This window comes from Furipterus horrens, unplaced genomic scaffold, assembly GCF_987537825.1.
Source record: "Furipterus horrens unplaced genomic scaffold, mFurHor1.1.pri manual_scaffold_2, whole genome shotgun sequence".
Taxonomy (NCBI): Eukaryota; Metazoa; Chordata; class Mammalia; order Chiroptera; family Furipteridae; genus Furipterus; species Furipterus horrens.
In genome coordinates this window covers 83795850-83867938 of record NW_028327172.1, presented here as the reverse complement: position 1 = coordinate 83867938, position 72089 = coordinate 83795850, and the positions used below count along the sequence as shown (strand labels likewise).

General features: G+C 36.8%; 2 protein-coding genes and 2 pseudogenes across 2 annotated transcripts; 3 read left to right on the top strand and 1 right to left on the bottom strand.

Moving 5' to 3' along the window:
* The first annotated feature begins 13800 nt into the window (after positions 1–13800).
* On the top strand, positions 13801–14820 carry LOC150018951 (RE1-silencing transcription factor pseudogene; annotated as a pseudogene).
* A 187-nt stretch (positions 14821–15007) lies between these two features.
* Positions 15008–15941, top strand: LOC150018950 (RE1-silencing transcription factor pseudogene; annotated as a pseudogene).
* A 7829-nt stretch (positions 15942–23770) lies between these two features.
* On the bottom strand, positions 23771–26112 carry CLDN25 (claudin 25). The gene is given in 4 exon segments (XM_090267343.1): positions 23771–23850; positions 23853–24089; positions 24092–24460; positions 26103–26112. Coding segments are annotated over 4 exon segments (696 nt in total).
* Positions 26113–28257: 2145 nt separating this feature from the next.
* Positions 28258–63395, top strand: ZW10 (zw10 kinetochore protein). Its single transcript, XM_090265956.1, has 16 exons — positions 28258–28449; positions 30183–30317; positions 35135–35236; positions 35428–35505; positions 35655–35814; positions 37102–37254; positions 37869–38060; positions 46833–46996; positions 47533–47715; positions 50921–51159; positions 55606–55677; positions 57740–57909; positions 58759–58889; positions 59355–59486; positions 60237–60439; positions 62819–63395. The coding sequence occupies exons 1-16, from the start codon at positions 28345–28347 to the stop codon at positions 62937–62939; spliced, it is 2340 nt and encodes a 779-aa protein (XP_090122082.1). The 5' UTR covers positions 28258–28344; the 3' UTR covers positions 62940–63395.
* The last annotated feature ends 8694 nt before the right edge of the window (positions 63396–72089 follow it).

Sequence of the window (72089 nt, the reverse complement as noted above, 5' to 3'; positions counted from 1 at the left end):
GTAAAAAGCACGGGACATGGGAATTCCATGCACTTCTGCACTAGAGAGATTTTCCATCTTCCATCCCTCCAGACAAAATACAGTGTCATGGATAAATTTGTTCTCTCAGCCGTGATCCTGAAACCTCTGCTGGACAGGGAGTTTCCCACCAAGTGGGGGCATTGGAGGCAGGACAGCCTTAATAGCTGAGTCAAAAGGCAGATCCATTTTAAATTTTTTGAGATATCTCCATACTGCTTTCCACAGTGGCTGCACCAGTCTGCATTCCCACTAAGAGTGCAAAAAGGATCCCCTTTCTACACATCCTCACCAGCACTTGTTGTTTGTTGATCTATTGATGATAGCCATTCTAAGAGGTGTGAGATGATATCTCACTGTGGCTTAAATTTGTATTTATCTCATTAGTGATTTGAGCATTTTCTCATATGTCTATTGGGCATTTGTATGTCCTCTTTGGAGAAGTATCTATCCAGGTCCTCTGCACAATTTTTAACTGGATTGGGGTATTTTTTGGTGTTGAGCTTTGTAAGTTCTTTATAAATTTTGGATATTATCAGCAAATATGTTCTCTCATTCTGTGGTGTCTTCTTATCTTGTTGATGTTTTCTTTTGCTGTGCAAAAACATTTTAGTTTGACGCAGCCCCATTTGTTTATTTTTCTTTTATTTCCCTTGCCTGGGGAGATATATGCGATAAAATATTGCTATGTGCAATATCCAAGATTTTGCTGCCTATGTTTTCTTCTATGATTTTTATGCTTTCGAGCCTATCATTAAATCTTTAATCCATTCTGAATTTATTTTTGTGTGTGGTGTAAGAAGGTGGTGTAGTTTCATTTTTCTGCATGTATCTGTCCAATTTTCCCAAAAATAGTTAAACTATTTTTAGCCCATTGTATGTGCTTGCTTCCTCTGTCAAATATTAATTAACTATAAAGGTGTAGGTTTATTTCTGGGCTCTCTATTCAGTTCCATTGATCTATGTGTCTGTTTTTATGCCAGTACCATGCTGTTGTGATTATTATGGCCTTGTAGTATAGTTTGATATCAGGTATTGTGATTCCTCCAACTCTATTCTTTCTCTGGATCACTGTAGCTATGTGAGGTCTTTGTGGTTCCATATGTATACATTTTTGAAATGTTTGATCTAGTTCTGGGAAATACGACATCGGAATCTTGATAGGAATTGCATGGAACCTGTAGATTGCTTTGGGTAGTGTGGACATTTTAATAATGTTAATTTTTCCTATCCATGAACATGGTGTGTGCTTCTATTTATTTGTATCTTCTTCAATTTCTTTCTTCAATGTCTCATAATTTTCTGAGTACAGGTCTTTTATATCCTTGATTAGGTTTATTCCTAGGTATTTTATTCCTTTTGAAGCAATTGTGAATGGGATTGTTTTCTTAATTTCCCTTTCTGTTAGTTTGTTATTGACATATAAAAATGCAACTGATTTCTGGGTATTAATTTTGTATCCCACTACTTTGCTGAATTCGTGTATCAGTTCTAGTAGTTTCTTGGTGGAATCTTTGGGGTTCTTTATGCACTGTATCATGTCATCTGCAAGTAAAGATAGTTTTACTTCTTCCTTTGTAATCTGGATGCCTTTTATTACTCCTTCTTGTCTGATTGCTGTGGCTAAGAGTTTCAGTACTATGTTGAATAAGAGAGGTGGAAGTGGACATACCTGTCATGTTCCTGATTTTAATGGGAATGCTTATAGTTTTTGCCCATTACATATGATGCTGGCAGTGGGTTTGTCATATATGGCCTTTATTATGTTTAGGTATGTTTCCTCTATTCCCACTTTATTGAGAGTTTTTATCATAAATGGGTGCTGGATTTTATCAAATGCTTTTTATGCATCTACTGATATTATCACTTGGTTTTTAGCCTTCATTTTTCTTTATGTGGTGAATCATACTTATCGACTTGCAAATATTGTACCAACCTTGCATTCCCAGAATAAATCCTTCTTGATTGTGCTATATGATCTTTTTGGTGCATTGCTGTATTCGGTTTGCTAATATTTTGTTGAGAATTTTATTGTCTATATTCATCAGAGATATTGGCCTATAATTTTCATTTTCTTGTAATGTTTTTATCTGGTTTTGAAATTAGGATAATGCTGACTTTGTAAAATGAGTTTGGGAGACTTTCCTCCTCTTGAAATTTATGAAATACTTTGAAGAGAGATGTTAATCTTTCTTGGAATGTTTGGTAAAATTCCCCTATAAAGCTATCTGGTCCAGGGCTTTTGTTTGTTGGGAATTTTTTGATTACTGCTTCAATTTCACTAGGTATAATCTGTCTATTCAGATTCTCTGAGTCTTTCTGATTTAGTTTTGGAAGACTGTATGTTTCTAGGAATTTATCTGTTTTGTCCAGGTTGTCCAGTTTGTTGATGGATAATTGTTCATAATATTTTCTTACAATTCTTTGTATTACTTTGCTATCAGTTGTTATCTCTCTTCTTTGATTTCTGAGATTATGTATATGGGTCCTCTTTTTTTTCTTGATGAGTCTCATTAAGGGTTTGTCAATCTTGTTTATCTTTTCAAAGAATGAGCTCTTGGATTTATTGACCTTTTGTATCATTTTTTCCTTCCTTCTACTCACTTTGGGCTTTGTTGTTTTGTTTCAAGTTCCTTGAAGTGTAAAGTTAGATTGTTTATTTGAGCTTTGTTTTTGTTTTTTTGAGATAGGCCTGTAATACTATGAATTTCCCTTTTAGGATTGCTTTCCCAGTGGATTGGATTGTTGTGCTCTTATTTTCATTTGTTTCAAGGTATCCTTTGATTTCTTCCTTGATCTCTTTGTTGACCCACTCATTGTTTAATAACATGTTATTTAGCTTCCATGCCTTTGCGTATTTTTCAGTGTTTTTCTTGTAATTGATTTCTAGTTTCATAACACTGTGGTCAGAGAAGATGCTTGATATAATTTCAATCTTCTTAAATTTATTAAGACTTGTTTTGTTTCCTAACATGTAGTCTATCCTTCAAAATGTTCCAGGTGCATTTGAAATGTATATTCTGCTGCTTTGGGGTGAAATACTCTGAAGATATCAATTAAATCCATTTGCTCTGTTGTGCTGTTTAAGGCTGCTGTCCTTTTGTTGATTTTTTGTCTGGAAGATGTTATCCATTGAAGTCAATGGTGTGTTAAAATCCCCAACTATGACTGTATTTCTGTCACTCTCTCCCTTTACATTCATCAAGATTCGCTTTACATACTTAGGTGTTTCTATGTTGGATGTGTAAATGTTTACTAAGGTTATATCCTCTTGTTGGACTGTTTTCTTTATTATTATGTAGTGTCTGTCTTTCTCTCTTACTATACCCTTGGTTTTAAAGTCTATATTGTCAGACATAAATATTGCTACCCCAGCTATGTTTTCCTTCCATTGGCATGAAATATCTTTTTCCATCCCTTTACCTGTAGTCTGTGTGTATCTTTTGATCTGAGGTGGGTCTTTTGGAGGCAGCATTTATGATTATATACTTTGAAAAGCAGTTTTTCTTGATAAGAAACTAGACGATTTTATACTAAGTGAAATAAGTCAGACAGAGAAAGTCAAATATCATATGATTTCATTTATATGTTAAATATAAAGTGCAAGATAAACAAACAAAACAGAAACAGACTCAGAGATACAGAGATTAGAGTGATGTTTGCCAGGGTAGAGGAGGTTTGTGGGGCTGGGTACAACAGGTGAAGGGATTAAGAAGTACATATCAGTAGTTAAAAAATTATCATGGGGATGTAAAGTACAGCATAGGGAATATAGTCAATAATATTGTAATAACTCTGCATGGTGTCACATGGGTGTTGGAAATATCAAGGGGAACAATTGTTAAAGTATACGATTGTCTAACCACTAGGATGTATACCTGAAACTAATACAAAATCATATTAAAAGTAAACTGTAATTAAAAAGAATAAGATAGGTTAATAAAATGTCTCTGTTTCTATGCCTATCAAATGAGGAGATAACAGATGAAGCCATCCACACACTCCACAGATGAGTTCATTCGATGGACTCATTCAAGATTAGACCATGTTAAAAGGGACAGACTTAGGGAGGAGGCTGCTTGGAGAATTATGTCAACACAGGGGACCCTGAGAAATCTGGAGCCTTTGAAAACAGTGGAGGCTGAGCTTGGGGAAAGTAAGGAACCGAAAGAATGGATAACATATTCCCCTTTTTCCCATTCATAATTTTCCAGTAAACCCAATTTTCTAAGCATTGTTTGAACCCTTAAAAAACTAAAGTATAACACACATATAGAAGACACCTAAAACAAGTGTTAAGCTCAGATTTATCATTAAATGATCACTTATGTAAATACCAGTAAGATATAAAATGGACATTACCAGCACCTGGGACTCCTCTTGGCTCCCTCCTTTCTAAAACCAAGCAGTGTAACTTCTCACCTTTAGCCTTTTCCAGTTTTGAATGATTATATATACAGTAACCTGGTATATATTCCTTGATGTCTACGTTATTGCTCTCATGATACATTTCTGACATTCAACCATGTTGCTGTGTTTATTTTCGTCTATTCTTTTTTTTTTTTTTTTTTGCTTTTAGTACTGGTAGTAATAGATGATGATTTATTCACTCTACTGATGATGGACATTTGCTTTGATCATTTTAACGTGTTTGTCATGGTGCACATGGATAGACATTTCTTTTATTCTTATTGCTAGAAATGTATATATCTCTCACTGTTATTTAAAATTTAATGTTTTAGGTTAGAAAGGAATGTTGGAAGAGACATTATAAGAGAAGTAATTTGATTTTGACTCTTGCAAAATTGATAACATTGATGAAGTATACTATGTCCCAATGTGTAAAAATGATAAGATTTTGAATGTGCCATTTCTTTTTTTGTACCCTTTTTTTTTTTTTTGTAATAATAACCTTATGCATTTTCTATATGGAGACATTGTTATTCATAGAATAACATTCAATGTTTCTTTCACTGCCTTCCCAGGTGGCAGACTAAAACCAGGAGTCCTGCTATTCTCTTAACCTGAATCTCCCCATTCGCCCAGGCTCTCTCATTGAGTGGGTGGGGTCATCTGGGCACCCAGGCGGGGCGCTGTCAGTAACCCCTGAAGTGCAGTGTTTGTGAAGATGAGTGCTTTCTTTAGTTTAAATGATTCGTCAAGAAGAACTGACCATCTGTTTATAAGATCCTGATTTGCTGGTGACAATGTTGATTGTCTTAGTAAATTAAACACTTGTGGCTGGGGGATTCCAAGGTCTCACCTTGCCCAGAGCTTGACTGTGGACAAAGTTTTAAGAGGGAGAACTGTGTTTCTGTGCTAGAGAAAGTGCTGGACTGAAATTCAGGATCATGGAGCCGAACCATTTTTAAGTTTCAGTGATAACTTAATGAGCCTTTCTATTCTCTCCCTCTCTTTTTGAATATCTTCTATTTTCCAGCTTCAACTTATTTATATCTTTGTGAGTAAGTGACAGGAAACAAGGTCAGAAAGGTAGTGGAAGGGAAGGTCATACAGGCCCATTCCAGCCACAACAGAACTTTGGATTTTACTGTACATGTGACAAAAAACACCTGCAGCTAAGTGAACTGAGAGTCACAGGAATTGATTTCTGATGCTATAATATTAAGAAAAGTGAATACTGTATATTGAATTCTTACTGGGCTCTACACACTGCGCTCAGAATTTCCATGGTTTGTTGAATTTATTTATTGAGAGGTTGCAGACGTTTTGTAAAGCTTAATGGCACCATTGAGCCTCCATCTCATGCCCAAATGTTTGTTTTGCTCGTCTCCCAACCCCCCTCTCTGCTCTAGGGGAGCACAGACAAGTGATGACCTCTTTTGGACAGTCTAATAAATTATTCATGAAAAGCAAAGGATAATTTTGGGTTTGGAAAGATGAATAAGTCATTTTCCCCAGACCTCAGGAGCCTCTGTTAGGATGTTACTGCTAACCATCTTTGAAGGAATTCTCCCTGTGGGAGTACAATATAGTAAAATGCACAATATTTTATTTTTTCCCAATTCGCTTTTGAATTGGCTGTTTTTTATAATCTACGTGAATTGCTTAGTTTTCTTCAAGTTTTGAAGAAAAGACAAAAATCACGGTTATGTTTTATGGTACAAATAGTTACCAATAAAAACTGTGTTTTTTAAATTTTTAATTGATGTATCATTATGTACTTTTTTGTTAGAGAGTGACTTGTTCATTGCTTACATTTGAATCATTTTCAGGATTGAATGTTTAGTCACATAGATAAAGATTGTTGGTCATGGCATTTTGCTAACTGATAATCATCAAGCATAACATGTGTTCATATGAGGTCAAGAAACATGATGCTATTTGGAAAACTAATAAATGGACAAAGAATGAATGCAAGAAATGGAACACTCTAAGTAACAACACACTCCCAACACCCATGTGTTTGCAGGCCCCTTGCCTCAGTAATCTTGTGCTCATGATTAACCACTTCATGATTCTGAGGTCAAGAAAGCAGACAGGGTGATAATTAAGACTTTTCATTTTTATAAAGTCCCTGATTTTGTTCTTTCTTTAGCAGAATCCTGGACTTAGGTCCTATAATTGCAGAGTTTGCCTTGAGCAACATTGAAAACAGGGCACAGCCTGAGGCCCAAGCACTGGGAACTAAGTGAAATCTGGGGCTGGGAACTCAGAGTCCCCTGAGACCCAGGTGAGGACTAGGGCCCAGCTGAGTTCCCTATAGCCCCAGAGGTGGGGTAGTTGGGTGCTGCCAGGCCTGCAGGCTAGTGAAAACATTCACCTCACCATGCTATCGGTACCCTCACAGATGTATGAAATGGTGGTGTAGCACAGCCCAGAGAGAAAACCAAGCCCTTGGATCATCTCTGGCCCATCACCACCATGCTGCCTTGCTGCTCTGGGCTTGATATTATGCGCTGCCAGGGGTCCTATATGCCACCTCCATCACCTTTGACCTGGAAGGGCCACAGAGAGTGCCGCTCAGGTAAGCTGGCAAGCCCAAAGCTGTTCTGACAGTCTGTCTGCCACATGGAGGGATTTCATTTCTTAACGAATCAATTTGGGAATATTATAGTTTTCCTAAAATTCTGAGCAGTTCTCTATATATTTTAATGTAGTGATATAAATTTGTTCACTATGTGTTATTGTCTTTAAAAAAAACTCTACTTCTTGTAGTTATGTATTCCTTTATTTATAATAAAAGTTTTAGCTATTTCTCTTTTTTCTTCATATAACCTGCTAAATATATATATTTTATAAAGAATCAATTTTGGCTTTGTTACCTCTTCCTATTATTATCCTATTTTCTATTTCATTAATTTATCATTTGTGTACCCTTCTATATACATTATTTGGAGTAATTTTGTCCCTATATTAAATAGTATATTTACTTCATTAACTTTCAGTTTTTCTGCTTTTAAACATAAATATCTGCTGCTATATATTTCTCTCAATGCAATTTTTTTGCTACATCCCACAATTTTTATTTATACAATTATTAATATAATTTATTACTCTTGCCTAACATTAATTATGATATGTTCTAATTTTTTTTGTATTGTAATAAGTGGTCTTGGGCATGAGCCTTTTAATATTTTTACCATTCTTTTAATAAGATAAATTTGAAGATATTTGACTGTTGAGTAAAGGGTTAATTCTTATATATTGTTACTAAATATTGTCAAATCTATCTTCTTATGTGTTGACTGATGCTGTCCTAAACAAAACTGTGTGCACAGCTACACTAACAGAGCAGATATGACACTTTTGATGTTTCTCCCCTGACAAATGTGAAGGGGTTACTCAGTGCACTTTTTGGTGAAGTTTTTTTTTTTTTTTTTTTGATGTTAAAAGCTATTTGTGTCTTTTATTTGAACTGTTTATTCATATCTCTGTCATGTTTACATGGATTACTGGTGGCACTTCCTTGCCTTGTTCAGAGATTGTTATATAACTAGTGTATTAAAACCTTGGTGGTATAATAGACACATGATTTTTCTAGTTTGTTAATTATGTTTTTACTTTCTTATTGAAATTAATGCCATAGTTTTCCATTTTCTGTAATAAAAGATATTTATATGTCTCAGGGGGAAGGGGCTCAGAAACTTAGAAGTGGTTGTGACCCTTCATTTCAGTGTTCAACTACATTGACCAGAAATAGCCAGAGTCAGTGGAAATAAGAGTTTATTTCCCATGTTTCATAATAGTTTACTTATATGTATCTTTTTTTTTCTCACATGATCCTTAGGACCTCATGGATGTCTCAAGATGGCTTATAACTTACTGTACAGTTTGCAAAATAAAGATCCTGAAGTTCATGCAGAAGGCACTGCAGCCCTGAAGAGGCTCTGAGGCATAATCTGTGAAGCCCTTGAAGACAAAGTAACCACCAACCCCTCATCCTCCTCCTGGGGGTCTTCTCCCAGAGCTCTGCTACCTGAACTCTTATCTGACCACTGAGCCCATTTATTAAGTGATGAATAATTCTGCTGAGTTTATCTTGTACATTTTTTGCATACAAAAAATAGATGACTAGTTAATAATTTTATCTAATGAGATGACTATATACAAAAATTTTGCCTTTTTTTATTACTCTGTGTTAATAAACAGTAAGAGTTAATAATTTTATAAGGCAATGGAATGACCATTTTTTTTATAGGTGAACTAGTAATATTAGGTTTAAATTCCTTGATAGGTCTTCAAGAAGATTGTCTTACCTGACACTTGCTTTCTGCACTTTCCAGAGATTTCCTTTTGAAAGGATTTGCTCTCCTAACTCTAGTTTACCTAACAAGTTCCTCACCTAATAAAACTGCTTTTAAAATAAATCTCAACCTCATTGCATTAAAAAATTTAAAATGCCTAGGAATAAATTTAGCCAAGGAGGTAAAAGACCTGTATTCAGAAAATTATAAGACACTAAAGAAAAAAATTGAAGAAGAAAATACAAATAAATAAAAACATATACTGTGTTTATGGATAGGAAGAATTAACATTGTTTAAATGTTTTTATTACCCAAATCAACCTGCAGACCCAATGCAATTTATATCAAAATACTAATGGCATGTTACACAGAACTTGAACAAATAATCCAATTATTTACATGGAAATGCAAAAGATGCTGAATAACCACAGCAATCTTGAGAAACAAGAACAAAGTTGGAGGAATCATACTACCTGATACCAAACTATACTACAAGGCCATAGTAATCTAAATAGCATGGCCTTGGCATAAGAACAGACACAAAGATCAACGGAACAGAATAGAGAGCCCAGAAAAAAAAACCTATACCTATTGTTCAATTAATATTTAGCAAAGAAGGCAAGAGCATACAGTTGGGTAGACTGTCTATATAATAAATGGTGCTGGGAAAATTGGACAGATATGTGCAAAAAATGAAACTCGACCACCTTCTTACACCATATACAGGAACATTTTTAAATGGACTAAATACTTAAATGTAAAAATCAATACCATAAATATCCTAGAAGAAAATAAAGGCAGTAAAATATAGAATGTTTCTCTCAGTAATATTTTTTCTGATATATCTCCTCAGGCAAGGGAAAAAATAAACAAATGACACTACATCAAACTAAAAAGTTTTTACACAGCAAAGGAAACCATCAGCAAACAAAAAGACAATCCACTGAATGGGAGAACATATTCACCAATGGTACATCTGATAAGAGATTACTATCCAAAATTTATAACAAACTTATACAACTCAAAACCAAAAAGCCCAAACAATCCAATTTAAAAATGTGCAAAGGACCTAAACAGACTCTTCTCCTAAGAGGACATACAGATGGCCAATAGACACAAAAAGATGCTTAACATCACTAATTATTGCAGAGATGCAAAATAAAATCATAATGAGATACCACCTTACACCTGTCAGAATGGTGAGGATGCGGAGAAAAAGGAACTCTCATGCATTGTTGGTGGGAATACAGACTGGTGCAGCCTTTGTGGAAAACAGTATGGAGGTTCCTCAAAAAATTAAAAATGAAACTGCCTTATGACCCAGTGATTTCACTTCAATGTATATATCTGAAGGAACCCAAAACACTAACTCAAAAGAATATATGCACCTTTATGTTCATTGCAGCGTTATTTACAATAAGCAAACTATGAATGTAACTCACATGCTCATCAAAAATGAGTGGAGAAAAAAGCTGTGGTACATATATGTAATGGAATATTTGTAATGGAATATTAGCCATTAAAAAGAATGAAATCTTCTGTGCCAGCATGGATTGATCTAGAGGGTATTATGCTAAGTGAAATAAATCAGTCAGAGAAAGACGAATACCATAGATTTCAATTAAATGTGGAGTTTAAAGGACAATATAAACAAACAAAACAGAAACAAAGTCATAGATACAGAAAACAGGTTGCCAGAGTGGAGGGGGGTTGGGAGACTGGGTGAAAAATGTGACAAGATTGAGAAGTACAAATTGGTAGTTACTAAATAGTCATGGGGATATAAAGTACACATAGGGAATATAGCCAACAATTTTGTAATAACTATGTATGGTGCCCATTGTTTACTGGAAATATCACAGGGAACACTTTGTAAGTATATGACTATTTAACCACTATGCTGTACACCTGAAACTAATACAAAATAATATTGCATTTAGCCCTGGCTAGTGTGGCTCAGTTGGTTGGAGCATCGTCCTGTAAACCAAAAGGTTGCGGGCTGATTCCAGGTCAGGGCACATGCTTAGGTTGCAGGTCGGGTCCCCGGTTGGTGTGTGTATGAGAGACAACCAATTGATGTTTCTCTCTCACATCAAAATTCTTTCCCCCTCTCTCTCCATTCTTTCTAAAATTCAATAAATATATCCTCAGATGACAGTAAAAAATAATAATATTGAATATAAACTGTAATTAAAAAATTATAAAAACAAAAGAATCTTAACCTTATGTCATTGATTTTAAGGTTTTGGAATATACTTGTAGAAGACTTTCCTAATATGTGGGGGTAGGTGTGGTCTAGAAATCCCTGTTACTATTTTTAATGTATCTAATAAAACTTTTCAGCTTATGTTTTTAATAAAGCCATCTTTTAAAAACTAGAATATCAGATCATTTATGTTTTAACACTGGTTTCATAAGTAATATTCACTCATAAACAGCATTTTTTAAATTTCTTTTTTATTGTTGTCCTATCACAGTTGTCCCAATTTTTCCCCTTTTTCTCTCCACTGTCACCCCCATAGTCAATCCCTGCCCTGTTGTCCATGTCCATGGGTCATTTATACTAGTTCCTTGACTAGATCCTTCCCCATTCTATCCTCTCATTATCCCTCTCCCCTATCCTCTGGTCACTGTCAGTTGTTCCCTGTTTTCATGCCTCTGTTTCTATGTTGCTTGTTTCTTTTGTTCATTAGGTTCCTGTATTAGGTGAAATCATATGGTATTTGTCTTTCATGACCTTGTTTATTTCACTTAGCATAATACTTTCCAGTTCCATCCATGCTGTTTCCAAATATAGGAGTTCCTTCTTTCTTTCTGTTGTGTAGTATTCCATTGTGTAAGTGTACCAGAGATTTTTGATCCACTCATTTACTGATGGGCACTTAGGCTGTTGCCAGCACTTGGCTATTGTAGATAGTGCTGCTATGAACATAGGGGTGCACAGATTCTTTTGAATTGGTGTTTCATGATTCTTGAGGTATAATCCCAGCAGTGGAATCACTGGATCAACAGGCAGTTCCATTTTTAGATTTTTTGGGGAAATTCCATACTGTTTTCCACAGTGGCTGCACCAGTCTGCATTCCCACAAACAGTGCATTAGGGTTCCCATTTCTCCACATCCTCGCAAGCACTTGTTGTTTGTTGATTTGTTAATGATGGCCATTTGGGTGGATGTTTGGTGGTATCTCATTGTGGTTTTAATTTGCATCTCTCTGATGGCTAGTGATGTTGAGCATCCTTTCATATGCCTGTGGGCCATCTATATGTCCTCCTTGGAGAAGTGTCTATTCAGATCCTTTGCCCATTTTTTAGTTTGATTGCCTGTCTTCTTAGTGTTGAGTTGTATGAGTTCTTTATATATTTTGAAGATCATATCCTTGTGTGAGGTATGGTATGTTTTCCCATATGGTTGGTTCCCTTTTCATTTTGCTGATGTTTTCTTTAGATGAGCAGAAAGTTTTTAGTTTGTTGTAGTCCCATTTGTTTATTCTTTCCATTATTTTTCTTGTCCTAGGAGATATATTGGCAAAAATATTGCTGACTGGAATATATGAAATTTTACTGCCTATGTTTTCCTCTAGGACTTCTATGATATCATGGCTTACATTTAAATCTTTTATCCATTTGAATTGACTCTGATGTATGGAGTAAGTTGGTGGTCTAGTTTCTTTCTTTTTTTTTTTTTTTTTTTGCATGTACCTGTCCAGTTCTCAGAACACCATTTATTGAAGAGGCTATTTTTACTCAATTTTATGCTCCTGCCCCCTTTGTCAAATATTAATTGACCATAGAGACCTGGGTCTATTTCTAGGCTCTCTATTCTGTTCCATTGATCTACATGTTGGTTCTTATGCCAGTACCAGACTGTTTTGATTACAGTGGCCTTGTAATATAGTTTGATACCAGATATTGTGAACCCTCCGACTTTGTTCTTCTTTCTCAAGGTTGCTGAGGCTATTTAGGGTCATTTTTGGTTCCATATAAATTTTTGAAATATTTGTTCTAGATCTGTGAAATGTATCATTGGTATTTTAATAGGAATTGTGTTGAATCTATAAATTGCTTTGGGTCGTATGGACACTTTAATGATGTTGATTCTTCCCATCCATGAACATTGTATATGCTTCCATTTATTTGTATCTTTCTTAATTTCTTTCTTCTGTGTTCTGTAGTTTTCTGAGTACAGGTCTTCCTTTTAACTCCTTGGTTAAGTTTACTCCCAGGTATTTTATTTCTTGTTGCTATAGTAAATGGGATTTTTCTTCTAGTTTCTATTTCTGATATTTCATTGTTGGTGTACAAAAGTGCTTCTGATTTCTGAATATTTACTTTGTATTCCACTATTTTGCCAAGTTTTTGGTGGAGCCTATAGGGTTTTCTATGTACAGTATCATGTCATCTACAAATGATGACAGTTTTATTTCCCCCCCTTTCCAATTTGTATGCCTTTTATTTCTTTTTCTTGTTTGATTTCTGTGGCTAGAACTTCCAAAACTATGTTGAATAAAAATGGTGAAAACAGGTACACTTGTCTTGTTCCTAATCTTAGGAGTAAAGCTTTAAGTTTTTGCCCATTGAGTATGATGTTGGTTGTAGATTTCATATATATGGCCTTTATTATGTTGAGGTATGTTCCCTCTATTCCCTAAACAGCATATTTTACTGTGTTTTCTAAATATTCATAGATTTGTACTATTATCAAAATTTAATTTTAGATGTTAACATTTATTGCTATCCTCCTATAAATAACATCAATAAATGATGAGGGTAACATATCACTTTTATTGCTATCATGTTTAAATTGGTGGCCTTCTGTACCTGACCCCACCTTGTTGCTGGAGTTTGATGGAGCTGGGGTACATGCCCTGTGGTGCATTATCCAGGGGTGAGATAACAACTTAGCCCAGCACATACAAGGGGGTTGGGAGGGTTGGGGAAGAGGTCTGTATGCTTGAGGACTCTTTCTGGTGTCAAGGGTCTGATGTCTCCAGAAGGCACCTGCAGAGCCTCCTTGGCCCTCTGCAGAGGGCAAGCCCAGGGAAGAGCCCAGACTCTGGCAAATCAAGTACAGTTATGGCCACCCAAGTAATAGGAAAGTATTCTGGAGTAGGAGAGCTGTTCAATAGAAGTTAACATTGCCATGGCCTTGCCAAATGACATGTATGACTTGCATGACTTCTCTAAAGTGGAACTGGCTGCTCCTCAGCTTATTATGTTGGTAAATATAACTGGGGACATAAATGGCAGCTGCTGTGATTACCTCATTGGTGAAGAAAAGGAGATGGCAGATTTGATGCTTGTTGGGAATAACAACTTTTCAGATAGAGATAGAGGAGGACTTCAGGAGTCTCCTGAAGTAAAATGTAAACCCAATGGACTGGAAAACATGGAGTTGCAAAGTTGGGAACTCAGTGTTGCAGAAACACAGCTCGTGTTTGAAGTATCAGTGTCCCCAGAAAAGTACAGCACAAATAAAGATCTACCTTTCCAAACATCTGGAGCAGAGGATAGATGCAAGAACTTGGAGACTTAAACCCTTTCACTGTAAACAATGCCAATATGAAGAAGAGTTTGAAGACAAGTTTGTGCATCACATCAGAGTTCATAGTGCCAAGAAGTGTTTTGTAGAAGAAAATGCAGAAGAGCAAGTAAAAAACAAGGGATCTGGCTCTTCAGCTGTGGAAGAGGAAGATTTATCCAAAGGTCCCATTCACTGTGATTGCTGTACTTACCATACTAATCAATATGGTTATTGTACTGCTCACCAGAATCACTATACCAGAGTTGAGATAGTGGGTGAGTTTACACTTGTATCATTTGCATGTACACCACAGTAAGTGAATATCACTGGAGAAAACACTTGAGAAACCATTTTCCAAGGAAAGTATATATATATATATATATGGAAAATACAACTATTTTTCAGACAGAAAAGAGAGATGTACGTGCCTACAGGAAATAATTCACATAAAAAACTGTAAAGCCAATAAAAGCAAAAGGAAGATGGGACTTGTAGCCTTTTTCCTGCAAGATAAGATTCTGTTAAGGATGAGGACCCTGCGAGAAAAAAAGAAAAAGCAAATCCAAAAATAGTCAGGAGGTGCCAAAGGAAGTGAACAAAGTAAAGGAGAATTAAAAATGAAATACTTGCATAAGAGAAATACAGAGATGAAAACCTTGAAAAATAAATCAACTAACAAAAGCAGCAAGCCTGCTCAGAGGAGACTACTCAGAGGGGCATGCTCAGTCAGAGACTCCTCCTCCCATGAAGCTTGCAAAGATGGAGTTTGCTCAAAAGAGAACTGTTCAGATGAAGGCACTTCCTTCCATGGAAATTCCTCCTCCTGTGGAACCTCCAATTCCCAAAACGTCTCCTTGAAAAGAGAGCGAAAAGGAAAAGTCAAACACGCAGAGTGAAATGGCACGGGAGGAGCAAGTCTGTATTGAGGTTGGCTTGGTGCCTGTTAAAGACAGCCAACTTCTAAAGGAAAGTGCAGATGCAGGGGGTCTGTTACCACCACCACACTGCTGCTGCCAAAGGAAAACTTAAAATAAGTCAAAATATCATTTAGTCCCTGAATGAGAAGGAAATGATGAAGCTCCTCTTCAAAAAGTAGAAGCAGAAGCAGCAGATAAAAGTCTAGCTGGTCTTGCTGCTATTGTCAAAGAATCGGCCAATATTTCATCTTCTGAACAAAAGCTGAATATGCCAGAGGGTGAAACTTAGATGGTAAGCATCAGGCTGACACTGGGCTTTGAAAGATGTATTTGGATACAGATGAGAGCAAAACAGAGACCTGCCCTGGGAGGGACTCAGCATTTGAAGGACCAGTTTCACCACCGCTTCTTCTACTGCCAACAGAAAAAGCATGAAGCAGTGTCCAAACTCTTGTGGCTTCCCATCCTGTTCCCATGGCAGTGAAAGAGTCACAGGACATGGAGGAAGATGAAGACATCCACAGTCATGACGGAATTGACCTAAGTGTCAACATGTCAGGGCGGTGATGATTCTGTATTGAGTGAAGCCTTGCCAGTCTCATAAGAAACTAGGAGGAAAAACGCAAAAAAAAGCTTTAATAGTAAAGTGGCAGAGGGAGATTTTGTTTGTAGCATCTGTGATCATTCTCAAAGAAAAAAAAAATTACAACAAACACCTCAATCACCATTTGGTTAATTTATACTTCCTGAAAAAAGCAACTAAAGGGCAAATGTAGTTAACCTTTGAAAAAAGGCTTCAGTTCTTAGTTTGTAAGATTTATTACATTTTAAATTTGCTTATAGTAATAAACAAATTTTTGTTTTTAAAATTGCCCTAATTAGTGTCTGGTGTTGGTTTTAAGTAACATTCTTTTCCTTTGGACTATTTATACCTATTGTGTAAATTTTAGCAAATCCAAGAGAGCTTGTGTACTAAACTAATGGACACCTAAATTTGTTAGCTTATGCATTCAATTGAAACTAAAATCCAAGGTGGTATATAGCATTGCATTGCTTTGTCTAGCTATAACTTTTCAGCTTTCCTCCCATGACTTTTTCTTCCTGTTTCAGTTTAGTTTATTTTTGGTTTGTTTAGCTTTATAAAATTAGGCATACTCACATAACAAATTACTTGAACATTTTTCCTGCTTTAAGTAAATATAACATTTTAAAATTATTTTAGAAATAAGAAGAGATATTTAAATTGAATAAAAATTTTCCTAACAATGGACATTGTTTCAATCCAGAGTTTTGATCAATATTTCTTTATTTATGTATGTTAATCATCATAAAAACAATAATTTTGGTATATTTTTTATTTTATTTTTTTAATGGCTTAAGATGTTGCACAATATTTTTATTTTAACCTATGCAGTTAAACTTTCCTAGAAATAACATTTGTATTGAACAGTAACACTTTATACACATCTGTGCATGTTTATTTTGTCTTCTTTGGAGAGATGCTTTTAGAATTGTTTGAGCAGTTTTCTTTTCTTTTTTTCTTTCTTTCTTTTTTTTTTTTTTTTTTTTGATGCAATTATCTTTTTTGCAAACTATCAGTACGTGCAAGTTGGTGACCAAATGAAACATGCAGGTGCAGTTCATGGAGGTTCACATTTTATATCTTTGCCAGAATCAGTCTTTCATATATGTTACTTATTTTAAGTGAATGTACTAAATTCACAGATCTCAATTTGATTTTTGCAATAAATCAACCTCTAGGCTATATATTGAATGGATTTTTGTCACAAATACCAACCAGAAGTAAAAAAAAAAAAAAAAAAAAAAAAAGGTTTATTTTAGTACAGCTACTTCTTAAATGTGCAGTATTAAGTGATATCTTTGAGAAAAACCTTTTTTTTCATAGGTTGTTGGTGTTTCAGCTGAGTAAAGAACTATAAGTGATGTTTGGAAACCACAAACCTGGAATTAGGAGACATAACTTCTTCAAACTGTAAAGAATATCAGTTGTGCCTTTTTGCCAAATCTGTTGCCCCCAGAACACAACAAGGATGCCAGCCTGCTAAACCAAGCACGCCGTTGTCCGGAGACAGCCAACTGACCTGGAGTCTGCATGATCCTTCCCCATGTGGGAAGGCCACCCTCCCCTCCACACCCCCACTCTTATTAGGGATTTCTGGACCCAAGGGTAGGTAGGACGACGACCATGTCCAGCTTGAAGCAGCTAGAGGAGCTTGAGACCTTCGCCCATTGTCCTTTACAAGATTACAAAGGGTCTTAATATCTGAGAGGGAGGGATAGTTATTTTTTACGAACCATGGGTATGGACTTGGGGGGGGATGCTGGGGGAGGGAGATACTGGGTGGAGGGGAGTAAAGGGGAAAAAATTGGAACTACTGTAACAGCATAATCAATAAAATATATTTAAAAAAAAAAAAAAAAAAAAAGAATATCAGTTGTGGCAGCCAAAAGAGGGTGAAGTGAACTAGAGGAGCTTTGGAAAACTTTGGGCACTGGTTCTAGAGAAAGAGCTGGGGGAGCAGCAGACCAGATCCCAGGGCAGACTCAATCCCAGTGCTACGGGAGAAATATCATAAGCAAACTACTCCCCTCCAAGAGGCAATAGCTGGAGACAGCTCAACAACTGTCTGAAGTGGGCAGAGTAACTCTCAGTCAGCTAATTTAGGGGAAGGACCCACCAAAGAGCAACACAACAACAACCAAAACCAAAATACTACTAGAGAGTCCAAATAAAAGGCATAAAGGGCATCCCAAGAGCATCAAGTTAAGGAGATCAAGGAGTCTGCACCACTGAATCACACAGGATTCCTACCACAGAAGGTCACACCACAAAGGCAGGAAATAAAAGCAGATGAATCTAAGAAGCAGAAATAAACAAGAACAGCCACGTAAAATGGAGAGGCGAAAAAACAACACACCACCAAAAAGAAAGGAGGAATCCACAGGAGAAGAGATAGTTGAAACACAGGCAAGCAAACTACCAGACGTGGAATTTAAAACAATGGTAATGAGGAAGCTCAATGAACTCAACAAACTAAAAGAAAACTACAATGAACTCCAGGAGAACTACAAAGAACTCCAGGGAAACTATGAGGAACTTACTGAGAACTCGTCGTCAGCAGCCGTCCTTCTCGAGAGACGATGGTGTAGCTTCTTAAGAGTCTATCTGCACCGCCGAGAATGGCTGTGCAGTCCGACTCAGGAGTGACACGGTATCTGTCTCCTCCCATGTCAAATCAACATCTTGTGATGACGCTGGAGTGTCCTCTCCAGTGAAGCTGAAGCTACAGAGCCTAGGCAGGGTGATATGGAGGGTCTGCTGTTGCCCATGCAGCACACCCCCCCTCTCTTCGCAGCTGAAGGGCCCAAGGGAAAGACGGAGTCAATACAGCTTGGCTTCAGGTGCGCCGCAGGAGTTGCCGGCGTTGACTACAACGTCATACCGCCTTAGGGACTCCGGCTCCGGATTTTCTGTCGGGGTTTACTCCCTTAGCCTTTCCCCTGAAGAGGTATGCCGCAAGGCAGCGGAGGTTTTTTGGAGTCAGAGTTTTCCTTCTCTGATGTGCCCTGACTGGAAGATCGAACCAGCGACACTTAGCTCACAGGCCGACGCTCAATCCACTGAGCCAAACCAGCCAGGGTAACAACTTCAAGTATGCCAACATTATGGGGGTGCTGGAAGGAGAAGACAGAGAGAGAGCAAGAAATTGAAAAACTATTTGAAAAAGTTCTCTAACCTGGTGAAGGAAATAAACATACAAGTCCAGGAAGCACAGAGAGTCCCAAACAAGGTGAACCCAAAGAGGCCCACAAAGACACATCATAATTAAAATGCCAAAAGTTAAAAGAAAGAGAATCTTAAAATGAGCAAGAGAAAAGCAGTTAGTTACCGACAAGGGAGCTCACATAAAACTGTCAGCTGATTTCTCAACGGAAACTTTGCAGTCCAGAAGGGACTGGCAAGAAATATTTAATGTGATGAAAAGCAAGGACCTGCAAACAAGATTACCCAGCAAAGATATCATTTAGAATTGAAGGGCAGTCTCAGGGACTTCCGGCCAAGATGGAGGCTTAGACTGACACGCTCGGTCTCCCTCTACAACTAGAAAGGAATACAACTACCTCAAAACAAAAGATAACTAGAAATTCCAGTAAATAAAACTACACGGAAGCCCAATGTGTGAAGTTATAAACCAGCAGCGCTCGTTGGGCAGGTAGAAAGAGCGAAAGGGCAAAAGCACTGAGAACTACACCAGCATGAAAAAAGACATAGAAACTAACAACAAGAGCCACAAAGAAATGAAGAAAACAATTTCTGAGCTGAATAACACAGTAGAAGGAATCAAAATCAGGATAAACGAAGCAGATGATCTGATCAGTGAGTTGGAGGACAACATAGAAAAAAATTCCCAGACACTGCAACAAAATGAAAAAGACTGAAAAAGAATGAAGAGGGTTTAAGAGAGCTGCAGGACAACATGAAACACAATAATATCCATATCATAGGGATACCAGAAGGAGAAGAAGAGGAGCAAGGGATAGAAAACCTAATTGAAAAAGTAATGACAGAAAACTTTCCAAACACAAGGAGAAAAAATGTCTCACAAGTACAGGAATCACAGAGGGTCTCAATGAAGATGAACCCAAGAAGGCCCACTCCAAGGCACATCATTCAAAGACAAAGAGAGAATCCTAAAGGCAACAAGAGAAAAACAGCAAATAACATACAAGGGAGCTCCGATAAGACTATCAACTGATTTCTCAACAGAAACACTACAAGCCAGAAGGGAATGGCAAAAAAATATTTCAAGCAATGAAAAACAAAGGCCTACAACCAAGGCTACTCTACCCAGTAAGGTTCTTTTTCAAAATGGAAGGTGAAATAAGGAGTTTCCCAGACAAAGAAAGATAAAAAGAATACATCTCCACCAAACCAACATTGCAAGAGATGCTAAAGGACCTGCTTTAAGAAGAAGAAGAAAAAGAGAGAGGGAGAGGAACATAGGTACAAAGGGAAATTAATAAATACCTGTCAATAATAACCTTAAATGTAAATAGATTAAATGCTCCAATCAAAAGTCATAAGGTAGTGAGATGGATATGAAAACATGACCCACATATATGCTGTCTACAGGAGACACATATCAAAGCAAAGATCTACACAGACTGAAAGTGAAGGAATGTAAAAAAGTATTCCAAGCAAATAGACATGAAAAAAAAAAAGCTGGGGTAACAATACTTATATCAGACAAAACAGATTTCACAGCAAAGGCCATAAAAAGAGACAAAGAAGGACATTTCATAATACTTAAGAGAACAATCCATCAAGAAGATATAACCCTGGTAAACATATATGCACCCAACATAGGAGCACCCAAATACATAAGGAAAATCTTGGAAGACTACAAGAAGGATATCAAGACCAACACACTCGCAGTAGGGGACTTTAACACCCCATTGTCAACAATGGACAGATCTTCAAAGCAAAGAAAGGCCAAGGATACTGAGGCATTGAACTATGCTCTAGATCAAATGGACTTAGTTGATATATATATAGAACTTTTCACGCCAACATGGTCATTTTAGATGAAAACATTTTCTTCTTCAGACTCTCTTTAAAAGTGGTTTCTGGCCAGAATGCAAATCACATTCCTTTCTGGTGAATAACATACTGTTGGCCACCTGGGAATCAATCAACAGTTTCTGCTCCACCCCCATTTTTTAAAAAGTGCCTTTTTCTTTTCTTTTTTTCTTTCTTTTTTTTTTTTTTTTTATCTTTTATAAGGAGAGTTAGGTAAACAGGCTATTTTCTTAAATTCTTAGTTTGTGAGTATTTTTTTTCTTCCCAGAGGAAGGCATAATCACATGCTGATGAAAAATATCGGCACCTGCAAACCTGGGATTCGGATGAAGTCTGCAAGCCACCAGCAGGCACAGCTGAGCCACCTGGCAACAAAGGCCTTGTTTAAACCTCAACAGAGGCAGCGAGGACAAGACTTTTCTTTGCAGATCTTTGGTTTTCCTTCTGCTTTGGTGCTAGTTTTTCCCATAGTCTAGTGGATCATCTACACAATGCATCCCCATGAAGCAACAGGATGGGGTGACGAAAAACTGCCGTGGCCTCAAAACCCTGGATTCAAGTCTGGACCAGCTAATTACTTGCCATGGGCATGTTGCCTAAATTCTTTGAATATTAATTTCCTAGTTAGAGAAAAACAAATCTGTTCTCCCAACCTCAAAAAAACTCAAGATGTGTTAAATAAGTCTATGTAAATAAAAATATGTAAAAATTCTTTGTAAACTCTTAAACCCTATGCAACTGTGTGACAGGGAAACTGCACAAGAACAAGGTGTTAGCAAAGGGAGAGCAGGTTACTGCTTCATGCACCTGGGGCCTGAGTTCCTGTTACTGGCCATATGCTTGGCTTCCTGTGGTTCTGACGATAGAAACAACCCCCTCAACCTGACCTACAGGCTCTGCAAGGTCTTGCTCCTGCCTAACTCACCAGATTTGCCTTATACATTGTTTCTCTCTCTATAAAACTGTTATCTATCCCTTAGCTTTTAGTCAATTGTCACTTCCTTAGGGTACCCATTCATAACTCTCTGACAAGGTTAAAGTTTTCCTATTGTATGATCTTATAGAATCATGTACCTTTCCAAATTTGTAAAGTTTCTCACAATTACAAATTCCATTTATTTAAGTAATTTCACATTATTATTTGTTTCCCCTATTTGCCTATTCAGAGACAGGGATATATTTTGTCTTACCATTTGTTCCTGGTTTCTAGCATGATGCCTGGCATGTTAGGTGCTGAAAAAATATTTGTTGAATGTGTGAATAAATGGGCACATGGATGAACGATGAACTTGGTCCCTCTTGGATCCAAGGATAACTTGGGTATATGAGCCTCATGCGAGATTGAAATTTGGCCCAAAGAGCTTTGAAACTTTATTGAGAAGGTGTAAATGATAAAATAAGCATTGGAATCAGAGAAGGCCAGAATACAACTTTGATGCAAACTTCCCTTTTATACTCAGAAATTTATTTACCTAAGAGTCATGTGGGTTTGTGTATGGCAAGTGGATGTACTCAAAAGGTCATACTTAAAAGGGAAAAGTGTTTTCTGGAAAAACTATAACTCCTACTCTGGGCAAAAAGGTAAAATTTGCTGAAGATGAAGTTGCATCTGGCAGATTTGTTTTCTCAGAAAAAAAAGTTAATTTTTTGAGGAAGGAATTGTCCTGGAATATGCTGGCAAACATGTTTATTCTTGTGTTGGTGTATGTGTGTATTTTTGCTTGAGTAGCAGCTATCTTGCCAGGGATCTATCAGAAGCTAGAGACCTCTGAGCATAAGCATTGCGGGACTTGGAGCTGAGCTGGCAAGGGGAAGCACCTGAGAATGGAGGGAGGAGTCTCAGTTCTGCAAGCAATCCAGCAGGCATCCGAACTGGGAGAAGTCACCTATCTGGGGACATTGGGACCATTACCCTTAATTTTTCTCCCCTTTTAGTTGTGGGATTGGTGACAGGGTTGATGGTGACTTTTTCATCCAGTTAAGGGAGTGGGGGACAGATGGTAGTGAGAGGAGCAGGGCAGAGAGAGCAGGGTGGTCTCTCCTGACAGACAGTTTATGAGCAAACATGATGCTCCTCCTGGAAGAAAACCTGGGGTAGGGTAGTCAAGGCAGGGGCCTGACAGTGCAGGTGGGACAAGCAAAGGAAATCGGGTCATTGTTGTGAAAGGAACTTAGCTTACAGCCACAGCCTGATTAGGTCTGCTGATATTTGGGTTAAAAGTTAAGGGTTTATAACATGATTTTATATATGGTTAAAGACATATTTGAGGGCAGTATTTGGGCACAGCCACTGTGGGATAACCCACTGGTCCTGGTTTACCCACGACTTTGCCAGTTTTCACACTAAAAGTGCCCAGTTCTGGGCAAAGCAGGATGGCTGATCACCATACCACACTCACACACTCTCTTACCTTCACGCTGGGGAGGCAGAGCAGGCCACTCCTAGTCTCAGAACAAAGCAGAAACAAGACTATATCTTTAGGATATTAAGAATCTACAAAGCACCAAAGATATATTGTAAAGCTCCCTATTAAATTGTTCACCTAATGCTGAAAGTGGACACAAGGAGGGGTCCTATCCTAAGGTGTTATTTTAGGCCAATAATTCATTTTCATTTGCCAAGGCATATTCTTCAGTTCTCCTAGCTATATATGCGGTGACTATTCACACTAGATTTTTCCATGATGAATGCAATTTTATAACATATTTTTCTTAGTAATAAAGAATCAAGTATATAATTAATGCTATGAGTTTAAAAACATTTTATATAAATAAGATCTAAATCAGAGAAACATGTTTGTTAGAAACTCCGACTTGATTTTTCACTCTGAAATTAGTAACACCCTATGACAAAGATAGTCAAACCCTTAACAAATGAAGCATTGACCCCCTCCCCGCATGCCCTGCAATGAGGCAAGCAAGTACAGAGTGATGAAGGGTAAAGAAGGGAAAGGATTCTACTGATATTCCTTTATTCTGGAGATTCCTTGGTAGAAGCTAGCCTTAGATGAACAGGTTCCTAGATCTTGGTATTAGGTGGAAGAAGCCATCAGGCTCCTCTGCTGGAGGACAGTAGGGTGGACTGTAGGACCAGCCACCTGGGGAGAGGGCACATCTTCTCCTGGGCAGGTCGAGCAGATGAGGAGTAACCCACCAAAGGCCAGGAAAATACCGGCGACCCAGCCCAGCTAGAGGGCATCTCCAAACTCCCACCGAGGCACAATTTCAGGGATGTTGTCATCCCAGACGTCTTGAATTATGGTGTAGCCCACCCAGGAGACTGGAAAGAGGATAGTGGCTGAAGCTGATGCCTCCAAGTCCCTCCTAGGATGCAAAGCCACCTCTTAAATACCCATCTGATCCTGTGAAACTAGCAGCATTCGGACCCAAAGTCAGAGAGAAGAAACCCCAATAGTCGCAGCCCATGGGAAGCTACCGTGAGGACCCAGGGTACCTGGAGCTCCCGGGGCAGAGATAAGAAAGACTCAAAAGCCTGGCACACAGTGGCAACTTCCTCCTGATTCACACAGACCTCCCAAAGGCCCATGTTCCAGGTCTCCATTTCATTCAGATCCAGGCTGAGAGTCTTCCACTGGGATAGGGCGGTGGTGATGCAGGACCAGACCCAGCCGAAGAGAGAGAGGAGCAATACCCCGAGCTGGGCTTTCCCACAGACACTCCAGGCCACGGTTGCTGCACCACAGAGGCAGAAAGAAAAGGAGGCTAGGTGTCTCAGAGGACTTTTGGGAGAGCTGAATGGAAGGTCTTTCACCCAGAGAGGGTTCCTGTTTCAGTTCTGCAGGCAGCAGCTGAAGCAGGTGCCAGGAACTCCACAATATTTGGGTTTAGGGTCAGTGCCCAAGATCAGATGTGGGTGTGGATTTTTGGGGAGGGTCCCATGAGAGGCAAAAAAGCCAGACAGTCAGCCATCAATACATATTTAACGAGAAAAATTCACAAACTTCATGTTAAAATTAGTCCCCAGTTTTGAGATAACAAGTATGAAGTTCTAGGAATATACATTGATGTACTCTCTTTGGAGGGCAACATAACTTCATGGTCCATACTTTCAAATACATGCATACTTTGACCCAATATACTAACTCCAGGAACTTACCCTAATTTACTGTGAATATATACAAATATTTATGAAAATATCCACTGAAATATTGTTAATAATTGTGCATTTTGTTTAAGTGTAGGCAGCAATTTTAAAGTGATATAGAAGAAATTTTAATGACATGAAAGTGTTTTTTATGTGTTGTTAACTGAGAAAAGCAGGTGACCAAACAGTATATAGAATACAATTTCACTTTCATAAAAAGTGCATATATATGCATATTTATGTGATATCTATATTTATATCTCTATATATCATATCCCACAAATGTGAATATCTGTATTTATATCTGTATATATCATATGCCACAAAATGTTGACCATGGTTATTTTAGTCAAAGAATTATGGATAGTTTTTGTTTCCTTATTTGTGCTTGTCTATTTCATAAATTTATCATTTAGCATATTTATAAGCAGAAAAAGTTTAAAATTCCCTAATCTAAGGAGCCCATCCAGACCCAGAAGTGCTCCCTCCCCTGTCTCCTGCCACTGCTAGGACAGCAACTATAAAGAGATGGCAGTAATACCAGCTTCCATCCTTACTTGGTGTTGCTGCTGAGTGGCAGGTTCTGACAGCAAAATAAATAATTTGCATTTATGGAGTGTGCCTAAATGCCAGACTTTGTTTACAAATTTTATCCTTATTTAATTTTCACACCACTACTGTAAGACCTATGTTGGGTCATTTGTCAAGGTTCCCCAACAGGTAAGCAACAGACCCAACTCCTGAGTCAGGTGGCTGGGACTGTGACATTTCATGTTGTCTCCAGGCTGCAACAGTGATTCCTCTTGCATTGCAGCTGCATGCTGGTGACACAGCGTGTAGGAGAGGGTTGATCTTTATGGCAAAACACAGAAGAAAATTGGGATTCATTATAGTAAAGACATAAATGTTGACCGATGTATTCCCCTCCTCATATTTAATCTGTTGGTTACCCTGTGGTACACTAGGAAGTGAAAGCAGAGGGGTGGGATAACAAGGAGAAAGCAGCATCCTGATTTATTTTCATGATGTCTCAACACCTAAGCAAGCTGATTAGATTAAAAGTGGAGGGTGGAGGGAGGCAAGCAAAATTACCTGGAATGTTCTTTTTATTTTTTTATTATAGGAAATTTTCAAACATATAGAAAGTAGAGAAAATGAAATGAAGAAATATCATGTCCTATCACTTATTTCAGAAATTACCCACTCACAGCAATCTGGTTTCATCCATACCTGCACCCATTCCCTGTCCCTCCCTTCATATTCTTTTGAAGCAAATGGGATGCTCTTTCAAATTATAAGGTCCTTCTGCTGCTCTTATAATAAACACAGGTTCTAATCAACACAATGGCAAAATACACATCCTTGGAAATGCTGTCTGCAAGTGCTATATACCTATCCAGGTTTGTGTTTGATACTTTCTTCCTGAAAACAAACATGCCTCATGTGTGTTAGCCATGGAAAGTCAGGAGAAATCCTTTCAGACATTGCTCCTTATTTCCTTGACTTTTCTTCAAGAGACCTTTCTTGATGATTTGTGAAAATCTGTGAGCTGGGAGACATATAAACCATAATAAGTATGAATTATGAAGGAGGTCAGGTTAGTGAGGGAAAATGGAATCTATTCATTTATTAATTATTTCTTTATTTATTCACAGATCCATTCATACCTGCATGCATTGACTATCTATGTGTAGAAATCTCACTCCATTCCTGACGCCCCTTCTTCTTCTGCCTTAGCCTAACTCTGGCTCTTCTCTGCCTTTTCCTGGAACCCTGAGGAACAGTCCTTATTTATCCAGTGACCCAGGGAGAGGAGGAGCTTCTATAGTTGTGTTTGTGGGAATTCAAAGATCTGTTTGCTGGAGGAAGATCCAAGAATCTCAATCACAAAGTGACACTTACTTCCATTCTTAGTTCAGATTCCTTCCTACTGTGAAACCTCCCTGACTTAATCAGAGACTGGGTGCTCCTCTTCTGCCCTTTGTATTTTTCCCAGAGGTGGATTAAGTTTCAGGGTTTGTGCATTGCACAGGCCCGTTCCAAGGCCTGCACCTAATTTTGTACAATATTTGTTATTTTATATTATCTTCTTTAAAGAGTCTTCCCCCTTCCAGCAATTGTATAAGATTTAGGTCCCACAAAATATGGATCCATCTCTCATCTACCTCCAAAATAGTAATCATCATATTTTCCTGGGATTATTTATTTACATATTTTGGATTCCCAGCCTAGCACGATGTCTGCCATATAGTAGTTGCTCAATAAATATGTAATGCAAGTATTCAGGAACCATGTCTTCAGGTCCTTCTTTCTCACTGTGAGACAGGATAGTAAGAAGCTAGGAAAATTCCTGGGCAAGTAGAATAGGGAAACTGAATTGGTTTTCTATGGAAAGGAACTTCCTAGGATGTTATGGCTGCCCTTTGTGCTTCCTGTCTCAGCCTCCATTTCATTTCTTTTGTTCACATCACAGGAAGCTGCCCTTGCTTCACTGGACTGAGCAGATTGTCTCCCAGACGCTTAGAATTGACAAGGACCTTAGTATCAGCACCTACTTGTGGTCAACCCTGAAAGACAAATTAAAAAGGAATTAAAGCTAACATTTTAATTAAAGCAGTACATCTTCTTTGCAGAAAAACAAAATTAGAGAGAATAATTTGGTATACTGTACATCCTTTAATTCCCTATATGTATTTATATCTATTTTTAAAAAGGGAATCATACTGTACATATATTGTGAACATCTTTCAGTATGTAACATATTTAAATAATGAAACAATTTTTAAAAAGGTATATAGAATTGATTTATATTCTTTGATAAAAAGTGCTCAGCATCTTGCTCTAGTCTACACAGTGCTATTATTTGTACCTAGGTAATATAAATAATATAAACATACAATGTATTATGTAGATGTAATACATGTAGTTAAATGTACAAGGGTGTAGTATACATGTATATATGTATGTGGCTGTAATATAAATATGCAATATAAAACAGTAAGTATAGGAAGACTTATTTATAACGAGGTGACGGCACTTCGCACAATTCTAGAGGACACCATTCATTCATTTAGACTCTCATGGTCAATGTAGCCCATGAGAATGAACATTTAACGAAAAAAGTTCAAGATGGGCTTGTCGGATCTTCTGGCTAGATAAATTTCATAGGTAAGCGTTTTGAAATTGAGAAAGGTTCAGTTCGGACTAATCAGGAAGACAAACTTTGTCAACAGCTGCAACACAAAACGCGTCTCCCAAGTTTGCCAAATACGGGACGCCGTGGGATTTCCACGCTAGAAGGGTCGCGGTGCCTGCTGGTAGTTGTAGTGCAGTTGTCGTTTTCCGTGCGGAGGTCTGGATCCCGCGAGACTTCTTTTCCCGTCAGGCTGCGCACGGAGGGTGCTGGCGGGAGTGGAGCTGCCGCGCTGGCTCCGGGAGAGTGAAGCTGTGAACCTTCTTTCTTGTCGTGGCGATGGCTTCATTCGTGACGGAAGTCCTGGCGCACTCTGGGAGTCTGGAGAAGGAGGATCTGGGAACTCGAATCAGCCACCTGACCCGGCGGGTGGAGGAGATCAAGGTGCTGTCGGGGCAACCGTTGGCTGACTAAAATGGGACGCGGGATCCTTGTGTGACGGGACGGAGCGGAGAGGACGCTAAAAGCAGAGTGGGTCCGAGCAGAGTCCTCTGTGGACTGGGTAGGAAGGATAAGGGATGGGAAGGTTGGAAGTCTGTGTGGGTTGAGAAGGGAGCTCGGAGTGGAGCCCAGACAAGGGTTGGGGACCGACGAGGCCGGGGAGGTGGAAAGAGGGGTGGCTGGGAGAATGTTGGGGAGACATGGCGTAGGGGAAGAGGAGAAACTAAGGAGAGCCGCAGAGGCGACGAGTTGCGATTGGAAGGTGTCCAGGGAGGGAGCATTTGAGAGGACACCCCCCATCCGCGAGCGCTTATTTCCGCCGCCCACCCTCTTGTACAATTTGTGGATGAATATGATATCTTTGGGGAATTGCGCCCTTCTCCTCCCCCAGACTTTTCTTGTTAACACCTATCAGGATGTTTATTCAACTCTTATGCATTCCCCAGGCCCTTGAGGCTGTGTCGTGTAAAACATGCGAATGACGCTTGTGTGGGCCCTGTCTTGAGACTGATACAGAAACAAAAGGCACATGGCCACACACAGTTCCACTTTGTACTTGTTACCTGCCACCTTGCCAGTATTTGCCCACATTTTTGTTGCTTTCATTTAAACTTAGGCCTACTGCATGCAGCTGGATTTAAGGGAGCGTGTTTGACATTGTACCATAAAGGCACAAAAATGGTTTTATTTTACAAAAGTAGTATCCTACATTTTGAGTATTCATGTCACTGGCATCTCTTCTTTAACAAGGCTTTAGAGTTTTTCACCACTTTTATATGATGGAGTGAGGACCGATGATTAATCTGCTTGAGTATGGACCTGACGTACCCTTGCTTTCATAGGTTTCTTTTCCCAACTTGAATTTTCAGCCAATTGATAATTACTTTCTGTACTCCAAGCAAGCCTACTTTTCTTTCTCTTTTTCTGTTTCTCAGATTTTGCTTATGTTGCCGTTTCTCCATATTTTACCTGTAGTATTTTTACCCATTTTTCAAGTTCCATCTCAAATCTTTCCTGCATGAAAAAGTCCCGTTCTTCCCTCAGGCAGAGGTGATCTTTCTAAGTTCTCCCCTAGGACATTGATTCTGTTCCTCTGTTACATTTCTGTATTCTCATTACATAAGTGTATACTATCTTTCCTACCTAAAAGGAACTTGTTTGTGGGCAAGCATAATTTTGTTTATCTTCCAAAGCATTTACTAATTCAAAGTATTTGATAGTTTGTTCATTAAATTATTTTGAATTAAAAGAGATAATGAAACTCATCAATTTAGGGTTATAAAATTAGGCCTTAAATTTTATAAGTAAGAAGATAGAAATTCACAAATTGAATAAGGCATGCAGATTATGGATTTAACGTATCCATTTGCTTTCTTTTCTGTGCCTTAAATTGGTGGTTATAATCTAAGCTGATCAACATGAGAACTTCTGGCTCTGCCTTTCTCTTCCAGCATTTGTATAACTCTTGGGCACTGTTGGGATTTGTTGATACTTGTTTTTTTGCACCCTAATAATGTTGTGAGAACTTTAACAGCAGGAGAAATGTTTTTCAAAGAAACTCATTGCCTTGGAGGGAAAGTGAATGGGTGTGGTAACTGGCAAGAAGGCTCCAACATGGAAGATGCATATTTTTAACAGAGTTCCCTGGTCATCTCATTGATATTTTTCTCTTATAGGGTGAGGTGTGCAGTATGATCAGCAAGAAGTACAGTGAATTCCTGCCTAGCATGCAAAGTGCACAGGACCTGGTTGCCCAAGTGGATAAGCTATCTGATGATATTGATCTGCTGAAATCTAGGATAGAAAGTGAGGTAAGAATAGTTTGTTATATTGCTCAGGTTTGTAGTGAGGTAGTTCAACTTCCTGATTCCTAAGACAATTCATTTCTGTACAACTTTTCAAGGCCTCACTTTTTTCTTCTTTTTAATTGGTAAATGGAAGCTGAAGTAGATGATTTTAGGGTGACTGTCAACTTTAAAACAGGAATCTTTTCCAAAAATCTAATTTAAAAAATTTCTTTTTATGGCAGCGTTTCTTTTCTAGCTGTAATAATGTCTGGCATTTGACTAGGACTTCCTAAATTAAAAAAATAATCTCACAGTTGTATTGTCTTCCTAGTAAAATAAAAACAGATGAAGCTTAGAACTGGATCATTTGGCTTCTTGTCTTGTCACCTCTTAGTTTAAAATATTTGAATCTCTTGATGGCCAGCATTCTGTTATATCTGCAGCTGGCCTTAACACATTCATGCTTCAGCACAGTCTTTGTCTTTCGGCTTTATTCTGGAAAATTGGCTTGGTTCGCCAATCACAGACACTCTTCTTCCTGTATAAAGCCACTTACCCTGGACGCACAGATTGCCCTTGCCCAACTTGTACTGTGTCACTTTGGGACTAGTGCTTGCTAAAGTTCTTTCTAAAGTCTGGCAGGTTTTAAGAATGTTTACTATGTTTGCTGGGGTTCTGTCATCACAATAAGAAATAAACCAGTCTGGAAACAAATATCTGCTTTATAATTTTAAAAGCATTTTTCACCAAGATTTTACCCTTGCAGTTTCCTTTTAAGAAAAACAGGCAGTTGAAAGAAATCAAGCCAATACTAGAGGTTTAAACACAGTCTAATCTTAGGTATCTTCTACATCTATTTCTAAATTATCACTCAGGGCTCATTAACCTCCAAAATCAGGATGTTGAGGTAATCTAAAGGTCCTTAAGAAAAGCCATCAACTCTCTTCTCTTTTTGGTAGTCATTAAAGAAGGAAAGTGAACAGGTGTGTTTTCAAAAGTTCTCTAGAAAACTTGAATCACGAGTGGGGAAAAATGTATTTAATAGCCAGTTTACCACTCATTCTGATGAGATGTTTTAATAAAAATAAATCTGTTACTCTACAACTTTGGCACAGTTCAAGTAATATTTTCAGTGTGTGTGTGTGTTTGATCAATGAGTCAGTAGTGCAGTCTTAGACTATACTTTTAGAAATGAAGTGTGTGCAACAAGAGGTTAATGGGCTCTGTACCCTTTGCTGGCCAGATGACGGCTGATGATTTATTCAGTTCTGGTTGTTGTATTTTGAAAGACAGCTGGTCTGGATGAGAAGATCCAGGCCTGAACACCATACCGTCTGAAGGACAGTGAAAGAAGCTGTGTTTAGCCTTAGTAAGAAACACTTTCAAGATTTGAAGCTCTGTTGCATGGGAGATTCAGATTTATGGGTGGAGAGCAAGAAGTAGGTAGATGTTATAAAGGGGTTTATTCAGTCATTTGTTATGTTTATTGAACATCTACAAGATGCCAAATTCTGTGTAGTTGCAGAACTAGACAGTTTTTTATTTTAAAATGTGAATTTTATACCTGCTATAGATGAGTAAAATAGTATAATACATACTAAACAGGAATAATCCAGTTAGAGGAGATGTAGCAAGGATGGCTTTCTCTAGGAAACAGTGTCCGAACCAAAACCTAAAGTGATACATAATTAGGCAAAAGAGGCAGGAAGAGTGTTTTTAGTTAGGCGGAGGGGACATTCTTGCAGAGGCATAATATAATGGAGAGCTGCCACTTTTGGAGAGCTGCAGGTATTCCATATGACTGTTTAGAGTGTATGGTGGGAAGAAACATGAAATGAGATTAGAAAGATAAGCAAGGACCTTGTGTATCAATTTAAGTAGTGTGGATGTTGTCCTGTTGGAACTGTGGGAGCAATGGAGGATCTTAAGCAAGAAGTGACATCAGGTTTGAATTTTAGAAATCCCATTTTGCTTGCAGTTTGAAGAAAGGACAGGAGCGAAATGAAAGTGGGAAATGAGAAGGCAGTTAAAGCATTAGGATGCAGTTAAAGTAATCAGGCAAGACCAGATGGTGACCTGCTCTAAAGTCGGTGGCAGTGGGGATGGAGAAAAGCAGATGAATCCTAGTGACATTAAAGAGGTAGGATCTTTGGGACTTGTTAATATGGGGAGTGAAAGATAGAGGAATCATGGATAACTGGGGAACTTGGTCACTGATGTGCCATTCATTGAAATAGAGAATCTAGAGAAGGGGTAGGTTTGTGTAGGGGAAATGAGTTTAAATATGGGTTCCTAAAGGGTATGCAAATAAAGCTGCACAGTTGGATTGTATTAATATGACATGTAGACTGTTGTAAGGGGGGGGGGGAGAGTGGGAGTAAACAACTTGAAATGCGATGGCTCAAACAAGATAGCATTTTTTTAAAGGGCTATTTTTAGAGAGAGGGGAAGGGAGGGAGAAAGAGAGGGAAACATTGATCTCTCTCACACCCGCAATGGGGGACCTGGCCTGCAACCCAGGCATGTGCCCTGACTGGGAATCAAACCGGTGACCTCTTGGTTCACAGGACAGCACTCAACCCACTGAGCCACACTAATCAAGGCAGATACACTTTAAGAACTGTGAAAGGGATCTGAGGTTTTAACCTATTTGCAAGTGAGCAAGTTAGCCTGCCACTGTTTCATGGATACTGTTAGAAGCCATGAGACTCCTTGGGTGTGAGATGAAGGACAGTTTATTATCCACAGCAGTAGCCAGACTCGGAGCATTTTTGCAGTGTCCTGAGCCCCAGTTCCTAAAGGGCAGTGTGCAGTGGGTTACATTATAGGAGGGAACTGGGTTTAGGGAACTTGAATCTCTTATAATAGGTAGTAAGCATGCCTGCTTTTTGCTTTGGAGGGCAATATCATCTCTATTTTCTAAGTTGTTTACTACACAAACATCCTTGGAAAGATAGTCTAGAACTAAAGACAGTTATTGCTTCACTTGCAAATCTAGAAATCTCAGAGACTCCTAAAGAATTGTCTTCCAACAGTGTAGAGCAGCAGAATTGGCAGCTTATGTTGGCTTATTGGAAACGGAGGTCTCAGGCCCATCCCAGACTTCTTGAGTTAGAATTTGCACTTGAATATGATTTACCAAGTGTTATGTATATATTTATAGTTTGAGAAGCACTACTCTAGGATTTTGTCATCGTTTGCATGGTTGAAGTTGGTCTTTTCCCTATGTGTAGATTATAGTGAGAGGTTAAGGGTAAAGACAACGCACAGAGGAGGCACACCTATTATTTTAAGATCCAGACTTGGAAATGGTGCACATCATTTCTGCTTATATTTCACTGGTAAGCTCTTAGACACATGGTCACAGCCAATTGTGAAGGATGCTAGAACATTTATTCTAGTTGGGTAGCCATGTGTTGTAACTGTGGAAGAGTGGGAGAATGGATTTTAGTAAACAACTGCACATCACACCATCCATATATATATTTGGAAGTTAGGAAAATGATGTGGACTTGAGATAGCCTGCCACTGTTTCATGGATGCTGTTGGATGCCACAAGGGTCCTTGGGAGCGAGATGAAGGACAGTTTTCTATTCACAGCAGTAGCCGTGAATAGAAATTGAAGCAATGGGAATGGATGAAGTTTCCCAGAGAGGGTGTATGGAGCAGTATTTCTCAACCTAGGCACTGTTGATATTTGGGGCTGGATAATTCTTTGTTGTGGGACCTGTCCTGTACATTGTAGGATGTTTAGCAGTATCCCTGACTGCTCACTAGGTGCCAGAAATCCTTCAGTTTTGACAAGCCAAAATGTCTCCAGACATTGCCAAATGTACTTGAATGGAGCTAGGGCAAAAAATATTTCTTTTTCGAGAACCACTGGTTCAGAGTAAGAAGATCAGGGAGAAAGGAATATCAGTGTATATGAAGTGTCCAGAGGGGAAATTAAGCTTCCAAAAGAAAGTGAGAAGGAGTGGCTAAAGGAAAGTGGGAAAATCAGTAGGGAATGATGTCATAGAACCAAGGGAAGGAAAGTAACAATGTACTGATAAATAGTTGAAACTGATGATACATGCTTTGGATTTAATAACAAAGAGTTGATTGGCACCAACTGTTTTGGAATAGTTTTGGTGTAATGATTGGGGTAGAAACCATATCACTGAGAGTTATGGAGTGAATGAGAGGTGAGAAAGTTAAGACAGTGAGTATGGATCATCCTTGAAGTAAACTTGTGACAGGAAGGAAAGAAACAAGGTAGCTATTAAGCAATATGGTGGTTGCTGAGGTGGAGGAAATTTTTTCTTAAAGATGGGGGAAATTTTAACATACTTATATCTGATGGGAGGAGCCATGCTTTAGTAGGTATTTAATCAATATATATATTTCATGAACAAAGGATGAAATAGGGAGAGGTAAAGATAAAGAGTAAAGGAAATAATCAATATTACAAAGTCCCTGAAAAGGTGTGACAGAATGGAAGGTGAATTCTGACTCATCATAAGAAAATCTTCCTAATAGGGCTGTCCTGCTGTAGAATGAGTTGGCACTGGGGATGCCCTTCTAGTGATCTAGGTGGGTGAGCTCTCTAATGATAGATGGTGGCTTAAACTAAGGATAGGTGGTGACACAAGGATGTTATGCTGATGGAGATGGGCATTCCTGCAGGGGATAAGGGTTTGGACTAAGCGGACCGTTTAAGGTCTACCTCTCAATCTTAACTAGCATTTAACTTTCAACATAAGTTATATTCATCTAATAAAGCTTATTGGTTAGCGATGAATGTTTTATTTCTTAGATATAGTATTGCTTAAAAGAATACTTGTCTTTGATGTGTGGATTAGGTCCGCCGGGATCTTCACGTATCAACTGCTGAATTTACAGACTTGAAGCAACAGTTGGAAAGAGACTCAGCCGTCCTCAGTTTGCTTAAACAGCTACAAGAGGTTAGTAACTTCTAATCAAACTTGAGTGTTTTGGTGGTGAGAAAGGTTTTTTTTTTGTTCCCATTGGTCTCATTATTAAATGTGTATCCCCTGACTACATGGTATTTTTCATAATTTAAAAACAAGCAGACAGACTTGAAATAATTGGATGTATAAAATAAAATACCTAATAACTGTACTTATCATTTCAGTTTTCTACAGCTATTGAAGACTATAATTGTGCATTAGCAGAGAGGAAGTATGTCGCTGCTGCTCAGCATCTAGAAGAGGTATTAACTGCTTTCTCCAAAGCATGAACAATTAGTACTATTCTGGTTTTTATTAAATTTTGTGTTTCATATATTATCATTATAGAAATATATTCTAATTGCCTTGAGTCCAGATGGAATGTTTAACAATGATTCCCTTTCACTACCAGGCACAGAAATGCTTGAAGTTACTAAAATCCAGAAAATGCTTTGATTTAAAAATCTTGAAATCTCTCAGCATGGAGCTCACGATACAGAAACAGAACATACTTTATCACCTTGGCGAAGAGTGGCAAAAGCTGATTGTATGGAAATTCCCACCATCAAAAGGTGCTGCTGATCTCAGGTGGACTGCTTTGCTTAATCTGCCTGAACCAGTTTGGCCTCTGAATATGTTCTAAATATTTTGTATTGGTAGATGAGAAGATTTCATTTATTAATCTTGCAAATCTATGTTGAATTCTCATGTTAGGCAAAATGCTTGTTAGGACCAAGCTCATCTGGGCCCCGAAAGTGTCCTCACTTTACTTATCTTATATCCCTCTTTCTGTTCCTCTCAGTAGGAGGGAGCAGAGAAGAGGGAAGATTACTGAGTGGGTGGGGTCCATGTGGTGAAGAGTATGCTAGAGAAGGTGGTAGCAATTTAAGTCCACACAGAGTTTCCACTGCATAATAGGATGATCCCATTCTCAACAGCCCTGATCCCAACATTTTATCTTGGCTAGAAAGCTTAAAGAATCTGTTCAACAATTTTGTCTCTTGCTGAGGACAGAAGACAGGTGATCAGTGAGACAGTCTTTGGTGTAAAAAGGTGACAAAATCATGAGATGGGGGTGCTTTGCAAGAGGAAGAAGTATGATAACTCTGGCCTTGGCCTTTATACTTTTTGGCTCTCAGTCTCTCTGTCACCTGTGGGTGTGAGCCCTTTGTGATGTCTTGCACAAAGTGAGACCTCTGAGAATATATGTAAAGACATGCCATTGAACCTGTTATATATATTTTCCAACACTGAATCTTGAAACTTAGTCTTTTTCAGGGGAAACCTCACAGTTTCTCCTTGTTCCCTTTTCAATATCCACTTTGACCTCCAAATACATTATATATGTATGTATGTATGTATGTATGTACACACAAACACATATGTATTTTAGATATTTTAAAGGAAATAATCTGGAAAATTTTAGATTCTCCTTCCAAGCAGACTGTAAAATTACGAGAAGATGGCATATGTATTCTTTTTTTATAACACACCCTTGTTTGGCAGGTTATTCTCTGTATTTGGTAAGGAAGAACAAAGAAGAGGAGGTCTTAAGTGAAACTAGGGTCTTACTTTAATTTCTTGCCTTCATTCAGTGTTTCAATACATACTTAATAAGCATTTATTGTAGGCACATCATCTCTTACACTTAGTTTGATTATTTGAACATGCTAAAAAAAGTAATTTCTTGTTTTAAAGTGGTGGCGAGGACATGTTGTCATAATTAATATTTGATTGCATTGGAAGTGTATTGTGATAAAATACATTTAGGAATCTCAGTAGAAAATGGGCTCTGAGCAATAGAAGTGGAAACATCTTATTTTGCTGAGACAGCTGGTATTTTTTTCTCTTTTTATTAGATACAAGCAACTTGGACTCTTGCCTACAAACAGAACTTCATTTATGCACTGGACAACCTCAAAATGAAGAGAAGACCCCTGTGCCACCAGCCAGTTTTGTCCTCTTGGCATTTTCTATTCTTGGAGAGCTACATACCAAGCTTAAGTTATTTAGTAAGGCACACTACTTTGTTTTGTTTACATGAAATCTCAGAAAGTCCAGTGTTAAAGGAATGACAGAAAAAAAATTATAAAATATTCTCTGGATAACATCGATGGTGGATCATAGGGTTTGGCCTCATGATTCATCAAATGTAATTTTCATTAATATTAATCTTTTTACTAAGGGCTTAGATCTTTTTCTTTTTTAAACTAGCTGCTGCTGTTTTTCTGTCTTTTTGAATAATTTAAATAAAAATTTGTAGATAATCTGGGAAACACCAGTGAGAAAACCTATAGTGCATAGTATGTAGTATACAATGTCATGATAATATGTATTTTTAAAATTGGTTTTAGAGAGAGGAAGGAAGAGAGAGAGAGAGTAACATCGATTTTTTTGTTCCACTTATGCATTCATTGGTTGATTCTTGTGTGTGCCCTGACCAGGGATCAAACCCACAAACCTTGTTATATTGGGATGACTCTCCAACCAACTTAGCTACCTGGTCATGGCATGACATATATTATTTTTTGTTGTTAGATTCAAAGAACTTTTTTTTTTTTTTATACCTGCTTTTATATAAAAGTTTCTTCTAGTGGTTTTTGATGAGTGTTCATGAATTTTTCAGGTCAGATGCTGCTGAAGTATATCCTTAGGCCTCTGGCATCTTGCCCCTCCCTTTTTGCTGTGGTAGAAAGCCAGCCTAATATAATTATCATTCGTTTTGAATCTGCGATGACTGACTTAGAACATCCATCACCATCTGAAGTTTTTGCAAAGGTCAGGCTGGTACTGGAAGTGCTCCAGAAACATCTTCTAGGTATGTATCTCCAAGGCAATGCTTTTATGTTTTGGAAAAGTCATTATGGTTTTTGAAGGTAAATATTATTTCAAAGTAGTTAAAATGCCCACAATCTGAATGTATAGAGGAACAGAGGTGAGTAGATTATATCATGGGAACAGAGTTGTTACCTTCGTATTTCTTACTCTGATTTGTATTTCTTCTCTGCTTTATATTGACAAGTAGGGTTATCAGTGGTACTCTATATTTGTAATGTTCAGTTGAATTCTAGGATGCTCTTGTCTCACTTGATTTTTGGTAAACATCACATTTTGGGACTCTTGCTTTTATTATAGGATAAACAGAAATGAACTAAGTGCTATTTTACATATTTCAGTGGGAAAATCCCTTAATCTGACATAAACTAGGTTTAACATAGGAAATTAATTACATCCAACTCAAACTATTGTTTAGATATTCACACTTGAAATAGCCAGTTTCTGTGTTGCTTAAGTCATTTTTTAGTTTGTCATATTATTAAAAGTAAAGTTTCTTCTGGTGTTTTATTTCAGTACTGTTTTTTTTTTGTTTGTTTTTAGTTTGTTTGATTTACCTTCTTTTTGTTTTTCTCAATAGTATATTTAATAGTCAAATCAAGCATTCTTGCTGTGGAGAAAAAAAAAAAATGCTATTGTTTATGTTTTCCTGGCAGTCATGTAGTTTATTTAGGGAATAACTATGCAAGGAATGCTTTCTTATTTTGATAGTAACAGAGAAGAAAAAAAACTCAAGGCTTGTATAAATTATCAAAATCTGAGGGTTTTTTTTTTGTTGTTGCTTCACTTAGGGGGATAATACACTTTTATTTTTATTAGATACAAGCAAAGTTCTAAACAAAATAAGTAAGGACTGGAAGGAACCAGAGGAGTAATTTAATCCAAATATCTCTGTGCTTGACTCTCCTCTGTAACAGTCCCATCATTTGGGCATGTAACCAAGCTGAGCAGCTCTAGTGAGAGGGTCACTTCCTAAGCCATTTTATCCTACCTCTGGGTAGCTCTGAGTACCAAGAAGTTTGTTTGTTTTTTAATCGTATCTTCTGTGTATATTAAATACTATTACCAAAATCCCCATTTTGCAAATAAATCTTAAGGGTAGTTGTTTAAAAAATTTATTGAAATATATTGTCGTGTCATGTCTGGTTTATTGATGCTATTTCTACTGTATGGAGCTATATAGAACCAGTCTGATTCCTCTTACACATGATAGACTTTAAAATTCTTTACAGTAGCTATTATTTCTGCTATATCTTATCACCAATATAAATACCCTTAGGTTTATTTATTTATTTATTTATTTATTTGAATGATACAGTTTTAAGTTCTCCTTATCTTCATTGATGTTCTGTGAATATATTCCATTTTTTTCTGTAGGCCTCTTATTAAAGTACAGCGTTCAAAACAGAACAAGTATTCTAGGTGTAGTCTGAGCTAAGTCATAATGCTGTGGGAGCATTTATGCTCTCATTCTCAGTTCCATGGTTCTTATAGCATAGCCAAAGGCTATTATTACCCAGTTAACTCAGTGAACTTAATGTAAATGTAAATCCTATATCATTCATAGTGCAAACTGCTGCTTTTTCATCTAACACTTGTACTTGATGTTTTGGAATTAACATTAATCTTTATTATATTTTACTTGATACAGTTTTGCAGTGTGTTTACTGTTCTTTTTCCTTTGAATACATAATTGATAACCACGTTTTCTTATACGTCATTCTAAGTCAGTGATAATACTGTTGCCTAGAATAGGGCCAGAGTGGGTGGCTCTTTGGGGAATTCCAGTAGAAACCACTTTACAGTTTGACACTGGTTCATTAAATTAATTAGTACTCAAAGTTTTCTTAGTATCTAGGATATTCAGAGCAGAAGACAACTCAGTGTTGCTAGGTGCTCTTCTAATATATCTTTGTGCATTTTAGGCTTTAGTTTCCCCTTCTGGCTGAGAGAGCATTCATTGTCTTTGGCAAAGCAGGAGCTTAGGAATTCTGTGTTCTCTTTGATATCTCTCAAGCATCATTCCCTTCCTTCATCTTCTTGCTCTAAATGTAACCTGAAATCATATTTAGACTCCTTAGTTCTTTTTGGAATACTCTTATTTTTTTTGGATTTTTTAGTTATTCTGAAACTTCATAAAGGCTTTTTTGCCCATCCTTTTACATTTGAATGTGTACTTTAATTCTTTCAAATTTTCTTTATTACGAAGCATCATTATACCAGCAACAAAGGAGCTTTTAAGAAAGGCGAATGAAAAATCATTTGAAAAGAATTTGGCAAATGTATAAAAAGCCTTTAAAATGTTTTATCTTTTAAACCAGAATTTCAGCTTCTAGGATTTGGCCCTAAAGAAATAATCTGAAATACATGAAACCATTTATGTATGAGGATGTACATCACAGTGTTACTTATAATACTGAAATGCTGGAAAGTAATGAAATCTTGAATAATAGGGAAAATATTAAGTAAATTGTTTAGTTATATAATAGGCCACTTTGCATAGTTATGTTATACTTTATTGATTTTTTTAAAGGTAAAGATGAGCTTTAAAATTAATTGCTTTTAAAAAGCCAACAACAAGCATTGTATAAAAGGATTAAAAACTATTTCTATTAAAATCAGTTATGTTAGGAATGTACAGTATCATAAATATGCTTTGACATTGTTTTAGGTTTTATGGCTGATGTAAAGGAGAGAAAGTAAAATGAGTATGAATATTAAAATGAAGGAATTATCTTGTAAATGATATATAACTAGAAAACCAAAAGACTACTAAAACTTTTATAATTAAGAAATTTACTAAGTTGTCTAGATACAATATAAACATATAAAAATTGATAACTTTTCTCTAAATTAGTAATAATCAAGTATAAAGTATAAAGATATTTATAATGGCAACAATATCTATAAAATTCTTAAAGCGTAGTAAGAAAGGAGAGTATATATGAAAAGAAAACCATAAAATGTACTTGGGGTCATAAAGTAAGACCTGAATGAAAGGGAGGCTGTCTTGGAGTAGAAAACAGTTTCATAAAATTGTTAATTCATTTGAAAGTAACATAAATTTAATACATTTTCAGTCAGATTCTGTTATACATTTTTCAAACTGGAAAAATTACTCAATACTTACATCAAAAATATATTTGTGAGTATTGCTAATAAAGTTTTGAAAAACATTAGTGGGTGAATTTTATAATTAAAACTGTTTTTGGCACAAGAAGAGCAGTGGAATGAAAGAGTCCAAAGTAGAGCCAAGAATAAATGAGAATTTAACATTTAGTTAAAGTCACATGTCAGTGTAGGAGACAGATATTTTCTTTAATAATGGTACTAGCAAAATTGGCTTATCTGTATGAAATAAAGTTAGATCCCTGCTTCATACTTCATACAGAAATAAATTCCAGATGAATTAAAGCCCTGTATGCAAAAAATAAAACAATAGAAGTCTTGAATAGTCTTATTAGGAAGCTCAAAATGCATAAAGGAAAGAATTGACAAATTTGCCTACATATAAATGTTAAATTCTGTATGGCAAAGAGTACTATAAACAGAATTAGATGACAGTAGTGTACTGGGAGAAAATATCTGCAGTAATTGGATGGACAAGGAGTTAATATATGGAGTTTTAAAAATAAAAAAACATAATAGAAAAATGGCCAAAAAATATAAATAGGCAATTCATGGAAGAAAAGGGGCAGTTTGTTAATAAAAACGTATTGCCTGGCCTTGTTAGTAGGGCAGTGGAAATCACACTAAAGTAGAATCCTTAGAGTTGATAGAATTAAAAGATCTACCTACATAAGACATTTTTAGAAAGGTAGTCTACTTTGCTTTTTGTGAGTTTTTTAGAAAGCAATCTGAAGCTATATAATAAAACATAAAATATACATTCCTTTGACCCAGGTATGACACTTTCATTCCGTATAGAAGTAATAGCAATATTATATGTGTGAGTAGTGTATACACTTGCACACTGGAATGTGCATTGTTTGAGGAATGGTTGAGCCATACTGTGGGATATTATGCAACTATTAAAAAGAAATGAACTAGAGGTAGATATATTAACCTAACAGAGGTCCATGATCTGTTTTTAAGTGATAAATGTTTAGTGTAAAATCTGTGACATGAGGCATTTTTATTAAAAACAGCCCATTTTATGAGTATTGTTATTAGTTTGCTAGAGCTGCCATTAACAAAAGACCACAGGCTGGGTGGGTTAAACAGCAGAACTTTATTTTCTCACAGTTCTGGGCTGAAAGTTCAAAATTAAGATGTTGGCCAATTTGGTTTCTCCTGAGCCCTCTCCCCTTGCCTTGCAGAACGTCTTCTTGCTATATCAATACATGGCCTTTCCTCTGCGCTGCATATTGCTGGTGTCTTTTTCCTTTTCCTATAAGGACACTAGTCATACTGGTTTGGGCCCCACCCTTATGATCTTATTTAACCTTAATTACTTCTTTAAAGGCTAGGTCCTATCTCCAAGTGCAGTCATATTGGGGGTTAGGGCTTCAATTTTTATGAATCGGGGGTGAGACCCAATTCCATCCATGTCAAATGTGTGTGTGTGCATATGTGTGTGTATGCATTGTTGCCAAGTTTGTTTGTTTGTTTTTGGTATGAATCTGAGAGAGGAAAACTAGAACCGAAACTTAAAATTAGTCACTTGGGCAAGGAAAGGAGAGGGTAAATTTGGGTTTTTTCTTTATAAACCCTAGTAGTGTTCGTTGGTCTTGTCACAGCAAGCATGTTTTACTTTTGCCATGATTTTCTAGAAAGTATAAATTACTAGAATGTACCAAGAAGCAGAAACTCTGAACATGCAAATAATGGTAGAAGAAATTTGAAGGATTGTTAAAGACTTGGCACAAAAGTGAGTACCATCAGGCACCAAAGATTTATCCCTTTTTTAAGATAAGTGCCCTAATGAAATTTTTAAAAACCAGCATAAACTTAATATAAAATATAATAATATAATAAAACACTATAGAATGATTTTACCCGTAACTTATAAATGCAAACATAAAAAACAGTAAATTAAATCCAACAGTACCTTTGAAAAGGACACATTGTGGCCAAGGGTTTATTTTAGGAGTGCAAAGATGGTTCAGCATAAGAAAGTTGTCAATCAATTCATTATGCCAGCATGCCATTACATCATTAGCTATGGGAAATAGTTTGGTGAAATATTTATGATACATTCTTAAGGAGGGGGAAGGTACAAAATGGTTTATATAGTATGATCACACTTATGTGTTACACAAACTATTTCTTCTTTGATATGTATGCATATATTCATTCAAATCTTTATAGATCAGCTGCTTATACCACTTGACTAATGTGGTAGCTGCATTTAGGGTCTGTGGTCTAGATCAGTGTTGTCTAATACAAATAAAATGCAAGGTACGTAATGTAATTAAAAATTTCTAGTGAGTACATTAAATGTTAAATGAAACAGGAACACATAATTTAATAATATATTTTATGTAGCCCAAAATATCATTTCAATGTATAATCAACATAAGAATTATTAATGACCTATTTTACATTTTTTATATGAACTTTTCCAAATTTGATATTTTATACTTATAATACATCTCAATTCAGATGCAAATTTTCTCTATAAATACTTGATCTGTATTTAGATGTTATAAAATTTACAGTTGGAAAAGTAGGTTCTATATCCAAGTTGTTCCAAACATACTGAAAAATTTCCAGTAGCTATACCGAGTACCAAAAAAATTATTTTCTTTTAATAGTCTCACTTACATCAATAAATTTAGCTCTTCCCTTTCAAATAAATTAATTTGACATTGAAGCAAAAGCATATCATTTTCAAAACTATGACTGAATTAAGCAAATTAACTAACCCATGTATCAAATTACTATTATTAATATGGAATTCAAAATGGTTTTGCATAAATTTTTAAAAACCTCTAAATGTATCAGTATCAGCCAGACATAATTTTAATTCTTTTTTTTTATCAAGTAAAACATTTCTTTATTATTTTTTAAGTATATTTTATTGATTATGCTGTTACAGTTGTCTCAATTTCTTTTCCCTTTGCTCCCCTCTGCCCAGTACCCCGTTCCCTTCAGCAGTCCCACCCCCTGCCCCCTTAGTTCATGTCTTTGGGTCATGCATATAAGTTCTTTGGTTTTGCCCCTTCCTGTACTATTCTTAACGTCGCTGTCTATTTTGTATAAACCAACTATGCTTCTTAGTCCCTGAACTATTTCCCCATTTCTCCCCCTTTCACCTCCCAGCTGAGAACCCTCCAAATGATCCCCACACCTATGATTCTGTTTCTATTCTGGTTCTTTGCTTAGCTTGCTTTTGTTTTTATTTTTTAGATTCAGTTGCTGATAGTTATGAGTTGTCATTTTAAAATTCATAATTTTGATCTTTTTTTAAAATAAGTCCCTTTAACATTTTAAATAATGGCTTGATTAACTCGTTTAGCTTTACCTTGTCTGGGAAGCACTTTATCTGCCCTTTTATTCTAAATGATAGCTTTGCTGGATAGAGTAATCTTGGCTGTAGGTCTTTGCTTTTCATTACTTTGAATACTTCTTGCCAGTCCCTTCCTGCCTGCAAAGTTTCTTTTGAGAAATCAACTGGAAGTCTTATAGGCACCCCTTTGTAGGTAACTCTCTTTTCTCTTGCTGCTTTTAAGATTCTTTATCTTTAACCTTTAGCATTTTAATTATGTGTGTTAGTGTGGTCCTCCTTGGGCCTACCTGCCTTGTTTGGGACTCTCTGTGCTTCCTGGACTTATATGTCTATTTCCTTCACCAAATCTGGAAAGTTTTCCTTCATTATTTTTTCATGTAAGTTTTCAATTTCTTGCTTTTCCTTTTCTCCATCTGGCACCCTTATGATTCGGATATTGGCACATTTAAAGTCGTCACAGAGTAAGGGAAGGGTTTAGTCAAAAACATATATAAATGACTCATGGACATGGACAACAGGGAGGGATATGATTGCGGGAGAGGGGGTGGGTTGGGTGGGGGAGAGAAATGGGGAGAACAGGAGACAACTGTAATTGAAAAACCAAAAATAAAAACAAATAAATAAATAAATAAATAAAGTCGTCACAGAGAGGTTCCTAAGCCTCTCCTCATTTTTTCCAATTCTTGTTTCCTTCTGTACTGGTTGGCTGTTTATTTCTTCCTTATGTTCCACTTAATTGATTTGAACGCTGGTTTCCTTCCCTTCACCACTGGTTTAATGTGGATTTTCTTTCATTTCACTTAGCATAGCCTTCATTTCTTCCCTTACACATCTGTCGTACTTACTCTCGTCTGTCAAGTCTGTATCTTTATCACTAGTGTTTTGAACTCTGCATATGTTAGGTTGGCTATCTCCTGCTTGCTCAGTTCTCCTACTAGAACCTTGATCTGCTCCCTCTTTTGGGCCATACTTCTCTGTCTCCAACTTAACAGCTTTCTGTGTTTTCCGCTGTGTCTTAGGTAGAGCTGTCACATCTGTCTAGATGAGTAGTCCTTCTTTATTTCTTTGTTAGATTTCCTTTCAGTTTGATTTTTTCGTACTTTGTTTTTTCAGTTTTGAGGTAGTTGTATTTCTTCTTAGTTGTGGAAAGAGAGGCAGCATGTCTATCTATGCCTCCATCTTGGCTGGAACTCTAAAACATTTCTTTAAATTATTTTGGCATTTTGGGGAGCCAATTTGTAATTAAAATCTTATGCATTTTAGGTTTTGTTAGAAAAATGATGCTGTTATATTGATTTGTATTATGAAAAGGTTTGATTTCAACATCAATTCTCGTATCAGTGCAGCGAGGTTACAAATTAGCTTTTTCTTTCCATGGAACTTCACATTTAGCTTGTTCATATGCAAAGAGATCAGAAAACATTGTCATTTCCAATATATGATTATCGAATATTTGGTTAGCATTACTTTTGTTCCAAGAAGATCTTGAAGATAAGTGTTACATTTCTTTTTTTAAAAATTATCTTTCTCTTTTTAAAAAGATTTTATTATATATTTGTAGAGAGAGAGGAAAAGAGGAAGAAGGAGAGAGAGAGAAACATCAATGTGTGGTTTCCTTTTGTGCACCCCCAGCTGGGGACCTGGCCCACAACCCAGGCATGTGCCCTCACTGGGAATTGATCCAGCGACCCTTTGGTTCACAAGCCGGTGCTCAATGTACTGAGCCAAACCAGCCAGGGCTACGTTTCTTTTATAATAGAATATTCTAACTATAATTCCCTCAAAGTGTGTTGAATAAAACCACCATATAAAGTCTACTATAGAAGAGGTATTGAAGTATTCTGTTTGCTCAGCTAGATATGCTGTAATGTAAGAAGTTTATTATTTTTACATAGGATAAACACTCATTTCCTATACAGAGATGAAAAAAGTATGTTTATTATTAAAGAACTGGGATTTTATTCTAAACTAGTTCCAACTTCATATGCAGAACTTCTAAGTGCTTGTCATATAATCAGATCAGTAGATTAGCAGCAGATGATTATAATGTAGATGGTTTAATACCTTATTGTTATGGAGTACAGACAGTAATACAGTGCAGACGATTTATTTAAGCAGTGAAAATAATATCATAATTGTATGCCATGCTTTGTCCCCACACAGTCAGTTAAGATACCTGTAGAATTATCTGTGCTCTTTTCTTCCCCATCATCCTACAGTTAAAGAATTCTAGAAAACTAGCTAACTTAAGAATAATCCAGACTGTGAATGGTTTCTTGTTTAAACTTTTTCTTTTGAATTCAGATTTGCCTGTCAATACTGATGTAGAAAATGAAAAGACATCTAAGATCATATTGGCTGAGATGCTTGGTGACATGATCTGGGAGGACTTGTCTGAGTGCCTCATTAAAAACTGTTTGGTTTATTCTATCCCAACAAACAGCAGCAAGTTACAGCAATATGAGGAGGTAAGAGAAGAGATATCACAGAAGGTTTCAAGAGACTGTAGGTTCTTATTGTTGTCTTTTTTTTTTTTTTTGAGATCTTTTGTTCTTTAGTGACATTTTTAAGAAAATTATTAATAAGAAGTAGAAGCAAATTACCCATAACTTTTTTTCTTACCATCTGATTGAGAAGTATCTTACTTTTACTAAGTGTATCTTCCTTAGTTAGAGAGTTTTGAAAAACAGTTATTTTTTTATTTATACTTGTATCAGCTATAGTAGTTACTATGTGACACTTTACTTTTTTGTTTCTTTTTAGTGTTTCCTTGAACACTAACATAAGTATATTTATTTTTCAAGGTCTTCGTACCTTTACCAAGATACTCTCTGTAATGAATTTAAGGCAGGAAAAATTTATAATCATTTTATACCTGGTAATTGCTGGTTTGTCCTGAAACTTACATGACCAGCTAGTCCTTGTTCTTTTCTATACATTGGATTTGACATTTTAATATTAAAATGGATGATAAGCATATAATTTTTTTCCTTGTTTTTCTCAGATCATACAATCCACTGAAGAATTTGAAAATGCCTTAAAGGAGATGAAGTTTTTAAAAGGAGATACTACTGATTTGCTGAAATATGCTCGTAACATCAATTCTCATTTTGCCAACAAGAAGTGTCAGGATGTGATTGTGGAGGCTAGAAACCTAATGACCTCTGAAATTCACAACACTGTGAAGGTATTGGAGTTGTAGTATATTACATTACGTTCAGGAAGCAACTTATTTTTGAGGCGAGTATGGTAGACTGGAAGAGCATGACAATTGCTGAGTTCACTGAGGGAGTTATTAATCTTCTGAATATTAGTTTTCTCACCCTTAAAGTGGTCCTAATACTTACCTTTTTCATAGGGTATTATGAAGTCCAGATAATGCACATGAAAGCATTGTATAAATTGAAAAAGTCTACATAAATGTAAAGGATTACTTTTGTTGAAATTAGATATTATGTCAACCTATAGGTTTTTCTCAAATTTTTTACTGGAATTTTTAGTACACAGTTTTTTGACACGTATGATTAGGTTTTCTTTTTGTCCAGAGATTATATCCTATTGTGAAAATGTTGATTTCATCTTTTAAGTTAATAGAGGCACTAGTTGTGAAGTTAAAATAATAAAACAAAAAGATGTGATCTGTTTAGAGTGTAAACAAATTATCTGTGAAGTTTATGGGCTAATTAATTTTCATTGAGACAAATTTACTCCTTTGATCTTATAATTCTGTGTATTCTGTTCTTTTTTTCTTTTTGTATCTTACATATGTAAAATAATATTTGGTAAATGTAAGGTATTATGAGATTAAGGCAACACATAGACTAAGGTAATCTCTTACTAGAAAATTTCAGCCATTTTTCTTCTCTCTCTGCAGGTACTAGGCTCTTTGTCCCTCTATCCCTTCACTGCCTTCCTCCCATTTTTCTTGGGGTACCCTGGTACTGTGTCCACTTCAGCGCAATATTTAGCCATTTGAGGGCATAGATATTAACACATTTTGAAGTAATTTTGGATTGTTAAGAGAGTTGGGTTGAAATCTACTTATTACCAGGAATTGTGTTGTGGGTTTTTTTTTAACATAAGTATCACTTGATTATGTCGCTCTTCTGCATAAAATCCAGTGGCTTCCTGTCTTAGAGAAAGATCCAGTAGCCTTACAGTAGCCTATAAGGCCTTACAGGAGCTGTCCCCCCATTGCCTCTCTGACTCTGTGTCCTGTCATATTCTTCTTCTGTCATTGCTGTTCCCTGAATTTGCTGGGACCACTAGATTGCGAAACCTTTCAACTGCTTGTTCCCTCTGCTTGGAACATTTTTACCATAAGTCATACAACATTTGCTTCCTTTCCTGACCACTCTTAAAATTGTGACCTCTCCCTATTTCCTGTATTCTTTCCTTGCTTTATTTTTCTTCCTATCACTTATCAGTGAACATTCTCTATGAATTATTTATTGTTTCTCCCTCTTTAGAAAATAAGCTCCATAAGGGCAGGGTTTGGGTTTTTTCTTTACTGTGTATCTCCAGCACCAAGAAAATACCTGGTGCATACTACTATGTGCTTAGTGCTCAGTAAGTATTTGGTAAATTAATTAATATATATCCCACTTGCCTCTCTCATAACTCCTTGATGTAAATAGAATAGTTGCTGTATTGCTCTGTGACTCGGAGCTAAATATTTTAGCCTTGTTGGACCTCATTTTCTTCTTCAATAACATGACAGAATTGAACTAGATAATTTTTGAGCTCTGTATTTAACTAATTCTGACTTTCTGTAAAACTACATTTTTTTCCAAGTACCCAAAATCTAATAATTAGCTTCTTCTAGATCAGGGTTTCTCAACAGAGACACTATTGATATTTGGGACCAGATAATTCTTTGCTGTGGGGGGATGTTTAGTATTTAGTAGCATCCCTAACCTTCTCAAGGATGCCAGTAGCAACTCTCCCAGTTGTGATAACCTAAAATGTCTCCAGATATTGCCAAGTGTTTCCCAGAGGGCAAAAATTGTTCTGAGTAGAAAACCTTTCCTCGAGATTCTAACATGGTTCTTTTTCTTGGCATTTAGACCCTGGAATTAGATATTTTAACTGCAACCTTGAAAAGCTTGTCTTCCTTTTTTCGTAAATTATTTAAATTTCAATTGCCTGTCATAATCTTCATCTACATTGTCTCTAAAACAGTTCCCTATATGTACCCACTATTTTTGCAAAAGATCTAGTTGTGTTTTGTTATTGTTTGTTTTGTTTTTACATTTTAGCCTGACAGGTATATTAGATCTTACATTCCTCCATCTAGAGCTTCTCTCACCCTCCTTGTGAAGTCATTATTTTGAGTCGTGTATTCTGGGTTCACTAGTTTTCAGACAAACATTAGCATTTTTTTAATCATCTCTAAAATTATATTTTTTCTTCTGCATTCTAATCTTAGCCATAATTTTGACTGCCAGGTCCCTGACATTTATATTCTTATTTAAACCTGATAACATTTCTATGAAGTAGATATTATGCCATTTTACAGATTAGGAAGGCAAGTCTAATGACTTAAACATTTTTATTAAATTGAACTTTTTCTATCATAAATTTTCTTTAGAGGTCCAGTATGTGCAGAGCAGAGCCGCACTTCTTGCATTGGGGTTAGGGAACCTGCTGCTTCTACCTGCTTGATCTCTTTTTTTTTTTGGCCCATGAGACATCTTTAAGGAGCAAGGTTTGAAACCGTTATTGCAGTACAATTTCTCTTCCTTGTACAATGAAAAAATTGATGTCCAGAGAGTTTAAATGATTTTGTCAAAAGTTAGAGTAAAAAAATATCACTGATGTGTCCAGACTGGCAGCCAAATGTTATTTCCTTTAGTCTTGTCTAAGTCTGGGAATTTTCATTCTGTATAAATATTAGGGAGGCTGTTTTTGTTTTGATTTGGAATTTTAAAGGGGAAGATATGCTGAAGGATAGCCTTAATGAGTTATTTCTTTGACTAAACCAACTCATTCCTGGTGAGAAATGATTTGTTTAATTTCAAGAATGCAAAATCGTACTGGTTTGCAGTAATCTAATAGTTTAGTCTGAGAAAGGTGATTTTGAAGGCTCTTTCATTTACCTGAAACTTTGGTCCCGTTTCACAGCTTTGCTATTTTCACCTAGATTAGGAGTGCACTGAAGAATTGAAAGAATTGTAGTAAATAGTAGATTGCTTATTTCTTGTGGCATGCTCTCAACCCAAGACTGAGCAATCATGGAAATACTACCATATACATTCACATCTTCTAAATACCCTGTAGAGCCACAGCTTTGTCATCGTGAAAGCAACCAGTATCCTATTCCTCACTGTATGCTTACATTTGAATTATTCTGGGGATAGTGTGTTTTCTACATTTCTGTGTTTGAATCTTAGATTACTCCTGATTCTAAGATTAGTGTGCCTGACTTACCCACCCCTGATGAGGATGACAAGCTACAAGTACAGAAAGTGTCCACAACTCAGTACAATGAAGTGGTGAATTTACAGCCTGAAAATACATTGGACCAACATTCCTTTTCTTTGCCCACATGCCGTATCAGTGAATCTGTGAAGAAATTAATGGAACTTGCCTATCAGACTTTACTAGAGGCAACAACCAGCAGTGATCAATGGTAAGAGTTCTGAGTTGTGTGAAAATGGCAACACCTTGGTTAAATGGATATCTAAACTGACATTTATTTAGAAAACTAGCTAGAATCATTTGGGTTTTCTTATCCCATTAGTTAGTATTTTTTTCCTAAAAAAACAGCACAGCACACAGATATTTATTGGTAATTAACTTTTCTTTACAGTAACACATCTTACAGCAAGCTATAAGAAATAGAAGCATGTATATGGATAGACTAGGGTTTCTTTGACGTTAAAAATTGTTAATTATATTTTAACAAAAAAAGCTCTTTAATTTTTGTTTATTTTTTACTTGTATTGAATGATTACATGAGAAAGCATGTATAAGGAACTTAGAATACCACTTGGAAAATGATTAATATTCACGTTTTTTATTGTTGATAGTAGTGGTAATAGTGGTAGTTGTACCATCTACTCCAGCCTGCTCTAGCCTTTTAGCTTAACTTTTTTTTAAACCTTTTGAAATCTAGGCCCTAATTAACCCTTTGAGTGCCAATGTCTCTCTATGAGCGACGCTGACAAATTTTCCCAAAAGTGCCAGCATTGCTCCCAGCGACTCTTTTTTCGATGGCTATAAATGTAAGTAACAATGGGATAATTCGTATTTTATGTTTTGTTCTCTTTTTTGCACCTTAGGTTATATATTGATATAACTCTTTCTCATGTTGATCCAAATGTTGAATTATGCATGGCACTCAAAGGGTTAATTTACATGTAAAGAAATTTATTTTAGAGAGAGAGAGAGGAAGGAGGGGGAGAGGGAGAAAGAGAAAGAGAAACATTGATTTGTTTTTCTGCTTATTTATGCATTCATTGATTCTTTTCTTTTTTAAGTACCTTTTATTGACTATGTTGTTACAGTTGTCCCAATTGCTTTTCCCTTTGCTCCCCTCTGCCTAGTACTCTCCTTTCCTCCAGCAATCCCAACCCCCTTAGTTCATGTCTGTGGGTCGTGCATATAAGTTTTTTGGCTTCACCCTTTCCTATATTATTTGTAACTTGCCCCTGTCTATTTTATACCAACCAATTATGCATCTTAATCCCTGCACCATTTCCCCATTTCTCTCCCTCTCCCCTCTCACAGCTGATAATCCTCCAAATGATTCCCATACCTATGATTCTGTTCCTATTCTGGTTTCCTTAGTCGGATTTTATTTTTTAGATTCAGTTGTTGATAGTTGTGAGTTTGTTGTCATTTTAATGTTCATAGTTTTGATCTTTTTCTTAATAAGTCCCTTTAACAGTTCATATAATAATGGCTTGGTGATTATAAACTCGTTTAGCTTTACCTTGTCTGGGAAGGATTTTATCTGCCCTTCCATTCTAAATGATAGCTTTGCTGGATAGAGGAATCTTGGTTGTAGGTCCTAGCTTTACATCACTTTGAATACTTCTTGTCAGTCCCTTCTTGCCTGCAAAGTTTCTTTTGAGAAACCAGTGGCTAGTCTTATAAGCACTCCTTTGTAGGTAACTCTTCTTTTCTCTTGCTGCTTTTAAGATTCTCTCTTTATCTTGACCTTTGACATTTTACTTATGATGTGTCTTGGTGTGGTCCTCTTTGGGTCTAGCTTGTTTAGGACTCTCTGTGCTTCCTGGACTTGTATGTCCATTTCCTTTGCCAAATTTGGGAAGTTTTTCTTCATTATTTTTTCATATAAGCTTTCAATTTCTTGCTCTTTCTCTTTTCCTTCTGGCACCCCTATGATTCGGATATTGTCACATTTAAAGTTGTCCCAGAGGTTCCTAAACCTCTCTTTTTTTTTTCAATTTTTATTTCCTCATTCTGTATTGGTTGCCTGTTTTGTTTTTTTATGTTCCAAATCATTGATTTGAACCCCGATTTCCTTCCCTTCACCATTGGTTTTGTGTGGATTTTCTTTCATTTCACTTAGCATAGCCTTCACTTCTTCCGTTATGCATTTGCCATACTCAAGCATATCTGTCAGGCCTGTGAGCATCTTTATTACCAGTGTTTTGAACTCTTCATCTGTTAGGTTTTCTGTCTCATCTGTTAAGTTAGCTGTCTCCTCATCAGTTAGTTCTATCACTGGAACCTTGATCCGTTCCCTCTTTTGGGCCATACTTCTCTGTCTCCTCATCTTAACATGCTCCTGTGTTTGTTTGCCTTTGTGTCTTAGGTAGAGCTGTTGTGCTTGTTACATTGTAAGGGGCAGAGCCTTAGGTATTCATGAGTACAGGGTGACCTGGTTCACCACGTTTTGGCGCTGTGTGTGTAGGAGGGGTCTGAGAGGGAACAATGCTGCTTGCTCAGCACTTGCCCCTTTTCCAGGCACTTCTCCTGCTTCCTGTGTGGGACTGGAGCTCTTCTAGCTGTTGCTCTGGCTGTCGTTCCCAGGGTAGGTGGGTCTGTGGATGTTCTAGGACCATGGGAGCCCTTTAGACAAGTGGACTCTGCTGAGAGACCAGCAGTTTCTTCCTTGACTCCAAACCCCACTGGTTTGCACAGTCAGAAGTAATGAGGCTTTATTTTCCCCAGTGCTGGAACCTTAGCTGCACAGTCTGGTCTGGGACTGGAAGCACTCCCCTGGTGTTCCCCCCTACTTTTTAAAATGTGTGACTGCGCTTTCTGCTGACCTGCTGCGGCTGCCGCCTCCGCTGCTGCCCCTACACCTTGTCCTCTCCACCCCGGCTCCACCCCTCCTGCCTGTCTGGATGAGTATTTATTCTTTATATCTTTGTTTGTTGGACTTCCATCCAACTCAGTTTTTGGAACTTCTTCTTGTCTCTAGTTTTGAGATAGTTGTATTCCTTCTTAGTTGTGGAGTGAGATGCAGTGTTTCTGTCTAGACCTCCATCTTGGCTGGAAGTCTCATTGATTGATTCTTAAAGGTGCCCTGACTGGGGCTTGAACCCGCAACATTGTGTACTGTGGCAACGCCCTGACCAACTGAGCTACGCATCCAGGGCCTTAATTAATTTATGTTTTAAGTATTTATTTTCTAAAGTACTAATAGTTTGTGGGACAGCCAAAGTTAGAAAGAAAAGAAGGGAATGTACCAAAGATCACCCCAAACTCGATTCCACATCTACTGAATCTCTTCATGTAAACTCCTTCCTACTCCTAGACTAAATTGAGGAGAAAATGGCAGGCTGTAGCTCTAGTTGATTGCAGAAGGATTTACAAAAGCCTCTTTAGTTTGTATCTATATGAACGGATTTACATAAAGCCTCTTTAGTTTGTATCTATATGTAGCAGTTTTTCAGACAACACTTTCAGTTAGGGCTGGACTTAATCGAATTGCATCTTCACCAGCATTTCAGTTTTTACCTCCAAATGTAAACAAACCCCTTTATTTTATTCTGTTCTTGAAAGAACATGTTTACCAAAATACTTATATGACTCGAATGAATCATTATATCCACAGGTCTACCCAGTTTTAAATAAAAGTAGGAAGAAAAATACATACAAAAGAAATATATACTCCTGGCAAAATATATATAGGAGTGACTATTTCTTCACATGGCATTCACCTGAAATATACCAGATCAGAAGTTAGGGATACAAGACAATATTTTCTAAATTATTTGAGAATACAGAACATACAGCAATATTTTTGTCTAATGAATGTCTATGGGCTTTCTTTCACTAAAGAAATAGTTTTTAGCAGGACAAAAACAACTACACTGCAGTAACCCACTTCTTTATCATTAAACCTCAAAGAGCAACATATGCAGCACAAATATAATGAAATAATCAGGTATGATAGTAATCAGGTAGTAACAGCATTTTGGAGTCTAGTAACCATAACTTATTTTCTTAAATGTTTGTGGAATTCCTGTGATGTATTCAAGGTACAGAGTTTAAGATACTCCTATGTAGAAGTACATAAACCTTATATTTGCTCTTTCTAAGTGCATTTTAATAATAATCTTTAGGTATTCTAAGGCCAGCTATTAAGGGGCAAAAACGCTTGAGGTTAGATTCTATTCTAGAAATGTTGATTCATCTCCTGGCATTGAGGTAGGAAGGAGAAAGGTGAAAGCTGAAAGTCAGACTGATTCTGAAAGAACCAAGTGAATGCCTTTATTGATACCTTGCCCTTTGCAGAGTGCATAAGCGAGTAGGTAACATTTGCTTGAGGCTTAGCTCCGTTTGTTACTGAAAGGGATGCTCTGGGTACTGCCAGAAAACAAATTGATAAATGGAAAAAAGGCTTTGGGTTAAATGCTGCTATATTCTTAAAATTATTAAGGGATCCAAGTTTTTTGGACTGCAACCTAGTTAGTAAATACTGGCTGCGATTATATTTCCATCTACATTAATGGTGTTTTCAGCAATGACCAACGCAGGTATTCTCTCAAATTATAGTTCTGGCTGATGACTCTCACTTAAGGTACACTTAGTTTGAATTTTTTTCTCATTTCCAGTATATCCTTATGCATTTCTGTTGAAACTGTTTTCTTCTTAGTGCTGTTCAACTTTTCTACTCCGTGAGGAATATCTTCCATTTGTTCCATGATGTCGTACCAACATATCATAAGTAAGTGCCACTGTATCTTATTTCTGTATAATATTGTATGTCTAAAATGTTTGTTAGTCAGGTTAAAACCAATTATCTTATATTCCCAACAGATATTTTGGTTACTAAAATTTTTATAATGAAATGCAGTAAACCATTTAAGATACATGTTTAAAGGACGCAGATCATTTATTAATAAGTTAATAAGGGTATTATAATGTTACAATATAATGGGTGATGGAAATTTAAAAACTCCAAAGAACTTTACCCTGTTTTTGATTGTAGATGTTTTCAGATCTGCTTCACTTGGTTATAAAGCAAAAGGCCATCACTCCATATTGTTTTCTAGTAAACATTACATTTTCTTTTGGCTTTGCAGACTTAATACCACAAGGGATTGCCATTTAACTGTCAAATATGATCATCCACTCTTCTTAGCTATCTTAGGCTGTATTTACTTAATGTCCTGGATTTTAAAAGCTTCTTTTAATATTAATCTGAAAAGTTACTCATAACTTTTAAGCCTCCAGGAACTCTCTCTGTTAGCCACATTAAGTGTTTTGAACGTCTTTCATAAATGTTTTAAATATTATGTCAGCAAAGCTATTCCTTAATCGAGGATTCTGGTTTCAAAGAAAAAAATTTGTTTATTATTTGTGGTATTTTTAGTTCAGGTTTTTCAACATTTGAGATGTTTTTAAATAGGCCCATCTGTTGTTTTTGTTGTAAAATAAAATTTATTTATTGTGAACCTTATTTTTATTTATATTTTCTTTGCTGTGGTTTAAATTTTTTATTTCACTTTCTACTTAGTCAAGTAAAGAAAATGGGAAAACATCTTTGGGTCAGCTAATAGCCATGTCCTTGGAGATATGTTGGCTTAGGAGTTCCATGCTTAGAAACATTTTTTACACTGGTGTGAAGTTAGATTTACTTTTGTATGATCTAGGAACTTTGTGCTGAACCAGTGGTTTACAAACTTGAGTGTGCATCATAATTACCAGGAAGTCTCGATAAAATACAGATAGCTAGATCCTGTGCCCAAGATTTCTTGATACAGTAGGACTGGGATAAAGCCTGGAATTTTAAACAGATTTACAGGAGTTGCTGATGTTGATTACCAGGGGACCTCACAGTGAGAGCGACTGTTTTAGACTAGAGTTCTTAGCTTTGTCAGTATTTTAGAATTGCTTATGAAGCTTTAAGAATATATATATTTGTGTAGGTCCTAGCCCTAGAGATTTTGATTTATAGGTCTGATTAAAGACCCACACATTTGTGGTTTTTTGAAGCTTTATAAATTATTCTGATCTGTAGCTCAAAATGAGGACAACTGTCTTAGATTGTTAGTTTTTGACTTTGTATATTTAGCCTGACATTAATTAAATCAGCAAACTAGGAAGTATTAGTTGAAAGACTGCTAGAGGATATAGAGCAGAAACATAAGATCTCTTCCCAAGCTGGGTAGGGAGACTAATATGTGTGAAAGATTTAGAGCAGTGATTTTTGATTTTGTATGGAAAGTAAAATTACCTTGGAAGATTTAAAACTTAAATGCCCTGGCTTCACTCAGAGGTGGTGTTTTAATTTGTATGGGGTGAAGTCTAAACCTGTATCTATTTTAAATTTCCCAGGTGACTCTAATCTGTAGCCAGCTTTGAAAGCTAGTAAATTAGAAAATAGTTAAGTGATTCATTGTATAAATGAAATGGGAATTTGGAAAAGGGGGAAGTAAATCTGTATTTCTAGAGACTGGTCAGAGATAAATTTTAAGGGATTTATTATGTATAGCTATGCTAGGCTTCCAATACAAAGAGTTAATGAAGGTAAACATCTTAATTCCCTTACTCTTTCTTGTTAATCACTGGGATAGTTTTACAGGATAAGGTCACATTCAGGCAGAAGAACTTCTCTCTGATTGAAGTGAGTGGGAGTGATTGAGATTATATCTTTTTATGTCCAGCATTTATACAGTAGACAATGATTAAAGCCTAGAAATAATTATAAGACCAGTAACTTCATCAACTTCAACCTTAATAACAGGTGATTTCTTTCTTTTTTTCTATCCCTCCTCCTATACTAGGGAGACCCTTCAGAAACTACCCCAGTTGGCTGCCATTCACCACAACAACTGCATGTATATTGCTCATCACTTGCTGACCCTCGGGCATCAGTTCAGATTACGTCTTGCCCCCATTCTTTGCGACGGCACTACTACTTTTGTGGATCTTGTACCTGGCTTCAGGAGACTTGGTAACTGATACCTTAAATTTAGTAAAGCATATTGATTATGCAGCTTCTCAGCCTGGTGTCTGTGTAATTTATGAATGAGGCAGTTAAAATTAGGTGGTGGTCCTGAGCTATATTGGAAAGTAGGAGGGCATTTAATTTGCAGGTGTTCCTAGGTATTTAATTTTATAAAGTGAATGCAGCCTTTGTGGAAGCATTTCTTTTTCATGACATGATTTCATGGTACATTAGAGTTCAAGACTGCATTGCTGGTGTGCAGTGAATTCACCAAATCAGAGTTATGTCAGTAGAATGACAAATGATAAGATTTGTATTGTGACAGTTCTATTAGCATTTCTGGTAAGAGCTTACTAATGTCAGTGCTTATTATTTTGCAAAAAAAATACAAAACAGCTCCCTCCTCTTATACCTCTCTTAACTTTATTGGGATTATTAAAAATCAGAAGAAATGAAATGTGGAGTATATCAATATGTTTACTATAATGATTGCCTAAGAAAAGCAGAGACTGTATAATTCACTTAGCTTTTTACCTGACTTTTCCCATAGATGGTATAGATCTATCAGAAAAATAAGTATCTGCTTATTCTATATAAGTAATTTTTTCGTATCTGACTCTGGACAAACTTATTTGGAAAGACTTATTATCCTGAGGATGGGTTTGGAGGAACTAGATAATGTGTTAGAAGTGTTGTTTCTAGTAACCTTAGGGTAGCTTTAAAATGTTATTTAGCAAACAAGTGTTTTTAAGTAAGAACAGATGCATGGTACATGCTTCTCTCCTCTTTCACTCTAGTTTTACAGTGTGTAATTGAGTAACTTATAGAATTCTTTATTCTTATTTCTCATCATAGGGACAGAGTGTTTTTTGGCCCAAATGCGGGCACAAAAAGGAGAACTTCTGGAAAGATTATCAAGTGCTAGAAACTTTTCAAACATGGATGATGAAGAGAACTATTCTGCAGCAACTAAAGCAGTCCGTCAGGTGGGAGACTTTTGCTAGCTCTGGAATTTGTACTTTATCTTTAGAAGTTCCCCCTTTGCTTTTTAAACAGCAAAAAATATGTAATGGGTAGCTCAGCAGATTCCACACAACCCCCATTGGAAAATCTGGGTGCGTTACCGTCACATTTACCATCTTTCCCTTCCCCTGCCTGACCAAACCATTAGGAAGCTACCTTTTCATCACTTCACCATTGTGACAAGTCATTGAGTCTGTCACAGTAAATATTTAACCTGTGAACTTCGGTTTAGGAAATCTGAAATATTAACTTTCATCTTAATGCTACTCTGTCCTACATGATTTATTCTTCTAGTGCAGTTTTTCCCGTCCTCAGGATAAGCCTGTTTTTCATGTATCAGGCGTATCACATTCATAAACATGAATATAAGTCTGGAAAGAAGTTGCCAAAATTTCTCTTCTATGTAAATAGCTGTGTTCTTCTGACAGGTTCTGCATCAACTGAAGAGACTTGGACTTGTGTGGCAGGATGTCCTGCCAGTGAATATATATTGCAAGGCTATGGGGACTTTACTCAATACAGCAATTTCTGAGATTGTTGGCAGAATCACTGCCCTAGAGGTAAGAGCCATTAGATGCCTCACTTGTCCCAGTTCTTGTCCCAGATTGTCACTTTACTTTTTGTTGAAGTCTCATTTTTAGTCAATATAGATGGTAGAAGAAATTGTTCATGTTTTATGTCTAACTCATTATACTTTCATTTTTTTTTTTTTTTAGTTTTGTCTTAATTCTGTCTTGCTCTAGAGACTTGGTAATTTCTATCTTTTATATCTATATAAGAAAGTAGGATTATACTACTCTTTGTGAATGAGGAGGTTGGAAACTAGGTAGTCCTAGGATTGTAAAGTATGAAGTTATATATTTATTTAATTTGCAAGTGAATTAAATAATTTAATTTAGTAATGTGAAATGCAGCCTCATGCAGATACCACTTTTCTAACACACTCCTGCAGTTGGGATAATAAGTGTGGTCCATCTCATGCCTCTAAAGGATTGATTGACTAAACCCTTATTTGTAATAACATCCCTTGCTTTGCAGCAAGCTGTGCTGCATTCTACTGGAGAAATGGGCCCTTTCATGTAGGCAAACTAAATTAAAAACAATCTGTTGAAACATATTTTGTGTCATTCTAGTTTTAGTAGTATTACCAGAGAGTTGATGAAATTTAATGTCTAGTTAGATGTACTGCATTGTTTGGAAAACATTTTGCTGTAGCCGAATGCCTAAACAACATGCACCAAGATATGCCCTTTCCTTGCTACTAAGCTGGCCCAATTCTGTTCTCTTGTGTTCCATTTGTGCAAAACCAGGACATCTCTACTGAAGATGGTGATAGATTATATTCCTTATGCAAAACAGTGATGGATGAAGGACCTCAAGTATTTGCACCTCTGTCTGAAGAAAGCGAGAACAAGAAATATCAAGAAGAAGTTCCAGTCTATGTGCCAAAATGGATGTCATTCAAAGAACTGATGATGATGTTACAGGCCAGCCTGCAAGAAATTGGGGATCGGTGGGTAGAGGTGTATCTCTTTTCACAGATACAGAGAGTATTAGTACCATTAATAGCAATACTTGGCCCCTCTTTCTTTTTCCCTCCCTTTCTTCCTTCCTTCCTTGCATGAGGAGATTATTTTTATTTATATATTTAATATTTAAAAAATTTTCAAATTACAATTGACAATTTTATACTAGTTTCAGGTGTACAACATAGTGATCAGACATTTGTATAATTTACAAAGTTATCTTCCTGATTAAGTCTATTACCCACCTGATACCATGTATAGTTATTATACTATTATTATTCTCTATTTCTTAATGTTGCCCAGGAAAGTTTTATATTGACTAGTAGTGGTTGGGGCCCTTGCGTTATCCATCATGGTGTGCATAGACCATCATGTGAAATAAGACTTCTTGTTTCATATGATTGTGGCCTTGAACATGTTGCTTTGGGATACTGTACAAGTGATCTTGGATTTGTAAGAAGTACACTTCTGACACCTAGATGGAAATTTTTGCCCATTTTAACCAACAGTGAATACATTTTAACATTGGCTCTGACTTGTTAACAGAGAAGTGACTTTTTATTTGTATTATTCAACCTCAAACCAATGTCTGAACAGCAGTTTTTCTGCAGAGAGTACAGTAGGTTTAGCGATTAAGCATCATACACATAGTAGATGATGTTTTCTCTCACCACCATCAGTTAACATTGCTGTCTGTATCATATCATACTGAGTGTGTGGAGGTCATCTATACTACACAAAACAGAATAGATATGGGTTAGTTATACCTCCACACATCCTGAGAGGTCTTTATTATCTTGGTAGTTTATTAACCAGTATTACCCCTTGCATAGGGAAATAGGCTTTAAGGTCCATCTCCATCCCTATAGCTACTTGTTTATCTGCTTTGGTTTGGTTTATTAACAGATCCTCAATTATATTAGATCTAGATAGGTCTGAATTTTTCTCAGCAAATACTATCTTTTCTAAAACAATATAAATGAAATTTCTACTTGAAAAAAATCATATAAGAATATTTATAACTTACATTTAGTTCAAAGTTTGTTTTATTTATTTGTTATTTACAAGTCTTATTGGGTAATAAGAGACATCTTTAGGTAAAACAGCAGAGGACAGCAGATAACTTTTCTTTTGCTGTTAAAGGGGCCTCTTACAGCCTAAGAATGATCATTAATTTCTTGTTATGAGAAAAATTATAATACTGGTATATCTTAGCTGCTTTTTCTTTTCTGTCTAGGATAATTTTTTTCTTCTAGAGATGTCATTAAATATAAGGATAATAACTAATTGAAAAAAATTTTTAACCAAAGAAACTACCTCCAGTTGTGTAGTTTAAACATTTTAAAATTATAAAATATGCATATCAAAGAGTATGGTATATATAACATATACTCAGAGTTTAAATAAAAAGAGTAAATGTTCATATACCTATTATCCAGCTTAAGAAAAATATTACCAGTACCTTTGAAGACCCCTGTGTACTCTCCAAATGCTCCCCAATTAGAGATAACCATTATCTTGAATTTTTTGTCTTGAGTCGTCTTTCTTTATAGTTTTACCACATTTGCACATATTCCTAAACAGTATAAAGTTTAGACTTGCCTGTTTTTGAACTTGTTATAAGTGGAATCTTCTATAACTTGGGTCTTTTTTCAGTATTATGTTTTAGAAATTCATTCACAATGGTGTATGTAACTGCAGTTCATTTTCACTGCTGCATCATATTCCATTATGCAGGTATTTCATAATTTATCCTGTTGCTTCACATTTATACCAGTCTTATTATTATCAGACTTTAAATTTTTGCTAATTGGTGTGACTTTCGCTCACTGTCATTGTAATTTACATTTCCCTAAATTCTGATGAATTTATTGAGCATTCATTTTTCTTCTTTTGTAAAATGCCTGTTCATATTTTTTGCCCTTTATTCTAATGGGTTGTTTGTGATTTCCTTATTTATTTATGGGAGTTCTCTATATATTTTTTATACCAGTTCTTTGTCAGTTGAAATTTATTGTCTGTGGTTCATTTTTTAAAGTAGCTACAAATCCCAGTACTCTATGTAACATATAAAGATGTGGTCATGATTATCGAGTTTAAACAGGGCTTAGTGAGTATAGTAATCAGGGAGAATAGTCTTATCTTCCTAACTTGGTCTCTTTATTTGTCTGTGCTGATACCAAAATGCAGCCAAGAAGCAGAAGAGGTTAAAGAGAATGAGTGATAGACCCATAAAGAAGCGGAAGGATGCCAGGATTTGTTTTATTGCTATTTTTAAAAGCATTTGGGATCAAATAAGTGATTTTTAAATGTTGCTTATACTCAGAGACATAATAGGAAATAGAATTTTACCTTTTATTTTGCAGGTGGGCAGATGGAAAAGGACCCTTGGCAGCTGCATTCTCTTCCAGTGAAGTAAAAGCTTTAATTCGTGCCTTGTTCCAGAATACAGAAAGAAGAGCAGCTGCCCTTGCTAAGATTAAATAGTTCAATATTCCTAAGAAAGCCATGTCTTGACTATGTGGATTCCTCTCATGGCATAATTACTTCTTTAAAGACTTCTTGGAATCACCCATTGGTTTGGTGAACCTTTAAATAATGGAAGTTCAATTTCACCTAAGAACGCCTTACCTTGTGGCCTATATGAGGCTTTGTTAAAAGAGTTGGATGTTAAGATAAGATGTCAAGTTGAAGCACCTTAGTCTGTTGACTTTCTGGCTACGCATCTTGATAAGAAATGTGGGGCTGCATTGTTTCATTTGCTTCCAGTATCCTCTGGGAATTGTATTAATTGTAAATGTAGGCCTTGGCCTTCAATCAGGGAATCCAGGAGATTTGTGAACAAATGGGAAATATATTTTGGGAGGTAGGGAACTATATTTGGCCTTGTAGTAACTAATAAGAATTCCTTTAAAATTCCTTTCCAATAAATAATACTTTGAAGGGTGAGTGTCTTTAATAACATCGGAACTTTGACAAAAGAGACCAATTTTTCTTATGTTCTATGTCATTCTTTTATTGACAGAATCCTCACAAACTTTTTATCTTCTTTCTTCATAACACTACCTGATAATTTCTCAGAATGCCTAGGACTCCTAGGACTTTTAGTATAAATTTTTGACATTTTCTCTATTTGAACTAAATTCTATTTTTCAAATATTTTTATTTTATAATTACAGTTGATGTACAATATTATATTAGTTTTAGGTGTACAACATAGTTGATTAAACACATATCTTTCAAAGTGCTCTTCCCCATAAGTTTAGTACCCATGTAACATCATATGTAGTTATTAATATTATTGACTATATTCTATGTGATGTACTTTAGGTCCCCTTGACTAATTTTATAACTGGTACTTTCTTCTTTATTTATTTTTATTGTTCTATTACAGTTGTCCCATTCCCCCCCATTGCTCCGCCCTGCTCACCCACCCCCACCCCTCTCCCACAGTCAGTTCCCACCCTGTTCACTTCCTTTACTTCTTAATCCCTTCACTTTTTGAAACCATCTTCCCAATCCCTCTCCCATCTGTCAATCATCAATTCTCTGTATCTGTGCATTTGTTCTGTTTTGTTTGTTTATTGTATGTTTTAGATTCCACACATAAGTTAATTATATACGTACTGCTTGTCTTTGTCTGGCTTATGTCACTTAGCATAATACCTTCTAGGTCTGACACACATCTTTATTCTTCTGTGGATGGATACTTAAGGTGCTTCCATATCTTGGCTATTGTAAATAAATGCTGCAGTGGACATAGGGGTGCATATGTCTTTTCAAGTGAATTAGTGTTTTGGGCTTTTTTGGATAAATACCCAGAAGTGAAATTTCTGGGTTATATGGTCATTCTGTTTTTAAATTTTTTGAGGAATCTATACTGTTTTGTAGTGGCTGCACCAATTTACAGTCCCACCACCAGTGCAAAGGGTTTCCTTTTCTCCTCATCCTGGTCAACATTTGTTTGTTGATTTATTCAAGATAGCTATCCTGACAGGTGTGAAGTGATAGTTCGTGGTTTTAATTTGTATTTCCCTGATGATAGGTGTGTTGAGCATCTTTTCCTATGTCGGACATCTAAAAGTCCTCTTTAAAGAAATGTCTATTCAGATATACTGTCCATTTTTTAAATTGGATTGTGTTTGTTTTTTGTGTTAAGTTGTATGAATTCCTTATACATTTTGGATATTAACTCCTTATCAGATGTACCATTGGCAAATATCTTTTCCAATTCAGTAGATTATCTTTTTGTTAACTGTTTCCTTTGCTATGTAAAAATTTTTTAGTTTTATGTAGTCATTTGTTTATTTTTTTCTTTTGTTTCCCTTGCTCAAGAAGACATATCTGAAAACATTACTAAGAGCAATGTCAAAGAACTTACTGCCTGTGTTTTCCTCTAGGAGTTTTCTGGTTTCAGGTCTTAATTTCAGTCTTTAATCCATTTTGAGTTACTCTTGTATGTGGTGTAAGAAAGTGATCTTATTTCACTGTTTTGCATGTTTCTGTTCAGCTGCCTCAATATTGTTTATTGAATAGACTGTCTTCACCCCATTGTTTATTCTTGCCTCCTTTGTCATAGATTTGTTGACCATATAGGCATGGTTTTATTTCTGGGTTCCATTGATCTATGTGTGTTTTTATGCCAATACCATTTTGATTACGTTAGCCTTGTAGTATAGTTTGATATCAGATAGTGTGATACCTCTTACTTTGTTCTTTTTTCTCAAGATTGCTGTGACTCTTTGGGATCTTTTGTGATCTATATAAGTTTTTGGATTATTTCTTCTATTTCTGTGGAAAATACCATTGGTATTTTGATAGGGCTTGCATTAAATTTATAGATTGGTTTCGGTAGTGTGGACATTTTAATGGTGTTAATTCTTCCACAGACATGGTATGTCCTTTTATTGATTTGTATATTCTTTATTTTCCTTCTTCAATATCTTACAGTTTCCCAAGTACAGGTCTTTTACTACCTTGGTTAAATTTATTCTCAGGTATTTTATTGTTATTTTAATGCATTTATAAATGGGATTGTTTTATTTTCTCTTTGTGATAGTTTATTATCTCTCTGTGATAGTTTCTTATTTGTGTATAAAAATGCAGTCAATTTCTGAATATTAATTTTTTATGCTGCTACTTTCCTGAATTTATTTATCAGTTCTAATTCTTTTCGGTGGAGTCTTTATGGTTCTCTGTACAAAGTATGTTATTCGCAAATAATCACAGTTTTACTTCTTCCTTTGCAATTTGGTTGCCTTTTAGTTTCTTTTTCTTGTCTGATTGCTGTGGTTAGGACTTCCAAAAGTGGTGAATATGGACATCCTTGTCTCGTTACTGATCTTAAGAAAACACTTTTAGCTTATCCCCATTGAGTATGATGTTACCTGGATTAGTCATATCTGGCCCTTATTATGTTGAGATACGTTTTTTCTGTTCCCTCTTTGCTGAAATTTTTATCATAAATGGATGCTGGATTTTGTTGACTGCTTTTCTGTATCTGTTGATATGACCATATATTTTTATCCTCCATTTTATTTGTGTTTGATTTGTGGATATTGAACCAACCTTACATCCCCGGAATACATCTTACTTAATCATGGTGTATAATCTTTTTAATGTATAGTTGAATTCAATTTCCTAATAATTTTGTGAGGATTTTTGCACCTGTGTTTATTGGGGATATTGGCATGTGATTTTCATTTTTTGTAATGTCTGTCTGATTGTGGAATCAGGGTAATGTTGGCTTCATAAAATGATCTTTGGAGCCGTCCCTCCTCTTGAGTTTTTGGAATAGTTTGAGAAGATGAGTGTTAATTCTTTTTTGAATGTCTGGTAAAATTCACCTGTGAAGCCATCTGGTCCAGGACATTTTTTGTTGTTGGGAGTTTTTTTGTTACTTGCTTTGATTTTGTTAGTAGTAATTGGTCTGTTCATATATTCTTTTTGATTCAGTCTTGGAAGAGTGTTTGTTTATAGGAATTCATTAGTTTCTTCAGATTTTTAATTTGTTGGCATATAATTGTACTATTTTCTAATAAGCCTTTGTATTTCTGTGTGGCAGTTGTCACTTCTCTTTCATTTCTGGTTTTATTTATTTGCGTCCTTTTTTTTTTTCTTGATGAGTCTGCTTAAAGATTCATCAGTTTTGATTATCTTTTCAAAGAACTAGCTCTTGCTTTCATTAATCTTTTGTATTTTTCTTTTAGACTTTATTTCATTTATTTTCACTCTGATCTTTATTATTTCCTTCCTTCTACTCACTTTGGGCCTTGTTGTTCTTTGCTAGTTTCTTTTTGTGTAAGGTTAGTTTGTTTGAGGTTTTTCTTGCTTTTTGAGGTAGGCCTGTATTGCTGTGAATTTTCCTCTTAGGACTGCTTTTGCTATTATCTTCCATAGATTTTGGGTTGTTGTTTTCTCATTCTAATTTGTCTCAAGGTATCTTTTGATTTCTTCCTTGATCTCTTTGTTAACCCATTCATTGTTTAGCAAGATGTTATTTAGCCTCCATATATTTGTATGTTTTTCAGTTTTTTTCTTGTGGTTGATTTCTAGTTTCATACCATTGTTGTCACAGAAGATGCTTGATATGATTTCAAACTTCTTGAATTTATTAAGACTTGTTTTGTGTTCTAACATGTGGTCAATCCTAAAGAATGTTCCATGTGCACTTGATAAGAATGTATAGTCTGCTGTTTTTGGGTAAAATTCTCTGAAAATATTAATTAAATCTACTGGATCTAGTGTGTCATTTAAGGCTGCTTTTTCCTTGTTGATTTTCTGTCTGGAAGATCTATCCAGTGATGTCAATAGGTTGTTAAATTCCTCTACTATGACTGTATTGCTGTCAAGCTCTCCATTACTGTCCACAAAGATTTTCTTTACATATTTAGGTGTTCCTGTGTTGGGTGCATAAATGTTTACAAGGGTTACCTCTTCTTGTTTGATTGCTCCCTTTACCATCATGAAATATCTTTTTTCCCTCTTAGTACAGCACTTGTTTTAAAATTTATTTTGTCTGATATATATTCCCACTTCAGCTTTGTTACGTTGTTTCTATTTGCATGGAATATCTTTTTTCATCCTTTCACTTTTCTATCCTATAGAACAGATTATGATACACATTTTAATAATAACACCAAGTGCTTTGAAATAGAGGAGGGGCAAGGGAGGCTAATTTAACTTTCTCCTTATCCTAATCATGGTCTGTTTCCCACTGAAGATGAAATTGAATGAGCATTTTTCCTTTTTTCTTATTTAATTATGATATGTCTTGGTGTAGGACTCTTTGAGTCCATCTTTTTTAGGACTTTCTGTGCTTTCTGGATTTATGTGTCTTATTTCTTTTTCCAGGTTAGGGAAGTTTTCCATCATTATTTCTTCAAATAGGTTTTCAATCTCTTGCTCTCTTCTGGTACTCATGTTGGTATGCTCATGTGGTCCCAGGGGTTGCTTAAACTATCCTCATTTTTAAAATTCTTTTTCCTCTTTGCTTTTTTGATTGGGTGTTTTTTTGCTACCTTGTCTTCCAAATTGCTGATTCAGTTCTCTGCTTCATCTAATCTGTTGATTCCCCCTAATGTATTCTTCATTTCAATTATTGTATTCATTTCTGCCTGGTTATTTTTTTATGGTTTCTATCTTCATTTTAATGTTTCCTGTGTCTTTTTAAAAGTTTTCACTGAGTTCACCTATTTTAAGTTTGTTCATCACCTTTATAACCAGTGTTTTGAATTTTGCCTCTGGTAGTTTGCTTGTCTTCATTTCATTTAGCTCTTTTTCTCAAGTTTTGTCCTGTTCTTTCTTTGGGGGCATGTTTCTTTGTCTCCTCACTTTGGCTGACTCCCTGTGTTTGTTTCTATGTATAGGTAGATCTGATACATCTGGTGTTGGTAGTTGTGTCCTGTGGGGCCTAGTGGCATAGTCTCCCTTGTCACCTGAGCCAGGTACTCCAGAAGTGTCTCTTTGTAGGCTGCTGTGTGACCTCCTGTTGTATTGAGCCTTGACTGCTGTTGACATATCAGTGGGAGGGATTGACCCTCAGGCTGACTGGCTCTGAGCGAAGCGATGACTGTAGCAGACAAGTTGTTGTGCAGGGACTGACTCTAGGGACAATGAGAACTTCCTTCAGCAGGCTCTGATGCTTGCTGAGTTCGCCATTTGTATGTTTCATTTCTGGAGGTAGTTAGGTGGTGTTCTTCTGTACTCTTACCCTGGCCACAAGGTGTATTGGTTCTGAGGCCTTGGAATTGGCTTACCCTGCTGCCTGTGCCTGGCTGAGAGCCATCTGGTAGGAGCTACAATTGGTCTGCAGATGGTTGCCATCTCTGCTGAGTTTGGATGTGCCTGGGAGAGACTAACCTTAAATCCTAGGCCAGCTGCCACTATTGCTGGGCCTGTGGCCACTTAGAGTTACAGTGCCTGTTGAGGTCGTACACAACTTGTTTGGGGTTTGTGAACCTTTAAGAAATTTCAGGAAAGTCTGCAGCATGACTAGAAACACCATTTGTGTGGAATCTTTGTTGAAAGAAGTGTGGGCCAGGTGCTCGACTTGGGTGATGAGGGGTGGGCTCAGGGAATCATCAGGGTAGAATGAATAGTGTTAGCCAGGTTGATGGAGACTCAGATTTTTCTAAAAATATTTTGTTTATGTATTTTCAGAGAGAGGGGAAGGGAAGGAAAAAGAATGGGAGAGAAGGGAGATAAGGGAAGGGTTTAGTCAAGGAACATGTATAAATGACTCATGGACATAGACAACGGGGAGGGATATGATTGTGGGAGAAGGGGTGGGCTGGGTGGGAGGGAGCACTGGGGAAAAAATGGGACAACTGTAATTGAAAAACCAAAAAAAAAAAAAAAGGGGGAGCAAAACCTCCATGTGCAAGAGAAACATCGATCATTTGCCTCTCACACACCCCCAACTGGGGACCTGACCCTCAACCCAGGCATGTGCCCTGACCAGGAATCAAACTGGCGACCTTTTTTGGTTCGCAGGCTGGTGCTCAGTCCACTGAGCCACACCAGCCAGGGTGAAACGCAGATTTGGTGCGTACCTGTACCTGCCAGTTGGTCTCAGGAAGGACTCAACAAAGGAACAATGGAATCTGCCAGCAGTTTTGTTCCTGGAGTGAGCTGCCTTGACTCCTGTCCCTCCAGCCCTCTCCCTAAAGCTAGGCAGTTCAGTCCTCCCCTTTCCTGCCCCTGTATATCCCTGGCACTTTTCATGCTGTTGCCCCAGTGCTGGAGCTCAGAGCAAGTGAGTCTGTGAGCAAATAATTCAGCCCAGGCCCTTTAAGGGAAACACCTGGGACTCCAGAAGCCCTCTTACTCAGCTCAATCCCTGCTGGTTCTCACAGCCAGAAGTCAATGGGGACTTCTTGGCATTGGAGTCCTGAGCTGGGGAGCCCAGTGTGGGGCTTTTCCTTAGGGGGAATCTTTACAACCGAGATCTCTCTCCTTTTTCTTAATTGCCACGTCATGGGTTTGGGGACTGCCCATTCCACCTCTCCAACCCTTGACCAATCTCTCCGTGGCTTCCTCTTTATATCCTTAGTTGTAGGAGTTCTGTTCAGCTAGTCTTCAGACGGTTTTCAGTGTTGGTTGCTGTAATTTTGATGTGGTTTTGGGAGGAGGCGAGCAAAACATTTACCTACTTCACTATTTTGACCAAAATTTCTATAAATTCTGTTTTCTTTGTTGGATTTTTTTTGGTGGGGTGGGGGGGTGGGTGCTTTCTTTAGCTCCATTGTTCCTGTACCTTGTCCAATGGCAAAGGTTTTAAATTCCCAACGTTCCTTCAGCATGTATGTGCCATGAGACACTAAATCTCAGCTCTGTAGCCTAATTCTTTATTTGGTGGACATAAGTAATCCAACAGCTCAACTTAACTGTGTTTGTAAGTCTTTGCAGCCATTGGAGGTTTATATTATGTTAAGGTTATCCTGGATCTCTGTAGAGCTCTGGGTTGTAGCTCTTCTTACTGAAATACAATTTCCTCTTGTGAAAGAGGTTGAGGGTGTGGTCTTCATGTGCTTTTGAAGAAGATGCTCTTTGAGGGAGTTTTCAGTACAGTGGGCATGTTTCCTTAGGCCTCAACCCCTGATCCTGGCACACATAGAACAAATTGTTTTTCCTCATGCAAGTGTGCTGCCTTCACCCTTTTGTTCTTAGTTGTGACTCAGTCCCTAATCATTCTGGTTGCTTAGGTTTTCTTTTATCTATTTAGGGGTTGTTTGAAGAACAAATAAGAAAGAAGATTGATTTTCTTTTTATAACAGAACTCAGCTATGTTAATGAGAAGCTATTTGTCTGTATTCAGCATGGCCTACTGTGAGAACTCATAGAAAAAAGAATTGCCTGAAGCAATTTTGAAAACAAGAAAGATGTCTTTCTTGAGAGAGGAGGAATAGGCCATTTTCAGAGGTAAAGAAAATATAAGTTTTGAAAATTCACACAATTTCAGGTAGTATTTTCTCAGCAATTGAGAGAATGGGGAACTAAGGAGAGAACTGAAATAAATGCATCATAGGACTATTAAACAGAATAGCAGATTTCTTTTGTTCATAGAAGCTATTCCTGTTGCTTTACAGGTACAGAGGGTAGGGGTCAGTCTTCTTATAGTTGAAAAGCATACTCCTCACTTCCCTGCCCGCAGTAGCGCATAAAACTGCATTACAGTTCTTCTGAGGCTGGTAGACTGTCCCTGTGGACTATTTCTAGTGAACGGTGTGAATACCATGGCACACAGTGGGCACTCTCCATCCTCTTCCCTGGCCAAGGCAATTGGTAGTTGATGATTAAGTGGATGCTCATTCTGGTTAGGGATGAACCATCTGATTGAGTATGTGGAAGTTGTGTCTGGCAGCTCTTATCGGGACGTTGAGTTGAAATGGAAGTAGAACCTTATTTCTTTAGAAAGAGCATATAGATTATAGGAGGAAGGGAATTTAAGAGGCTGGCTCATTTAGTGAATCTGAGGGGCCAACTAGGAGAAACCTCTTTCCAAATAATCAGAACTATAAAATGACTGAGAAATGAAATTCAAGAAGGGTTCCTCAAGATTTTAATAAAATGGGAAGTTTTAGTTAAAAGGCAAGACTGCAAACCACTTACATCCATCAGGTGACTTAATCGTGGCTCCTGCTACTTCTGTGTGAATCCTGAATTGTTGATGATATGTGTCATAGTCATTTTGCACAAGGGTTTCTCTAAAATGAAGATCCTCCAGATGGCACTCTTTCCTCAGGCCTGGAAGCATCTCCAAGCCTCTATGCCTGGTCTGTGGAAACGGAAGCCAGGAGCTTGTCCATTTTACCTCAGGCTTCTGTTCTGGCCTTGATCAGCCCAGGAAGGTTGTCCAGACTGTGAACAGCATCTGTAGTGTAAGCTACAGCATGTTGCTGAACAATCATTAGTGAATAGGTCAAATGGTATTTTCTTTGATTAATAATATTGTTAAAAGAGGTGTGTGGATAATTCCCTTCCCACGCTTGCAAATAAGTAGGCTATCACTTAAGGCAATGATTCCCAGCTTTTTGTGGGGTTTTATTCTATTGCTTATCTGATTTCCCAAGATTGTGTCTATCTTCTGAAAGTTCTGAATGGTGTACACATGCACACACACATACCTGTGATAAT

Excerpts from the sequence above, each read along its gene's own strand:
- ZW10 (XM_090265956.1), top strand. The coding sequence starts at position 28,345 with ATGGCTTCATTCGTGACGGAAGTCCTGGCGCACTCTGGGAGTCTGGAG. Across the intron at positions 51,160-55,605 it reads ACAACCAGCAGTGATCAATG|TGCTGTTCAACTTTTCTACT; the intron begins GTAAGAGTTCTG and ends TTTTCTTCTTAG. Across the intron at positions 60,440-62,818 it reads CTGCAAGAAATTGGGGATCG|GTGGGCAGATGGAAAAGGAC; the intron begins GTGGGTAGAGGT and ends TTTATTTTGCAG.